General features: G+C 37.7%; 5 protein-coding genes across 9 annotated transcripts; 2 read left to right on the top strand and 3 right to left on the bottom strand.

Moving 5' to 3' along the window:
* The first annotated feature begins 2,692 nt into the window (after positions 1–2,692).
* Positions 2,693–8,084, top strand: crygmx (crystallin, gamma MX). 3 transcript variants are annotated; one of them, XM_060857801.1, is made up of 3 exons: positions 2,693–2,877; positions 7,192–7,434; positions 7,531–8,084. In XM_060857801.1, the coding sequence occupies exons 2-3, from the start codon at positions 7,312–7,314 to the stop codon at positions 7,804–7,806; spliced, it is 399 nt and encodes a 132-aa protein (XP_060713784.1). In that variant the 5' UTR covers positions 2,693–2,877; positions 7,192–7,311; the 3' UTR covers positions 7,807–8,084. The 3 variants fall into 3 exon arrangements, with proteins under 3 accessions (XP_060713784.1, XP_060713776.1, XP_060713767.1); XM_060857793.1 differs by having other exon boundaries at positions 5,157–7,434; XM_060857784.1 differs by lacking the exon at positions 2,693–2,877 and having other exon boundaries at positions 3,822–7,434.
* Positions 8,085–9,326: 1,242 nt separating this feature from the next.
* On the bottom strand, positions 9,327–20,592 carry aldh18a1 (aldehyde dehydrogenase 18 family, member A1). Of its 2 annotated transcripts, none has more exons than XM_060857760.1 (18): positions 20,463–20,592; positions 18,205–18,305; positions 16,712–16,932; positions 16,391–16,540; positions 16,166–16,270; positions 15,377–15,535; positions 14,902–14,992; positions 14,459–14,583; positions 14,217–14,361; positions 14,050–14,123; positions 13,834–13,933; positions 13,135–13,355; positions 12,859–12,996; positions 12,376–12,571; positions 12,145–12,266; positions 11,506–11,692; positions 11,036–11,131; positions 9,327–10,854 (listed from the first exon to the last, which is right to left on the bottom strand). In XM_060857760.1, exons 2-18 carry the CDS (start codon positions 18,284–18,286, stop codon positions 10,658–10,660), a joined length of 2,409 nt encoding a protein of 802 aa, XP_060713743.1. In that variant the 5' UTR covers positions 18,287–18,305; positions 20,463–20,592; the 3' UTR covers positions 9,327–10,657. The 2 variants fall into 2 exon arrangements, with proteins under 2 accessions (XP_060713743.1, XP_060713753.1); XM_060857770.1 differs by having other exon boundaries at positions 16,712–16,863.
* An 8,808-nt stretch (positions 20,593–29,400) lies between these two features.
* Positions 29,401–41,881, top strand: entpd1 (ectonucleoside triphosphate diphosphohydrolase 1). The gene is made up of 10 exons (XM_060857726.1): positions 29,401–29,691; positions 36,588–36,715; positions 36,941–37,058; positions 37,275–37,425; positions 38,617–38,776; positions 39,031–39,243; positions 39,330–39,587; positions 39,699–39,809; positions 39,900–40,037; positions 40,156–41,881. Exons 1-10 carry the CDS (start codon positions 29,676–29,678, stop codon positions 40,363–40,365), a joined length of 1,503 nt encoding a protein of 500 aa, XP_060713709.1. The 5' UTR covers positions 29,401–29,675; the 3' UTR covers positions 40,366–41,881.
* Positions 41,882–42,025: 144 nt separating this feature from the next.
* Positions 42,026–53,107, bottom strand: slc35f3a (solute carrier family 35 member F3a). Of its 2 annotated transcripts, none has more exons than XM_060857748.1 (8): positions 53,025–53,107; positions 52,111–52,325; positions 46,031–46,376; positions 45,532–45,751; positions 44,426–44,551; positions 44,121–44,313; positions 43,826–43,915; positions 42,026–42,816 (listed from the first exon to the last, which is right to left on the bottom strand). In XM_060857748.1, the coding sequence occupies exons 1-8, from the start codon at positions 53,027–53,029 to the stop codon at positions 42,575–42,577; spliced, it is 1,437 nt and encodes a 478-aa protein (XP_060713731.1). In that variant the 5' UTR covers positions 53,030–53,107; the 3' UTR covers positions 42,026–42,574. The 2 variants fall into 2 exon arrangements, with proteins under 2 accessions (XP_060713731.1, XP_060713723.1); XM_060857740.1 differs by lacking the exon at positions 53,025–53,107 and adding an exon at positions 52,671–52,749.
* A 4,036-nt stretch (positions 53,108–57,143) lies between these two features.
* On the bottom strand, positions 57,144–63,115 carry kcnk1a (potassium channel, subfamily K, member 1a). The gene is made up of 3 exons (XM_060857713.1): positions 62,354–63,115; positions 59,287–59,682; positions 57,144–59,168 (listed from the first exon to the last, which is right to left on the bottom strand). The coding sequence occupies exons 1-3, from the start codon at positions 62,706–62,708 to the stop codon at positions 58,915–58,917; spliced, it is 1,005 nt and encodes a 334-aa protein (XP_060713696.1). The 5' UTR covers positions 62,709–63,115; the 3' UTR covers positions 57,144–58,914.
* Between the last annotated feature and the right edge of the window lie 6,723 nt (positions 63,116–69,838).

Genomic DNA, 69,838 nt, shown 5'->3' with positions numbered 1-69,838 from the left:
TTAAAACTTGAAAAACAAGTAGAAAAGTTTTCTTAAAGTCAGAGAAGAAACTTTCAACTAAATAACAGCTGCCTCCATTATCCGTAGGCACCAGCTCTCAAACAAACATCCAATCCTCATTCTTCAGTCTATATTCCATCACCATTTCCTCTTTTAATTACCCTGCAACAGAAAAGATGGAGCACATCTGACACAATTTCATAAATCCATCCCTGGCATGCTCTCAGAGCGCTGCTGCTCCGTCTGCTGTGGCCGATAGAGTGGCATGCGCTCTGTCAGGGACCGAGAGAGGCTGCCTGCATCTCCACACAAAAGCGGAAGGATGAGCTCTCAGCAGACGGCTCCTCGTCATTCTTTTTCCTGCTCATGAAGCTTTAGCACACATCAGCAAAGCACATCACACAACAGCAGTTTTCAACAGCAGATTAGGGGCCACACACAGCCACAGCTAATTGGAGCTGCTGTTCTGTAGCTTCTGGCTTATTTGCCAGCACCATAATGTACATTGAATGAACTCTTTCATTAAACAGGACGTCACAAGGAAGAAATTTTAAATGCTTATCTGTCTTTGCAGACCTCCAAGTGTATTGTACTGACATCTGATAAAGCTCAATAAATTGTGGAATGGGATTTATAAAATATATGATTTAAAATGATACTAATTTTAATATTGCCGGAGTGTACCACAATACTAAGACTAAACTAAAACAACTTTCATACAGTGAGTCCTCATTTCAACTACAGCTAGGATCTGTGCAGGATTTCATAACCTGATTGCAGTGAACAATACAGAATTGCCATTTGTGGTCTGTCCTAACATATTGCACATAAATACACAGCAGTTGCATGATGCCTGCATTCCAGCCCAACTCTCAGCTTCATGCAGTCTCTCATTTGGAGATGAAGCAAAAGATCCTAAGCTCTGGCTTTTTGTACTCTTGGGAAAACCGAGGCAGCATGCTGGGGCTTATTTGATGTGTTCTCTCCGTGTGGCAAGATGTCTAGTAATGCTCTTAAGATTATTATTTTGAGAGCCTGTGAAGAAGAAGAAGAGTGCCAGTAGTGCAGTAATTTCCATGCCAAAAAGTAACACTAAAATAAAACCGAGAAGTCCCTGCTTGAGATGTGACAAGCATTTCATATTGATGAGGATAGAAGACAAAGTTTTCCTTAGAGTACAAGTAAACAACAGCCCCTTTGGGCCTCAATCTCAGTTTGTAAATCCAGTGAATCAGGTTCCAACCTTGATTTAACACCATCTGGCTGGGCTAATATGCCACAATTACTGGGATGAAATGAATACAGACGAGCTTTGAGGATCAGTCTTTGTCTTTTTTTAAAGACACTTTAAATGACACATTAAAGCCTTTGTGATTATTACTGCCTAGGGAAGCCAATTTAACTTTCACTCACTCTAAAAGAGATTGATTTGGCTTTACTTGAATGGCAAGTGATTTCAGGTGTATAGTCTATCCTCCGGATTAAAATCTGCAATGAATTTTAATCTGCAAAACAAATACAGACTCTAACTAGAGTAGGAGCTGCTTATCAAGTTACTGAGAAAACCCAGAAAGTCCTCTGCCACTGGGGACTTTTTCCAAAAAGAAATATATACAGTATGTAATTGTTAAATAACAAGATTTTATATTGTTGTCATTTGTTGTTATTATTGTTGGTACTATATACTTTTATAACAATCACTATTATATGGCGCATCTGCCATACAAGTCTCATGCAAGTTAATAAATTGTTACCATAGAAATAACATTAGGATCAAATGAGGATCAAATTAGGAACAAAATGAGGTTCCCTCACCAGAAATGTGCTTTTCAGCTTTTCAGCCTTCAAAAATAAAGATGTGCCCATATTTTATTTTCTTTACTTTACGATTAATAAACAATTCATTTTATCAATTGTAATTGTAATGTTCACTCTCACTCACTCACTCATCTTCTACCGCTTATCCGAACTACCTCGGGTCACGGGGAGCCTGTGCCTATCTCAGGCGTCATCGGGCATCAAGGCAGGATACACCCTGGATGGAGTGCCAATCACAGGGCACACACACGCTCATTCACTCATGCTGGCATGTTCATATATACATAAATATATATATATACACACACACACACACACACATATATACATAAATGTGCAGAAAATTGTTTTATTTGAACAAATTATATATAACCAGTTACGGCCATGAATGAGAACATTAAATAAATTCTGTCAAAGCTGTAAATGTATTTTACAAAATGTTTTATGTCAACATATACTTCCTTTCAGATGGACATCTTCATCTTCATGCAAGTATTACATTGCACCCTACTGGCACACAAAGAAAGTAACATAAAGCGCCTATAACTTTTGTGGGATGCTGTGAAAAGGCCACCTCACCGGGGCTATCTTTAGAGGCATGAATAATGGGAAGGGCCTATGATGGTTCAAAAGATAAACTCTAGCACTCTGACCCATTTCTATATACATATAGATGTAGATATATATAGGCTCCTAGAGCCTCAACAGCATGATGGTGCAAGCATCCGGTCCTGCAAACATAAGAAAGATAGGCCTTAAGTTTCGAAGCTAAACCATTGCATCATTTGGATGAGGAAATTAGCAGAAGTTGTTTCACAATTGTCATTTTTTCACAGGACCTGGCACATGCTATGTCTAAATAATGTCCCAGCTACAGAGAAATTGTTTGCTGTCACTGACTGTATTCTACTCTGTTTAGATAAAACAATACTAACTAGATTTGTAAAGTTTGTCGCAACAAACTTTGATGTTGGCTTTTTTGGAGGCGAGTGGACATAAGGGTCAGTGTTACTTTTGGAAGCAAGTAGACAGAAAGCTAGGGTGACAAAACATTTGGAGGTAAGTGGAGACGAGCATGTGATGTCATCCGAATACTCCTGAGCAAGTTCCCCTCATTGTTCTGAGTGTTTTGATATGTCACATGTCCATGTTGTAAAAAGTTTTTTGATTTTGCATATATTGGGGGCGTGGCTGCGGCACAACCGAAAGGCCAGTCGGTACACTGATTTAAACGTTTGTTCAGAGTATCACCCTAAAGGAGCTGGCCGAGTTTGGTGTAGATAGTTCGAAAGCTTGCCAAGTTATAAACCTCCAAAGTTTATAATGGGAGTCTATGGGGAAAAAGGCCACTTTGAGACCCGGTACCGGAAGTACCGGTACTCGGATCGATTAGAAAAGTAATAGCAACAAACTTCAGATCAGCGTCTATAACATATCCAAATTTGGTGCATGTGGCTCGAAAGCCCTAGGAGGAGTTACTCTTGATCAATTTTTGTCTAAGCTTAAATAGGAAAACAGAATGTTGGCTTCTACAAAGCCAACATAAATATGGGTGGGCACGGTGGCTTAGTGGTTAGCACGATCGCCTCACACCTCCAGGGTTGGGGGTTCGATTCCCGCCTCCACCTTGTGTGTGTGGAGTTTGCATGTTCTCCCTGTGCCTCGGGGGTTTCCTCCGGGTACTCCGGTTTCTTCCCCCGGTCCAAAGACATGCATGGTAGGTTGATTGGCATCTCTGGAAAATTGTCCGTAGTGTGTGAGTGCGTGAGTGAATGAGTGTGTGTGTGTGTGTGCCCTGCGATGGGTTGGCACTCCGTCCAGGGTGTATCCTGCCTTGATGCCCAATGACGCCTGAGATAGGCACAGGCTCCCCGTGACCCGAGGTAGTTCGGATAAGCGGTAGAAAATGAGTGAGTGAATACTAAATATGTATCCATTGATAACAAATCGGTACTTTTATACTGTTAGTCTGGAGTTACTAGAATTGAGTGATAACTAAAAAGGTCAAAAAGGCTTCAGTTTTCCCACTGAATCTTTTAAAGATGGTCGTCTCTGATCAAACAAAAAAATATTGTCAGATTTTCATAAATAAATATAACATGGTTTATGATATACAGAGTAATTGACTGGAAATCCAGGTCAATTCACAGGAAGAATGAACTATACTCTAAAAAGACATTTTCATAGTATTTCATTATTATTTCTGCATACATGTAGTATGCAGAATAGTATGTGACCCATGTAATTGTGATTCTGAGAATGTAAATATCTGCTGCTATTCTTATTGCCTCCTGAACAGAGGTGGGTAGAGTATCCAAAATCTGTACTCAAGTAAAAGTACAAGTACTAATGGAAATATTTACTCAAGTAAGAGTAAAAGTAACAATCTTAATAGTTACTTGAGTAAGAGTAAAAAAAGTATCCGATGAAAAAACTACTCAAGTAGTTAGTTACTAGTTACTTCTCATCTGATTGATATGAAGCAAAAACCCTGATTTTCAAACTACTTGGAGAGCTTTCACACACCTCTCCATATATAATATATGATTAATGGTTTAATGATGTAAATGAATGATGTGCTGGGCTAACCTGCTCTTCCTTTTAAGATTAATATACTTTATTCTTACATTTGGTACATTTTATAAGTACATGAATTCTTTAGGTAGGGATAAAACTAAATATAATCCCGTTTTTATTTTGTATATGTTCTACACTTTAGTGGTAAAAAAAAAAAAAAAAAAAAAAAACTTTGAAAAAAATCAGTGCTAACATCCTTGTGAGATTTCACCAAGTAATAAGTTTTTGTTAATACTAAATTCATTGATTGTGCTCACTCTACATAATTCAGTCAAGTAATTAGAAACTAATTAATTTTTTTTTCAAGTTTTAATTAAGCAATGGCATCATATTTTGTTGACAAACTATACAAAATATTGTTTCTTAAATCTGACTGACCACAAATTCCCTTTTTTTCAGTGTAGACAAAGGTACAAACTGCAAAATGTCTACAATTCTGGTGTACTATAGTATATAATCTAGTATTATTGGTGTTCTTCAGTCCAACTTTTAAGGAACTACAATTTTTGTCACCTAGTGAATCCAGACCTTGTGTGTGTGATGACACATGATGTATGTCTGAAATGTATCCCAAATCAGACAAAACAGATTTGGATAGCCAGGATGACTCAAATATTACACGCAGAAGCTTGACATTAAGGTTTCATAATGAAACATGATGAAAATCAAATGTTCAAAATATAACTACCATATCAGTCCCATGACAGGCCAAAATATTCAGGAAGTTTTTAAAGAGTGCTCTCACTCACACTTAAATTTAGGTCAGATGGGGTTATTGGATGTCCCAAAAAAGCCCACTTTCATGGGTCATCAGTACATCCTGGGCTATGGGGAGTCTCCTGATTTTCACCATTGAATGGACTTCAACAATTGCATCAGATCTTGTCAGATGTTCCTCCCAGTAAGTCAATCAAAATGATGGTTTTTGTGCCCTACTTTAGAACATCTTAGCAAATCAATGTCAATCAATTAATGCTTTGAAGCAATTTATAGATGCAGCATGAAAAGTGAATGAGGGTCCACCAGGAGATTCAGTCATATAAAACAGAATGGAAGACATGCCCCAAGGACTACCCACCTGATTATAATTCTATTAATCTCCCCAGTCTGGGGGAATAGCATAAAAATCACTGGAATGTCAGTGAAGATGCTTAAACATAACTAAATGGAAATGTCAAAAATCACAGTTCCATACAGTTCTTAAATGGCTTCTCAAGGCTTAAATAGCAAGCATTTAGAGCATTCCTTGTTGTTTCAGCATCTATACAACAGTACAGAGGAAATACAGTATAAGAATATACAGCAGACCTAATTTGGCCAAGACTTATGATCAAGTTAACAGACACCTGCATCAACATCTCAATGATATCCACTTTGTGTACATCGCGGGGGCTTACAGAGGAACTCGGTACGTCCTGTGGACTGCAGAGCACAGATTGAGTATGCAACATTCGTGGCTGGCTCAAGCCCATTATCAGAAAAGGCTTCGTGTAGCGGCTACACGAAGCCTTTTCTGATAATGGGCTTGAGCTAATACACTATAGCCCAACCTTGTGGGATTAACACATCATTAAAGGCTGGCTTTAACAACATCATCAGGATGATTTTTCCCTAAAACAGGTAACTAAAACTCAACACTATACACTGTATATAAAAGCAAACTCAGGAAAATGAAAACTCCTATTTAGGATATTTCAATATATGTACAAGCTGAAATATGTCCAAATTATGACCAAACCCAGCTCATGTCTGAAACTCACTATTAACTAAAATCAGACTCTGCAACCCTATTGTCACCTCAAAAGGGCAGTGGTTCTGTTTTTGCATGAGATAAAAGAGCTTTGACAAAGTCATTGAATGCAGACAAACCACTGGACCCGTCATGGTATGCAGGCTACAGAATGCAATCTGCTGACATGGCACAACAGAAAGAGATTCACACAAATCCATGTCCCATGGCCAGTCTATAAAGAGGCGCTGACCTGTAAATGGGCCTCATCTGATCTGAACAGACTCACTATGGGCAAGGTAAGCATGCATCTGTATGACACGGTGCAGAGTAAGGAATAGAATGATGTTTGGGATAAGAATAGAGAGATATTAAAAAAAAGGGAAATAAATTCAGACTGAAAAGGCACAAGCTGTGCAAATTAGGTCGCAGCTGAGATCACGTTAATACCTGCTTTAGTAAATGCATACTGTACCATAGATAGATTGTTGAATACTATTTTATCATGTATGTGCATTAAGTTTTAGTTATCTTACTATATCACATATTAATTAAACATATATTCTGAGCAAAGAAACTCACTACTACTTTTTAACATAGCTTTAACATTTTTATCAAAAGTAACATGTCCTATGGATGTCATCCAGGTTGTATTCCCTCCTCAAATGAAAATATACTTTTGTTTTGTTTTTTTCCTCATGTTTCTATTTTCTGCACTACTAAACAGAAGACTAATGCTACACGTCACATTAATTAATATCAATCAATAGAAAAGATGAATTTCATAATCAGGAGCAGAATAATGCACGTACAGTTTTTATATATGGTACCTGAATACAATAACGATATTCAGATATAGAGTGTAGTTCTCTAGATATCTGCTATCTCTTTAATCAACAGCATTAAATTATGCATGTCTGTGAAGAGAAAGTACAACAGGTTATCCCTAACAGCAGAATGTAACGCTAGGAAATGTGAATCGACAGTCAGTTATGTTTTGTTTCTTTGCTTCAGCATGAAATCCTAACTATGTGAAGTTCAAACAGAAAAATCAAATATATTTTCAGATTATCTTCTTCGAGGAAAAGAATTTCCAAGGCCGTCACTATGAGTGTAGTGGTGACAGTGCTGAGTTGCAGTCCTTCCTCACCCGCTGTAACTCCATCCGTGTCGAGAGCGGCTGCTGGATGGCTTATGAGAAATCAAACTTCTCTGGCTATCAGTACATGCTGCACAAGGGAGAATATCCTGATTACCATCACTGGGCAGGCTTTAATGATCGCATCCATTCCTGCCGCATGGTGCCTTCTGTAAGCATTTTTATTATACCTAAGCACACCCTTCTTTTTCCCCACTTGTTTGTAAACTCATGTTTATGATGATATGATGAAATGACCCCCCTACAGCACCAAGGAGACTACAAGGTCAAGATCTTTGAGCGCTCTGATTTTGGAGGCCAGGCCAAGGAACTGATGGATGATTGCCCAGATTTGCGCACATGTTTCCATAGTGGTGAAATCCTCTCTGCCAACGTCATGGAAGGTTACTGGATCTTTCACGAGCACCCCAACTACAGTGGGCGCCAGTACTTCCTGCACCCTGGGGAGTACAGGAGGTTTAGCGAGTGGGGCAGTGTCAGTCCCGTTACAGGCTCCTTGAAACGGATCACTGAGATCAACTAAAAAGATTTTCTGTCTAAAATAGCAAACTAATCATGCCTGGTTGTCAAGTGCTTCCAGTGTGATCTGATCGTCTCGGTTGACTATAGCTTGAATGTGGAATCAATATGTAACACAAATTCATGTTTTTTTTTTTGGCCTCTGTTTGAGCTTTACATTAGCTAAAACAAACGTTTGCATCTTTTGTGTGTTGACAACTTGTACGCTTACCTAGCACCTGAACCTATATTGCTAAAAGTGACAGTAAATTGAAATTAAATTACTTTTATACCTTCAATTTACATCTATGTATAATGGTGTTTAATAAGGAGACCAAAGTTTGCTGGATTCAAAATGGTATAGAGGAACATACCGTACGCTATACAATAGTCACTGGTTTAATTGACAGTGAAGATTGATATTAGCATGGCTGAATGATAAAGTAGTAGTGTTTTGGAGCTGTTATTTGAGAACAAAAAGGAGTCATCAGAGGATAGGAACAAAGACTCCTTTATAAAATTACACGTTATGTTGCAGGGGCTCGTGGGCCCATAAAAAGGCCCATATTAGCAGCATATCACAGGGCAGTGAAGACTCAAAGAGGAAAAGTCAAAGTGTTCTGATACCGCAAGCACGCACTTGCTTCAGAACACAAAACAAAACCAAGTCTATATCCCAGTTCATGCATTTTTCATTGGCCAAGCATATCAAGCCCTTTAGAGAGAAATATCAATTATTGAAATTGTTAATTAGACACCTATAATCGCCAATGATACAAATGAATAAATAACTGCTGATTATTTATTGATTTGAAAGAAATCTAAACTCTACAGGGAACACATTTCAGAGTCTCTGAAGATCAAGCAAAACAAGAAATATGAGTTTTGGCCTTGAGTAATGTTCAATTAGAGCTAGGCCAGATTTGCTATGAAAGGTTTGACAGCTTGCTACGAGACTAACCTCCTTAATTTTTCATCCCCAGTCCTTCAGCCCTCCTCGAGTTAGATCTGAAACACAGTCTGTTATTGTTCACAGATTGAGAAATCAATAAAAACATAGCAAAAGACCAATTTTCTTCAACATTTACTCATTTTAGATTTTCTTACAATCTTAATGATGATCGTCAACTAAGAAATTGTTTAAACAAATAATAAAAATGAATAGATTTTAGAAATCCAGTTCAATTTAGTCCAAAATTTAAAATATTAGCATTTGTCCTGGTTGCTTGTCATTACACCTGGAGGAAACTAGAATAGCTAACCCAGACATTATTTTTGTGTTTTGTATGACAAGTAACAGCTACATAATTAAGCCTCTGTAGAATTCTTATCACTTGTCTAAGGCCACTCACTGTGGAGCTACTTTCCCTTAAGAAAACTCACTGAAGTCTGTTTTTTAATGTACTAAAATTAATTATAGACGGGTTGCATGTCCTGGATATTGCTATACTTTAAAAGCAGAAACCTAACTGTTAAACTGTCTAGACACACTGAAGTTTAAAATGTACGTGAAAGAAGGGACACAAGATATCTATGACCAAAAAATGGGGAGAAAATTCTGCAAAAATTTAATGTACAATTCAGATATACAAATTACTGAATATGTTCATTGTTCACTGACCAACATCAAACACCACAAATGTTACAGCCCTTTCACAAAAAGACAATAAACCAATCAGCAGTAGCCACCCTTGCTAACAGTGCAACACAGTAAGCAAGAAATGGCAGGTGCTGCAAAGTCTTTCTATTTGAGGCAGAGTCTGTAGTGTAGTATGGCAAAACAACAAAATAAAGCAAAAGCATATTGTAATTTCATCGTCATGGAAAAAATATGCAGTTGGTTTTAAATAAACACCTTTCAGAATCTGTTTATTCATTCTACTGCTAGACAGTAACTCATGGTATTGATAAACCTGTTCAGTTATTAGATTTATAGTATAAAACAATTTTGGATTTCAGGCTAAAGCAAAAGAATTACAAGACAATATCCCATAACTGGGCATAATGGTCCAGAGTTACATATTGTGCGCAATAACCACAGTCACCGCCTGACACTCTTAGATTAACAAGTTTGTGAACATATAACCCTATGCAAGATTTAAGTTTTATAAAACTAATATCGTACAAACCACATATGTCTCAAAATCAAAATGAGGCAAAAATCACACAAGATACAAAAGTGACAAACCAAAGAAAAAGATCAACGAGCCAAGAGAATAGTTTCAATGTACCTTGGTAAAGATGCTACAGGTCTCTTCACTGTACCAGAGGGATGAACACCATTCTTCCAAAATATATATAATGTTGTTTTTATGACAGTGGTGATAGACAATACTTGTCCAAAATCTCTCTTATTTATTTGGGCTGAAATTTTAGGTCCACAACATATCATTGTCATTCTCATCAAGCTGTTCAGTGCAGTAAGCCCTCAGGCGCTGTGAATGGGGATACTGTCTTCCTGGGAGAGACCACACCAATCAAGATAGAAATGTTTGTCATAGAATAAAGGTGATCAGTCACAAGAACCTGCCAGAAAACCAAGGCATTGTGTTTTCCTATAAGTTGTTACTCAAATCTAACTAGATGGAATGTTGCTTCCTAGTCTTTAAATGGGCCAGTGTTTCTAATGCCTATAGTATATAACCCACTGCATCCAATGGTGAGTTAATGCAATTGGTAAATTTAGAGGAAAAAAGAAATTCAACAGACTTAGGACATTGCACCAGCTCTTCACATATTAAAATATAGAATTTTCGTCTTCTTATTCTTTGCTATTCCTTGTTATACTTTCAGATTATAAATTCCAGGATCCAGACAAGGTTGTTTTCAATAGTCAATGCTGTGCATCTTGAAAGGGGTTTATTTTTTGAACAGCTCTAGTTGGAGGTTCTATGTCCAGTTCGGGGCTGTGCAACAGGCAGATTCTCATGCAGAAACTTCATACTGCCTTGCTCGGAAAAGTCTGCTGCTGTGTGGCCGTCTCCTCTCAGAACCCATTTGGTGGTGAGAAGCCCTTCCAGACCTACAGGTCCACGAGCGTGGATACGAGAAGTGCTGATACCGACCTCTGCACCTATGAGAGACAAAAGGGTATTGCTGTTAAACTCTGGCCTGTTAAATCAGATAAGTATGTGTTCCAAGAGTCCTGCATGTTCGGTCATTAGTATAGACTCTAAGAGCCATTTAACCCATTCAAAATATATTGACTTGTTTTATCAGGACCGGTAAAGCATACATATAACAACAGGTCTTACCAAGACCGAAGCGATATCCATCAGCAAACCTTGAACTGGCATTCCAGAACACACAGGCACTGTCCACCAACTGCAGGAACTGCTCTGCTGTCTCCTCTACAAAAAAAAGTGCAACAAACTGTAAGCACATTACAGTGTATGTTTCATATAAAATTTAGAATGGGTACTTTAACACAGAGCTGTCAGTTAAAACAATTTTTAATAATTACTGAACTCACATATTAATATAAAACTATATACATCAGCATTAATGATGATGTAAAGTTTGATTCTTTTACCAAAATATTACAATAGTAACATGTTTTAAAGTGTAAATACCACCATCACCACAAGATGGTACTATTGTCCTAAAAATCATGTTTTAACAAACATCCTGTTTTTTAATCGATATATATTTATCATTATGTACCCTACAAGAAAGCAGACTAGAAAGAAATAAGCCAACAGGCTGCAGCGAACAGAAAGTTTACCATTCTCAGTAATGATCACGTCTGTGTGGGAGCTGCCATATTTATGAATGTGATCCACTGCCTCGTACATGCTGTCTACCACCTCTATGCAGCATTCCAGGTCTCCATATTCTGTACGCAGCGACTTTACCTCAGATGGGCTGAAGGTCAGGTATGATGCAAACCTGGGGCCAGCGTGTATCTTCACCTGCATACAGCAAGTTATTAAAGAGGAAATAAGCACCACATTCTTCTGACTTGTAAGATCAATTTTATAAAATCTGATTAAATCTGGTAAAAATAATCTGCAGCAACGCTCAGTCCATAAGAATCAAGGATATAAGAAAGCTGCAGCCCTTTCAGTTGTCAATGACACCAGCATTAAAACACATGAATGCAAGAGCCATCTATAACCCTATTTAACTATACCATTATTCGGTGTATGAATGTTCTCAAAATGTTCTCCTTAAAAGTTTCCCCTAGATGTAGAGGGTATATTTATAATGATGACATTCATTCATGAGGCTTCAGTAACCACATTATCCCCGTCAGGGTTTTGGTGAATCCGAAGCCTATCTTGGGAAAACTAAACACAGTGCAAGAATACACTGAACAGCGAGTGAAAGTACATTACACTATTCATGGTCTGCATAGATTTACCTGCTCTGTTCTCAGCATGTCAATGATCTGATCAAACAGTGGGGTCCGAAGCACATCTCTGTGAACTAACAGGGTTTCCATAGCATTGCAGGCTGCAGGGTAATCACATTTCGAGTCTCTCACTGCAGGAAGAAAAGACATTTCACATAAAACTAATCATTAGTAAAACTTTTAACAACACATGTTTATTATTATAGTATATAAGAAGAACATTCTCATAGTGATATTAACCAATTTTGACAACTTTGTCTATGCTGGCCTCATGGTCGATATAGACATGGCAGATGCCCTCACTGTGACCCAGCACAGGAATGCCTTTAGCAGCCCGCTGGATATCTCTGACCAGCTGTGACGAACCACGGGGAATGATTAGATCAATCATTTTCTCCAGCCGACACAAGTCTTCCACCTCCTCACGTGTGCTTACCTACATCATACAGATATACACAGAGATTACGGGTCACAGTATCATTTACTATCCAGCAAAATTAAGCCGCTTGGCTGTCATACCGCTACCCCCGTTTAAATATTTCCAGTATAACACAAAGCCACATATTCAGTTAAGCAGACAACAAGATGCCACAGTGCAAAAAAGTAGGCACTGTGGACAGTCTGACTTAAATGCCATGCTTAAATCTATTACGTTGGGCTTTAATTGTGTATATTATATTGTGCATGTTATTGTGTACATTCACATAAACCCTGACATCTTACCAATTGGATAGCGTCTCTGACACCATGTATAGATAGAGCCTCCTGTGCTATCTCATGTAAGACACGGTTGGTGTTAGCTGCCTCCTTTCCACCCTTCACCAGCAAAGCATTCCCACTAGCAATAGCTAATGCAGATACCTTTGCCGGAAAACATATTCACCATGAAAAATAGAAGAAACACAAAATGAATAACTTAGAATAACAAGCAATGCAAGTAACTGAACATGATCAAAATTGCACTATTGCCACTGTATGTGTATATGAGAAAGGACAGACCTGAGGCAGGCAGTCTGGACGTGATTCGAAGATGACGAGCAGTACCCCGATGGGCACAGTGATCTGTTCCAGCTCAAGGTTGTTGGCCACACGAGTTCTGCGCAGTACTTGTCCCACGCTGTCTTGAGAGGACACTGCAATCTGACGCAAGCCGATGGCCAGACTGTTCAGCTTAGCAGTTGACAAACTCAGCCGATTAAGCATGGCAGGAGGCATACGCCCTGTAATGTGTAAAATAAGGCATAGTGTTAGAATACCAAGGTCAACATTCAGGTGATTTATTAGCTAGTAACACAATCATTCAAAGAGCAAAGTGGCAGTCTCACAATCCGCATCTGCAAAGTCTGCAAGGCCATTTTTAAAATTTGCTATTCAAAGTGGCTAATGCAAACCAAATTCACAAATTTTTTTTGTTTTAATATCCTGTATTTTTTCTTGCTTCAGAATTACTATTTAAAACTTTAGTTTCAATTTCATCCACTTTGATACAATCTAAAACTCATGTATTTCTATTAAGACAGCTAAAACTTTGTGAAGCGGTGAACAAAATATGGTGAAGAACTTTTACACCATAAGGCGTATCGCTGGCTTGCACCTTGATAATATGAGCAAAGTGTCAACTTGCAGGAAGGCCTCAAGACTTAAGAGTATCCATATGAGATCGCATGTTAAGGTTAAAACAGTACACAATCAATATACCTGAATCCGCAGCAAGTTCCATGTCCTTTTTATTAGCTGACAGAATTTCCTCTCTCTTTTCAGTCAGAAGGTCAGCCATGGAATAAATGATCTCGCTCCTCTGCAAAAGGGAACATTACATGTGAAGGGGACATATTATTAATCTTCTTACCCTTCATTCCCTGTGCTTTACATTTAACACCACAGAGCTACAAGTCAGCATTACGAGAGACATACCTCTTCTGGTAGAAGGGATGCCAGTGTTCTCCCTGCAGTGCGAGCCATCTCTGTCTGCTGCTCCACTGTGGGCCCTGTAGCATTGGTAACAGGAAAAGAAACATCACCATAGCATTCTTTAACAGATTAGGTCAAAGATGAGCACTGAAAATTTTTTTTTTACATACCAGCAGGCTTGACCTCAGAAAAGAAAGTGCCCACTTTCTTTCCCTCTACAATGTCTGCGATGACATGGCCTGTGACTTTAGGGTGAGTGCCGTTAGCGATGACTACAGATGTGCCCCCCTGAAGAGCCCACAGTGCAGCTTTCACCTGTGAACAGTGTGGTCAGTACATCTTTAATGATTTTAATTACGGAAAACTGGCCTGTGTTCCTTAGTCAAATAATGAATGAACTCAGAGGTCATACCTTTGCTTCCATTCCCCCAATGCCAACTCTGGATTTGCTGCCATAGGTTATAGACTGCTGGTCCCCAGGGTAGAACGTGTCAATAAATTTAGCATCATCAGAACTGGGAGGGCTGTCATATAGACCTGTTGGAGGCAGTGGCAAGATTAGACAAAAGAGTAGATAAGAGTCTTCATGCTTGCCTATTTTTTTTTAAACAGAATAGTTTTGGAGGTTGTGTTATTAAAAATAAATACATTTTAATAATAAAATAAATAAATAAAAAAAACACACAAAAACTTTTTCTACATTGTAAGTGCTTTTACATGGCCAAAAACATAAACTAGTGAATTGTACATGTACTAGTTGTCTGATTGGGGGACAAAGTGTCCGGAGAGAGGAGAGGTTCATTAATAAAACCACCAACTGAAATTCAATCCTAACGCAACATATTCATTTCTTACCTTCTACATCAGAAAGAGCAATAAGGAGATCTGCTCTCATCTCCACTGCAAGCCGTGCTGCCAAACTGTCATTGTCCTTGATGCTGATTACCTGTGATGTGATGAAACAAAGTACATGACCATTAAACTTAAAACATGGGATAAACTAAATGCATTTAAGCCATTAATGACATCAGTTATAAGCACAATAAACCATTATATTCTCTGAGAGGACCATAGGTGCCTTAAGGAGGCATGCAGACAAAAAACCAAAGCAAAATGAGCAGTTCAATATAGGAAAGTGTAATGTTAGTTTGTCTTTCCACAGAGGTGCAAGAAATGAGAGAAAAGTCAAGCTGTGTCCATGTAGTCCACTGAGCTCCAGTCTCTCTTAGATGCACAGCATGCATGTGTTAATAGCCCCCTCCCTGCATGCAGCTTTCACAGACCAGTGGGAGGCCCCTCTTCCCCCAGGCCCTCTCGGCACTATACTCACATTTACCCCCTGCAGATCACTGTTTGGCTCGGGGGGAGGCACCACTGCATCATTAGTGTTGATGATAGGCACGATGTTCATACGCAGAAGCTCATGCAGCGTGCTGTTCAAATTTCGTCTCTTCTGGTCATCGTGGAAGTCCAAGTTTGTAACCAAGATCTGGAAATGGAAAAAGGGCATTTCATATATCACGCTAAAATAATAAACAGAAATAAATGTAATGAATTCAGTTACAAGACACTCAGATTTACGGTTAATTGCAGGAGGGTTCAGTTAACCATAATCTCTGCTAACCAAATCGGCATGTAAGTGTAAACAATTATGTTTTTCTGTACTGAGAAAAGAACAGAAACTACAAACCCAAGGGCAGTTGTTGGGTCAGACAAGAACCATTAATGCCAAGCAAACCTTTGTAGGCTGATAGCATAACTACTAAATAAAACTGTTTTTAGTTGTATTTATTTACTGTATAATTCCACTGTATGAAACACAGAACAGTTTTCCTGAGACTTTCTTGCCTGTCTCATCCCAAGACCTATTAATTGTTATAGTTCTGCACTTGTGAGTCACAGCATATAAATGTTTATTGATGGAATTCACAACCTGCCTTTGGACTTCCATAAGTACATTTTCAGTAAAGAGGTTACTTTTTTATTTTTAATGAAAATATCATCTGTGAAGGGCTAGAAAGGTGTATTTCTTTAATCAATGTGTGTTAACATACATTATGGAATATACATTTGCCTATAAGCTACATCATTGATCTTATGTGTGTGCATGTGTGTGTACCTGTGCTGTGCAGGTGCTGTACTGAGTGAACATTGCCTCATACAGTGCCATCAGTCCACTCTGTCCTGCGGCGGCACACGCCCTCGCCTCCAGAACAGGCAGAGACTGCAGACACAAAAATAGTTCTCTTCAGGTCATCCAACATTTCACTTTATCACAAATGTTATATAATACATCTTAAGTTGCATCTAATGGTTATAACTGGTTTAATATGGTTGTTCTCACCATGTCTTTAAGCTGATTCTGTCCTGAATGAAGGGCTTGTCTGACACTCTGGGAGAGAAGAATCTCATGCCTCAGTCTCTGTCTCCCAAATGCTACAGCTCCGCTTGTGACGATCATCATTTCTCTGCCTTGGTTCTGCAGCACTGCTACCTAAAGCACAAAAATATGTTCCAATACATATAATTAGCCAGGGCTACAATGTCAGTGTTAAAAATCCATGTACTATAATTGTATGGGGTTCGTCTTTAATGCTTACACAATGTCATGCTACCAAACTAATTATCAACTGATAAAGCAACCATCTCCTCTTATCTCTCTTACCTGTTCTACAATAGAGGCAAGCCTTCCAAGTGCAAGGCCACATTCATCACCTCGAGTTACTACAGCACTGCCCAGCTTCACAACGATCCGCTTGGCCTGTCGAAGTTCACCCCGGTGTGCGAATGACTTACCATGGGCACGCGCCAACGGCACTGTAAGAAAAGGCACGTTACTCCAATGACGCACAGCATGGCATCTGACAGACGGAGAGGTAGAGGTATCTGGTAAGAGAGAGACCCAAGGACAGGAGCCAATGAGGAGAAATGGCATGCAGGGAAACAATGCAGACAAGGTAAGGGAAAATCAAGGGATATTTTAGCAAAGAGATGTGCAGAATTCTGATTGGAGCAGATGTGTACAGTGTCAGAATTCAAGACAAATATGTGAAGGCAGATGTTGGCGTTCTGTGGAATGAGACAGACAGAAATTGCTAAATAAATAAATAAAAGTTATGATTGTGGCACTATTAAGTGGTCCAGCAGCAACTGATAATGCTCCAGTTATAATGTCTAGTGTACCTTTATACACCATCATCCCACTCAGACCTGGTACTGATTGCCATCTTGGGTGATCCCATATGGACTACATGGGAAACACAGGTCTGTCAGCCTGAAACCTTGTCTGTTTGCTATAATTCTCATTGTACCCTGACTTGTTCAAGTTTGATAGAGCTGTCTGACTAAATGCAACTTCATTCATTCATTCATCTTCTACCGCTTATCCGAACTACCTCGGGTCATGGGGAGCCTGTGCCTATCTCAGGCGTCATCGGGCATCAAGGCAGTATACACCCTGGACGGAGTGCCAACCCATCGCAGGGCACACACACTCATTCACTCACGCAATCACACACTAGGGACAATTTTCCAGAGATGCCAATCAACCTACCATGCAGGTCTTTGGACCGGGGGAGGAAACCGGAGTATCAGGAGGAAACCCCCGAGGCACGGGGAGAACATGCAAACATGCATTGAACCCCGACCCTGGAGGTGTGAGTCGAACGTGCTAACCACTAAGCCACCGTGCCCCAAATGCAACTTTAATTTCATGTATTAATTTCTCCTTTATTAGATGGTGTGAATCTGTGGCATTTTTAAAAGCACAAGATGCAAAATGCAACACATCAAATCTGCTACAGACAAAACATGATCATAACTGGTCAGTGAAGACATGCTATCACTACAACTTCACTCACAGCACACACCAAAGTCAATGAAACCTAATGACAGTGTTAAAGCTGCCACATCAGCAAAGCCAAACAGGCCCTGGTGCTGCACAACACCACAACGCTGAGCACAGCATGAAACCCAGTAAATAAAAAAGAATATTCAGAGAGAAAAAGGGGGGAAAAAAACCTGACAGGCAAAGGAGGAAAAAAGTACTGTTTATTGTCAACAAAACATTTGCAATGATATTCTAGGATCATTATAGCAACAGTTGCAACATAACTTAAAACTTGTAGTTGATATGTACTGTATGTGATGGAAACTTACTTTTCCCGATAGAAACAGATCTTGTGAAGGTTGTGTGTCCCACAGAAAGCCGGGAGCACAGAGACAGCCTCTGCAGCAACATGCTGATCACGTGCTTTACACTGCAAAACACAGAGGAAGTCCTTAGATATTTAAATACATACTTAAAGAATAATTCAACAAATTGTAATGTTTGTGTCATTCACACGGACAAGAATGAACAAGCTTTTTCTGTACTGAGAGAAGGATGAAAACCACTTTGCTGAAGGTCAGTTATTGTGATGTTCTTGAGTCATTCAATAATATTTTTCCCTTCAGAAATTTCAAATAAAAACATATGTACATTAAGCTCCCAGTTTAAGAGCCTTTTCAGAGATTGAACAACTTTTAGAGAAAGAGGTTTCATCCCACTTTCCAACAATAAAACAATAAATAAAAAGTAAATCCACTTAATAATGTATCGCTGAGGTTTTTGTATCCATGTGTGATTAAGCCAAAACTATGACCCTTCCATGCTTATTTTAAGCCATGTTGACTAAGTAATCATGTATACATCTATTTTTGCCTTGCTGTTTCATAGATCACTAACGGGCTGAACTGGCCATAACTCAGCACTCATGTATAGCTGATTTGCCTTCTGACACTTGGAGTCCAGCTTTGGCCAAACTTCAGATTAACAGGACAAATGTCATCACTGGAATATGTTGAATGAGAACAAAGCTCTTGCTGTTTTGGAGACAGGAATCAAACCCCCACCCACAGAAATTTGAGGGAAATGTGCAAATTACGAAGACACTGTTCCCCCATTATTGAATCAGATATTATTTATTTACTATTAAGCATCATTGTAACTGGACTCACAACGTCTCCCTGTGTCTTCAGCATCATTACCGTCTCAGAGAAATAGCAAAGTACCAACCCACAAACTAACACCTGAATTGTTAAAAATGTCACAAACATTTCAAAGTTTCTGTGGGTAAATTACATTTCATTTCATTTCCAAATAAGGTGAATAAATGAACTTTTCCCATTCTTTTCTGAGAACAGGGAAATATGTCTAAGTTCACCTTTGTGGTAATCTCATGCACTTCAGATGTGTTGGGGACAACAACAAAACAGGTGTTCAAGTGATGCCTCTCCTCTGCTCCTTTATGAACATCTTTATGAACACCTCTGCTCCTTTATGAACATCTTTATGAACACCTCTGCTCCTTTATGAACATCTTTATGAACACCTCTGCTCCTTTATGAACATCTTTATGAACATCTCTGCTCCTTTATGAACATCTTTATGAACACCTCTGCTCCTTTATGAACATCTTTATGAACATCTCTGCTCCTTTATGAACATCTTTATGAACATCTCTGCTCCTTTATGAACATCTTTATGAACACCTCTGCTCCTTTATGAACATCTTTATGAACACCTCTGCTCCTTTATGAACATCTTTATGAACACCTCTGCTCCTTTATGAACATCTTTATGAACACCTCTGCTCCTTTATGAACATCTTTATGAACACCTCTGCTCCTTTATGAACATCTTTATGAACACCTCTGCTCCTTTATGAACATCTTTATGAACACCTCTGCTCCTTTATGAACATCTTTATGAACACCTCTGCTCCTTTATGAACATCTTTATGAACACCTCTGCTCCTTTATGAACATCTTTATGAACACCTCTGCTCCTTTATGAACATCTTTATGAACACCTCTGCTCCTTTATGAACATCTTTATGACAGTTTCAACCTGTCTGTTAGCCTGAGCCTCAGATGTCAGTTATCATCGCTTATACACTGCACTACATCTAACGTATAGTTTACTGTTAATCAGCTTCTTGTAACCAGCCTAGTTTATTACCTACCAGTTAACTAGCATCTTAAACTGAACACAGCAAAGTCTTTTAATGGAGCTAAAGCATCCTAGTCAAGTCCAACAGCACATTAAGTACAGGGTAACATTAGGTTAGCTAGTTGGATCACGTTTAGCCAGGTAAAACAACCCTTTTAACTAACTAAAAGTTTACACAACAAGTAAAATCTGTTTAAAACCAATCCGCAGAAACACCTACCGCTTATCTGCGTGTTATTGAATGAAACAGGGTGATGGTGCAGGAGTTGTGTTGGAGTTTTAGCAGTCAAGTGTTAGCAAAAAAGCTACACGGCCACGTTTCATGTACACACTCCACCATAATAAAGAGCACTCCGGATGCTAACAGCAAAAGATTACACCAATATTTACATCTTAAATATGTACAGCGTTTATTATTACATACCCAGATTACAATCCAGGAGTCGTTTCCTCGGTTCAAGTACAACGTCTATGACTAGCTGCGAGTGCCACATCAACTCACCACGACTGCTGCAACTTTCAGCCGCTTGACGTCCGCATGTTCTCACACCCGTTTTCCGGATAACTCCGCCTCCTTGTTGTACGGTTAGTTTCGACATAAAACCTCTTCGATCGGATGGATAAGAAATCAGAAAACCGTTAATATAAACGGTTAAACAACGCGAAATTGAAATCGACGGCACGGCGTTTTAAAATATTAACATAAAAAACGGATTTCATATAGTTTTAGTTTACAGTAGTAATTTATTTATATTTTTTTTTCTTCAAGCACCAGAGGTTTATATTGTCACTAGGAACACTTAACTGCTAAATATGTGCAGACGTGAGAAGAGAAAGAAAATGGTCCATTTGTATCTATACGTATAAAAGCAAATAGATGTGAAGTAAATAACGGTTGAGTCATGTCACTGTCCAATCAGTGAGCCGCTTGTATAAATCTTTAGCCAACCCTTGTACAGGATGTATTATTTGTCGGAATACAGGTGTGGTAAATATATCGGCCACCAGCGATCTACGTGGAAAGCAAGGTTGCCAGTTTTGCGGTTGCATCAGCTTGGTGCTAGAAATAACACGTTGCTTATAATATAGAGCGATACTATTGTAGTTTTAACAGCTAAATGCATGGTATTTGCGTCAATAAATGTTTTTTTCTCGTTCTTTACTAACGAAAATGCATTCTGTTATACGAGATATCACTGGAATATTTTAAAAATAACTATTTATTTAACAAATATTTTCACATCACATTATGTTGCGTGAAATATAGTGCTACTTTAAACATAAGCATTTGGTTTGACTCAAAAATATGATTTCTATCAGTGAACATGGTTAGAGAGAGTTCTGTGAGCTCTGGTTGGTCATTTGATTGCTTAAGTGAAGAGGATCTGGCAACCATGGAGTGAACTCAGAATGTGAACTCTTGATTTAAAAATATTGTCATAAATAAAGGAAATGGGATAAATAGGTGTAGAGAAACTGGAGTTACTTTGCTGATAGAAAAAAATTGATTATGTCATACATTATCATGAGGTTCATGATGAGTTGGTGGCACTGATACACAGTCAGAAAACGATTAAAATGTCATGCATATTCACTGCACCAAGCTAGGTGACCTTTTTAGAGCCACACACATGCCTGCAGTAAATAAAACTTACCTACTGGGACTTAATTCACAAACATACATCACATGGCCTAAAGTTTGTGGACACCTGAACATCCCATTACAGAGCCATGAGGATTAAGGTTTAAAGTGTGATTGTGGGGATTTTCCCATTGTTGTTGAAGTTCCGAGGTTAGAGAGATTTAAAGAATAAAGTATAACACTGGTAGACACGAGCAAGAGTAAAAAGGTTACACAATTTATTGTGCTCAGCTGTGCAGCAGGACCCAACACTCCACATGTAGCATGAGGGATGAAGGGCCAAGATCATTGATTACATCAAGGTTTTATAGACAGAACTCAAGAAAACCAAAGATATGTAAAAGCAAAACATCATCAATCATTGGCTCAAAATTACCTCATGCATCTCCTGACCAAGCTAATCTGACCAAGCCAAGGTCTTCTAGAGGACGTATTGGACATTGTTTATGGACAACTCGTCCCCAGTCCCTTGTCATAATCTTAACAAAACCTACTGATGATGATGTCAGTCTCTGGTCATGATGCACACAGGGTACAAGCATAGAAGGACAAAGCCTTATGAACATCTTAAGATTAGAAATTTCCACCACAATTCCCCCCTTTTGTCCCTGGGACAATACACAAAATTTCAATAATCATTCATCTGTAACCAAATCTAGACTCTAAATAATATATGCTATTACTAATAATCAACTACTTGATCCACAGTATTATTAATCATTTGCTTAATCAGTATCACTTAATCAGTTATGAATATATTCTCATATGGCTTAGGCTAAGTTTAATCATGTACTGTATAATCACACATCAGCATATCATTTCCCTTGTAAGGTTTTCATGAACGCGTCATAAAATACATGACCTTCAGTGGACAATACGCTGTTTTTGTGGGGACAGAACCCGAACAGAAATGCAGTTAAAGGCAAAGCATTAAACATCTATTTCATTGTAACTTTTGTACAAGTCAAAAGTCTCTACTGTCCATATTCATCTTTGTCTGTTTTCTGGATCAGTCTGGTCAAATTCAGTGAAATAGTCATCATCGAATGGAGGAATCCATTCTGTATCATTGTCAACATTTCTAGTGTCTAGTTTCTACATTTCATGTCTAGTTTCACAAGTTGTTTGGTCGTTAGGTTGGACATTATGATGTGATGGACACATTTATATGCGCAAGGGCCAAACAAACATAATAAGATCACTACCACACTCACTGGGATTATCATTGATAGTCCCCAACTATGATCTCTGTGTTCATATCGTTTCATTTGGTTTGCTACTTTATGCATATCATGCAGTGCATCGGAGATAGACCCATGATCGTCATCATTAGAGGGAACGAAGGTGCAACATTGATCTCCTATCATGGCACATACCCCTCCCTCTTTAGCTAATAAAACATCTAAGGCTATTCTATTTTGTGTTGTAGTCAATCTAAGGGCGGCGAGTTCTTGTTTGATACCCTCTGCTGCCCGATTAGTGGAGTTAATATAAGTGGCAAGCCGATAATGTGTGACTTCTAGTTGATTCCATACCTGAGTCATCCCATATTGTGGGAAGATGGAATCAAAGAATTTACTTAGTTTACTTTTTAGTCTATGTTCTGGCGGGGGAAAATCATCGTCGGAAACGTCTCTTTTGGGCCGCTTTATGGGTGAGTGTGAGTGAAGTATGACCACACCAGGGTACTTAAACCTTGCTAAAGTACATACTCCCCCCCCACCCCCCACCCCCCCACCCCAGTTACAGGGTAAGGCCAAATACACATTTTTACCACAGACCCAATACCAATCGTCAGCCCTGAGCAGTGTTCCGGTGTCAGATGGATGAATAAGGGAACACTCTGCCTGTGGGCAGGTCCCGTCATCCGAATATGGGTAATATAAGTGAGCATTCACAAGAGCCACAAGAGCATTATTGAGGTCAGCCATAAACATCAGGATTCAGTTGTCATGCCAATTCATCTCAAAGGTGTTCAGTGTGGTTGAGGTCAGTGACTGTGCAGGACTGGTTTGGAGCAGAATATGATGTGCATATTATTTTTACCAACATGAAATGCTTCAATGCATCAGTCTATGTAATAGCTTTGTCTATATGTTTCTGTGCTTACAGCAAGACTGTACATACAGCAACCACAATGCAAAATAGTAGACACTTTCAGTCTCCAGGGGGCAGTGCAAGCAAAAAGAAAAATCAGAGAAAAACACAATTGCCAAAATGCTCTTGATTGTTAGTGATACAGTTTTCCAGACTACACCAGTCCTACAGGAAAAGCCTTTGACAAGAATGCCTCCTTGAAGAGATCCCACCCAGATGTTCCCATAGAGTTCATGCACGTTCCAGTCTGCAGTTACTTAGCTACAAGTTCTTTGGAAGCCTGTTATAGTCATTATGTTAATTTAATGCAGCCCTAAATGTACCAGATTGCATGGAATCTTGTCGTATGTGGTTATCTATTTGGGTGTCAGCATGCAGGCATGTCTTTATCTTTGTGGGGACCAAATTATCCCACAAGAATAGACATATCTGATAGAAATATCTGACTTTGTCACATGGAAGTAGTTTCTGACCACATCAACTCATAGTTGTGGTATGCATGACATTTATGTTAGATACAAGCTATTGCATTATAAAACAGAATTTTAGAATATGATTATTATCGTAACTGAAAAAAATGTGGTTTAAGATTAAAATCAAGTATCTCTTCAGTGGAATGAAGAGCAGTGTGTAAAGCAGCTATGAAACTTCTGCCTTGTACTAAGTTCATTTAAAAAATCTGTAACATTTTGTAAAGGGGCACGGTGGCTTAGTGGTTAGCATGTTTGCCTCACACCTCCAGGGTTGAGGGTTTGATTCCCGCCTCTGCCTTGTGTGTGTGGAGTTTGCATGTTCTCCCTGTGCCTCGGGGGCTTCCTCTGGGTACTCCGGTTTCCTCCCCCGGTCCAAAGACATGCATGGTAGGTTGATTGGCATCTCTGGAAAATTGTCCGTAGTGTGTGATTGCGTGAGTGAATGAGAGTGTGTGTGTGTTCCATGCGATGGGTTGGCACTCCGTCCAGGGTGTATCCTGCCTTGATGCCCGATGACGCCTGAGATAGGCACAGGCTCCCCATGACCCGAGGTAGTTCGGATAAGCGGTAGAAAATGAATGAATGAATGAATGTAACATTTTGTAAAAGTAAATCTGTATAAATGTTTCAAGATATTTTCCAGGAAAAGGTTTACACAATTCTTAAGTAAGTCTTTTAAAGATGTTTCAGGTTGTGCTCTGATGTGAAGTGCATGGAAGTTCTAATAATTAATTCCAGAGAAAATTCCTCACTTACTCACCAGTCCTGTGTGTGTGTGTGTGTGTGTGTGTGTGTCTGTGTCTGTGTGTGTGTCGGATATAAAGAGTAAGTAAAATCACCATGTTTCACAAGTGTTATTCCTGGACTTTATTTAATGACTTATTTAACAAGGTAAAATGTGGCGTTATAGATATTATGTGTGTGTTCAATTCATTCATTCATTCATTCATCTTCTACCGCTTATCCGAACTACCTCGGGTCACGGGGAGCCTGTGCCTATCTCAGGCGTCATCGGGCATCAAGGCAGGATACACCCTGGACGGAGTGCCAACCCATCGCAGGGCACAGTGTTCAATTCAATTAAATTCAATTAAAGTTTATTTGTATAGCGCTTTATTGTATCAAAGCAGCTTTACAGAACATAAACATAAAACAAAAGGTTATTATAAAGAATAGTATAAAGATTAATAGAATACAAAATTCAAGATTAATATTAGATCTATTTAAATGTGTTTGTATTTATCCCCAATGAGCAAGTCTGAGTTGACTCAGGCAGCAGTGGGGAGGAAAAATTCCCTAGAATGGAAGAAAGAAACCTTGAGAGGAACCAGACTCAAAGGGGAACCTCATCCTCATATGGGTGCCATTTTAAAAGATAACCTGAAGTGGGATATCAAGAGGTGTGGATACATTTGGCCAGCTTTTTTAGTTAAACCTTATTTAAAACATTTTACCTAGCCTCCATTACACCCATTCACAAAATACTGTGCCAGGGAAGAAATGCAGAATGTACAGTACTAAAGGAATTCATCTGATGCAAATCCCTCAATTCACAATGCTCACATGTGATATATAATTTTTTTTTCTGATTAATTTTTTATTCCTGAAATAGGAACGTAAATGAAAATTGTACACGGTATAAATAAATTATCCATATACATTTTTTATTTTGACTGCTCCCTGTTCGCCACGGCTTATCACATGGTCCTCATATTAGATTTGCCACAGGTTATACATCGGATGCCCTTCCTGATGAAACCCTCCCATTTTTATAAGGGCTGGGCACCAGCGCTGAGCATTAACACTTCAGTGGCTGGCTTAGCTCCATGCCCAGGAATTGAACCCAGGCCATGGCAATGTGATTATGGGATCCTGCCAGTGGACCACTGGGGGAAAAAACTATGCATATACATATTTAATACAAATGCCTAAAAAAACAAAAGAATGCAGTCCACTTTTCTGTAATAAATAATTAATCACAAGATGTAACTTACTCTAGGTACATAATTGTGATTTTACTCTCCTTTACTTTACCACCCATAAAGAAATATCATTAACTGCTTGGCATGCAGTGTTGTTTATAATAATAATTAGAATACTTTAGCATTTGATTATTCCAGTCAAGATCTCAAGGTACAGTAGCTACATTCTAGATAAGACAGCAATGTAAAGTACCTTCCAGATGTCTTTGTGAGACTCTGGATTAAGAGCAAAACAAGTATAGTAAGACTGAAGAGTTTTTGGAAACCCTAGCAGTGAACCCTTGCTGTGCAAATTGTATGGTTTGTGTGGGCGATTCAGTGCAGTGACTGCCGGGAATTGACAAGGTGACATTATAAACAGGAAATGTTTTTAGAGCAAATGCACATCACACCTCAGAAGGTCTAGAAGCCCCCTGACTGCTCAGACCAGGGCACTAACTATTGCATATAAAAAGGCATTGCATTCAATCTACCACTAGTGGACATACATTGTTCACAGAAGACAGGAAATCCGGCTCTCAAGCTGAGGTCTGGAGCCATGCCACCACCATTAACCAGTAGACAATTGAAGAAAACCACAAAGAGTTTGGTTATTTATACTATTTAAAACTGTTTGTAACACATTATCTAATAGTAAGTATATGAATGATGCTTTTTTTATATTTGGTAACAGTCCTACTTGCAAACCACAAGCCAATGAAATTAAAATGTGTGCTATATCCATCTCCTGATCTATATCTACACCATTATGTCTTCAGTCCATTTTTCACCTGCTGACTCACTCAGTTAAAAAAACACTGGCTGCCACCATACAATCAGATTTCAGCAGGTATCAGCATTAGATGTTATGAAATGTGAATGGTATATCATCTAGGGGGATACATTTATATGCAAACAGTGCTGGGACTCTGAAAATTACCACTTGCAGCTATATTCATTTAAAGTGTAGCTTATAGTACATAGAAAAGTGGGAAGACTCACTCAAGAATCATGTATCAGGAACTTGAGTGGCGTGTTGTGAGATGCTGATTCATGTATCATTTCTCTGAGATTCACAACAAAAAAATGATTCATACCTGATTTCAATCTGATTTGATATTATAAAATGTTGACTATTTCACCCCACAATACAAATACTTTTATTTTTGAACATGAACACCAGGCACCTAAACTACAGTAATTGGCCATACAGTATGTGGATGTCATACCTGCAATTTATGCTAATAGAGAACAATATGGTTTACATTATTTATGTTTCCATGATCCGAACACTTTATCCTAGGGATGAAGCTTTCTGACATTAATTAAAAAGGTTAATTCTGTTCCCCTTTTGTAGTCCATATGTTTTCTCCAGAAGGAAGCTGGCTGGACATGTTTATTTTCATGAATTATGCATATTGTGCAACAGAGACACCAAGTGTGTTCTAAATATGTGAGGTCAGTTATGTGCCATTCTGTATGTCCATGTCTTTTAACATCATTTCCATGATTCCATGAGTTCTCATCATTCTAAAAATGCCATAATGACAGATCTATGCAGGCTTCTATTCCAGTGGTCTCAAATAAACACACAGATATTAGACGGCCTCTTATTCACACTATAGAAGTAATAAAGAAATAATAATATAGTATAGGATACTATACCTATTTTCTATAATGATAACTAATGATAATAATAATCATAGTTATATGATCATTTGATACTGATAATGATAAATATATTTTCCAGCTCTAGGTTCACATCTTCTACTGACTCATTGTTTTTGATCTCAGAAACACTGGAGAGATGTAAAAGATGGGAAACCAGTCCACTTCAGGTCAGTATGCACACACATTCCCATCTACTGCCTGTTTTTTGGAATTGGTATGAAAACCAGATAAAACACACATAAAGACAGGTAGAAAAAATATTTAAGAAATAATTTAAAATAAATTATTTGATTACAATTCAGTTTGATAAATAATTTGAAAACTTGTATTACCAAGAAACTGCAAAGCACAATTTCTTCTGTCCTAAAGGCTTTCCTGTGTTTCAAAACTGAACAAAAGTTTACTGGCTATAATTAAACAATATCATCACCATCTCAAACATTTTTTTTGGTAAATACCCAAAATTATTAAAGAAAATTTTAAATGAGAATTTTTTAATGTTATTTTTTATGTTATTTTTTATGTTTTTCATGTTTTTTTTTGTTTCTTTGTCTACTTCCTTTTTTGTTCCAAAGGGTATACATACGTTACCATGCCACTGGCAGTGCATTTTAAAGTAAATATTTAAATTGAGACAAAGTTCATGAAAATGACAGTGAGAAGTGGAGAGATGAGTATCTTCTTCCTTAGATTTCCTGTTTCTGTAGCATTGCAAAGAGTGAAACTATTCATTCCCTTTTTATGTTTCCTTCTTTTAAGCTGAACATTTAATATGGGAACCGAAAATGCTGATGAAAGAAATTGTGCCTTCTCTCTCTGTATCTTTGACACCATGCTCAATGTCAATCTGTTTGTAAGATACTGATAATGTACCTTTAATATGAACAAGAGAGTAAATGATTGTGTCTATAATACATAGGCATAGAAAGATACAGTAAACAAACCTTTCTACCATTGTTTATATGAAACTGCATGCTGAATCCACCTTTCAGTTCCTGTGTGCTTTTAACACTATCTAGTGTCAGCACTCTTTGTATCTTCTGTCCTCCCTCAGGACATTACATAATGATAACAGAGAAAATGTACATGGACAATGGCTGTAATATAATCTTGGAGACAGATTTTTACAACAGTGTTAGATATTTTATCATAGTTATGACAATATAAATACAGTATAGTTGAAAAAAAAAAAAAAAGAGTTTGGAAAAAAAACTAAACAAACATGCATTTGTGATTGATGAACCCTTGGCTCAGGAGTCAGGCCTGGTACAACGCGAATCATGGTGAGACAATACCAGCTAGTGTGAGAGAGAGAGAGGGAGAATGTGTGTATTATTAATTGAGGATGGGGGAACCAAGTTGACTTTCTTTCATAGTTCTGATAGTCTGTCTTTCTTTCCTTTTTAGATTCTATGTGCTTCTCTTTTACAATGCACACACTCACCCACACACACATTATTTAGACACACATACAAATGCTCCATTCTAAGCTAGACATTAGCGAGTAGACAGTGAGATAGTGAGCTAGTGAGTAGAGGTTTGTGAGAGTGCGAGTGAAGGAAGGGAGGGAGAAAGCTGGAGGCAATCCCGCCCACTCTTGCCCTCGACTTATAAAGGACCTCAAGAATGGAAAAGACCTGCTGAGAAATACAAGCCAACAACTGAGATAAAAGAGGGAGACCCAGAACGAGAGAGAGAGAGAGAGAGAGAGAGAGAGAGAGAGAGAGAGAGAGAGAAAGAGAAAGAGAGAACGAATAGAGGAAACAAGAAAGGACTTTACAAAAGCTGCACAAATGGATGAACAGCAAGGTAGGGCATGCACAACCTTTTTCACACACACATTCTCGTGTATGTGTAATCTGGCTGGTAAAACGTAATTATGATTGGTAGAGGAAAGGCCACAAAAAGCAGGGGGTTAAACTGAGGTTTTCAGGTTTTGCTTGGATCCAGATGGTTTACAGATGATTTCATCTGGTCTGGAAAAAGACTTGCGGCCTTTTTCAGAACACTAAGTGTATATCTTATCCAGATGCTTTATTGTCTAAATACCACATTTTACTTTTTGGACAGGATGTACTTCATTTTGCATTAACCAATATTTGAGAAATAAATAAATATAGGAATTCAATCAGTTTGTGGCAAAAGATCAATTAAAAATAAGGAATCAGAATGTTAAACTACATTTTAACAGAAAACATTACGTAGAAAAGGACCTAGAAACACCTTCTAAAGTTTGCATCTGCTTAAGAAAACTTCAGCACATAGTGCTCAGGCTGTATCAGTCAACCTGTGAGTCTATGAGAAAATAGGCTGTTCTACTGGAAGCTATTGGAATGGTTTGCACCCAGCATTAATGCATTAGGGATTCTCAAAGACATTGAAGTACATCAGTGGATACTTGATTTAATATCGTCTTTCCATTAAGGTCAGATGAGCAGGTAATGGAGGTTATGGAGCTCCTGTAAAGGAATACATGATATAGTGAATGGGCCTCTAATGTGTCCATACTTGGCTGCTGGGCTCAGTCCAAACAATTGTGGCTGACAAGGAGTCTGGGAGGGGGTAGGGAGGTTTCTTTATTGCTGGAAATGCTGAAGTCTGAAACTATAACAGAGGGGAGAATGAGAGAAAAGACTGTTATGCAACACAAAGGTTCCCTCTGCTAGTGCACACAGGCCATCTGGAAACCTAGAAAGCCCACAGAAGACAGAATGCTGGCAACATTTTCAACTATTGTACATATTAAAGTGCAGACAGTTAATTGTGATGTTCCAAAAATTGAATTAACCTAAAAGAGGACATATTAAAAGTTTGGGATTTAATTTCCCATTCTCATATTGTAGGATAGATCCATCAATAAGCCCCTTATTTAACTATTCTGAGAAATCCGGAATTCCAGACTTTGGGCTGTGAACTTCCCTTATTATTCCAGTCATGTGTCATTTGAGGAAGTTCCCCAAGAGGGGCCCGGGTGATTCCGTTTTAAAGAGCTTTGGTTGTTATTTATGACAAGCAAAGCTTCCCTGCCCAAGAGGAAAAGCCTACAGGCAAGCAAAGCCCATACTTTACACACTGATTAATGACCAAAATGAATATAGCTGTCAGTGATAAATTATGGACAAATTATTAAAAAATGGATGGTTGGGTTTGTCTAAGCAGCGCAGTGCAGCGCAGTGCAGTGCATACAATCATGCAGATACAGGCCAGCTGTGTAATGTTAGGTAAAGCCAGACTGGTTTGAGTATTTCTATAACTGCTGATATGCTGGGATTTTGCGCATAATATTCCCTAGATTTTTCAATAGACTGAAACAACAGAAAGGTGCCATAAATAACAAAAAAGCAGACAGTGAGCAGCAGCTCTGCAGACGGAAGAGCTACGCCTTGTTGATGAGAGAGGTCAACAGAGAATGACTAGTCTGGTTCAAACTGACATGCTACAGTATCTCAGATAACCACTCTGTACAATTGTGGTGAGCAGAGTATCTTCTCAGAATTCACAACACATTGAACCTTGAGCCTGATGGGCTGCAACTGTAGAGGAACATGTGAGGATACACTTCTTTCAGCCAATAGAGAGATGATGCTGCAGTGGGCACAGTCTCACCAAAAACTGCACAGTACAATAGTAGGAAAATGTAGCCTGGTCTGATGAATCTCAGTTTTTGTTGAGATACACAAATGGTAGGATCAGACTTTTGAACCAACAACATGAATCCATGGACCCTTAATGGTGTAAGGAATCTTTTCCTGGAGCACTTTGGGCCAATTAAAAACCAATCAATACCCATTTGAATGACACAGCCTATTTGAGTATTAATGCTGATCTTGTGCATCCCGTCATGGCCACAGTTTACCATCTTCTAATGGTTACTTCAAACCTGTGGGTGTGGAAATGTCATACTTGTGTGGGTGACATGTAAAATCACAAATCTTTCACATTTAGCATGACATTTTAAGCCATCAGGTTAGATAAACCTGTGAAAGCAGACAATGTGCTGTTAGACGGCTGCTGGATTGCTGAAAACTGTTGTTAAAACGTTAAAGGTTTCAATGTAGATAAAAATACACAATATTCATTAGCATGTTTATGTCTATGTAGACGAAAGCTTAACATCAATTTTATTTAACAAATTCGCAAATAATTGCATGCATCCTTATAACATAAGCTCAGACATAATAATAAAAAAAAAAAATTAACAAAAACATTAACAATGACTAATAAAATGTTGTTTCATTTGTAATCACTGTTACACTGTTAGGAGCTACACTCTGGTACTTATTTGCTCACAATAGCAGAATATGGTGGTACCACAATTTAAGTTAGAAGGAGCATGCCCTTTGTAACTATGCCTTTGTAAAGATGGAGGTCGAAATTCCAAATGCATTTGAAGGAAGGTTTGAAATCACAGGCCTGCTGTTTTTAGGAATTAAAGTGATTCCTGAAAAAAAAACATTTACTGTAAGCCATTCCATATTTAAATGTGTTGACTGAAGAGTGAAGAAAATGTAATTTATCATGTACCCCAGAGCTTCCTGCAGAGGAAGTGTTATTGAATCATTATCCTGACATTGACTGTTAAAACAAATTAAGGAGTGTGCCTGCTAAAAAGTGAGCCTCTATAAGTCGTAGTTTGAAAGTAGTTAAACATGCTGTATCGATGCTGTTGGTTTTGTACACTGAAGAATGTTTGCATGAACATGAATGACTATCATTGGTGACTTTATCACCAGAAAGTTATTTCAAATTCTCAGGACTCATATATATATATTGTTGGATCATTTTATTAAACTGGATCCTTTTAGATAACTGATAGCCAGAAAGAGTTTACATGTAAGAAAGTATCTTATTTTGCTGTGGAGACATGGCCATTGTGCTTTGATGACATCATGGAAAAGTGGCAGGGGGGTTGTGTTGCATGTGTAGCTCGGTCTTGCAGCCATTAGTCATTTCAAAGCGAGACCACACAGCACTGATTTCCTTTAACTGCACAAAACTCATCTGCCATTATCTGCGTAGGTATTTGTCAAGTTTTAAAAAAATATACCTTGCACTTCCATCTTGATCCTAAGGGAAAGTTTTCCAAGTATTCTTACCTTTAACTAAAGAGCCAGAAAAAAAAACACATAAATACAACTGCCTCAATAAATTCTTTAAAACAAAATAAAGCACTTGTTTGAAAGCAAAACTAAATAGAACACAGAGTGTTAGCATCATAAGTGTGACCATATGTAGTCCCACATGGTCAAAGCTTTCTGATCTGATAGAAATCATGTAACATGGTTTTCCCCAAGCAGACCACCCAAACATGCACCTTGCACAGCAGTTGTTTTTTTCTAGACATTACTTTTTATCTGTCAGCAAAACTTGTGCTTGTGTCGTTTAGTAAACACAAGATTAATAACGATGTTCAAAACTAGAACCTTGTTTTGTTTCCTCCACAGACTATTCCACAGACATTATCTTAAACATAATATAAACAATGCATTCCGTAATGCAGTGAGTGTGTCACTCTGACTAACTATGACACCAAGAGCTTGACCTACCCAACATAATTGACATATATCCTCTTCACTGGTGACATCACTCATGCACTGAACATGATTATTCAAACTTTATTACATCTTCAACCAGACGATTACAACAGGACATTTTGGGTGATTCATCACAGGTCCATAACATTTATTTAAAAATGTCTAAGATTCTTTTAAACTCAGTTGATGACGCTGCAATAAAGCAGCATGCTGAGATCATAGCCTTAACTTTTAGTCAAACAGCTTAACTCAGTGCAGTGGGAAAGCCGCATGGGGAAGTTTAGTGATCAGGATAATGTTTGTGGTTAAAACAGATGACACATGTCTAACATAAAGTGCAGACAAAAGATAATAATGCAAGGTTTTGTCAGCCTGAAGAATAGATTACTGTGTTGGCTCAAGGCCTCAATTTTGGTTAAAGGTATACTTTGAAACACCTCCATTAGACCTTCATTCACCCTAACGTAATTTCAAATATCCGGACCTTGTATGCTGCCGCCGCCTCCTCTTCTCTCCTCTCGAGGTCATTACAGATTTTATGATCATGTAAAAATTGAGTTACAGAGCTCACAATCTGAATCCTCATTGAATCAATCATATTCTCCTAAAAGGTCCACTCTGATTTTGAAATCCATTACCACTGTCCACAATTTTCAAATTTACCTAGCAACCAGTGGGTAGAAAAAAAAAAGACCACTAGAGACCTAGAGACAGACTAATGATGAGACCGACTGTTGAGTTTTTAAGTTCCTATCATTTATATAAAAAATAGCAATTATTTATTTTACCACAAATTGCCAGTGATAAGATTTTTTTTCTAATTTAGTTAAAAATGCCACATTATGTTTTTTCCTGCATATTTATAGTAAGTGTTGAAAGAAGCTAGTTCTATAAGAGGTTATAAATGTCAGCTTCTCTGTTTTCTTACATTTGGCATGAATAAGATAAAAGAGCAGCTTGTCATGTTACACTGAAAACCTTCTGCCCTGAAGTATTAATAAATATTATCTGTCCTCTGAATCTTTCAAACATCTGACAGTGGCATTTCTTTCAGAATTGCTAAATAACTTTCAAATCTGCTCTCAAACAAACAAAGCACAAACCCCACAAACAAATGTTGCTATGGAGAATCTGACTAAATTGTTAAAGCAGCAATAATACATTGAGAATAAGCTCACTGATATAAATCTATGCAGTCATCAGTACTTCCAGTGAAGCTGAGAGTTTATTTTAAAATAAATCAATGTCTCTGGACAAATCAGAATTCAACAGACATTGTGACGTAATATATATATATGTTTATTTATTTAGCCATGAAGTGAAATAGCCATGTATTTCAAATAAATGTATTGAAATACTTAATAAATAAATGTAAAATATTCTTTATTCTAGATGAGCAAAATAATTCAGTTCCTTCAAACTGCTGTGCTAAAGTAAACTTTTTTTTATTTTTTCTACAAAATACGTCAGGGACCATTTATCATAACAGTGTTATGAACATGACCAGAGTTTGACCTGAATGTCATAACAGAGAGAAAGAATAATGTCCATATCCATTTTAGTAAGAGTGTTATTGTTATATAAAACAAACTGTGAGTGCAATGCTAAATCTGTCCAATTTTAGTAATTAGTGCTTTAAGGAACTACTGTAGATGTATTTATAATAGATCCCCTTAACTGTAATCCTACTCAACTATGGAAGGTATAATGTAGGATCTACTGTTATTTACTTTGGACTTTTGAGACATATTATACCACAATCTATGGATTGCACTACCTCAGCCAAATGAGGATAAGTACAGACAAGTCTTACCTATGATGCACATATCCGGCTATGCCTTCTTCAGTCCCAGACACTCTGGCTTTCGACTCTCTTTGTCCATTTTAAGACACAGTGGGGTGAGAAGAGCAAAATTTATAGGAACTACAAATTCCTGTTAATGAACTTATATAGAACTACCATAGGAAAAAGAATTAAGGACAGATTACATACTCAAAAAGGGTGAGCGATTCCTGACTTCCTTTTTACAATGTAGCTGAAAGACATTTCTTTTTTGCCATGACATCAACAGATGTTTGTTTTCACTTTCTCCATAGTAATGGCTTGGATCAATTTCAAACAAGAGTTTGTTACTGATCTGCACGGGAATCTTCAGGAATTCACAGAGATTCAGTAGGAAATTACCATTCCCAGAAACATGCTTGCTCTGGAATCACACTGTCTTTGGGAAATATTGCATAGTATATTATAAGTGGTCAATGATAATATCGTAAATGTTGAGTAACTACTCATTTTTCTGAGGAGCAAGTTAGCATTCACATACATTAGAGTACCACAGTTCAGTGCTCTAGAGATTGCTGTGGTTTATACTGAGATCAACTCTATTGTTTTGCCTTGTAAAGTAAGCACAAATAATGATAGAGGTCTGGGTTATGGGAACAGATAGAGATCCATGTTTTGTTAAACTATAACTGCAGTATGACTTGTAAAGGTCTTTAAATGCATTTTTGAGAGCATGTATTACAATAACACATACTGTAGCACATGGTCTTAATACAGCATTTTAATACTTCAAACTCTGCAGTAATTGGAACTACATTAAAGACATCATTCCTAGCTGATGCTATGAATAATTGCTTATTGAAATATTGCTTACTTTGGTATTTGGAAAAATAATAACCTGCACTTTGCTTACACAGCTGTAGGACCATTAAAAACTAAAAAAAAATAACACACACACATAGCTATTTCTGTAATTAGTACAATGTTTTTAATGATATGGTTGTGAAAAATCAAAGGCCAGACCAGATCAAACACAGAGCAGAATTCCCCATCTTCTTTATCTAAACACAGGATAGCAGCAGTAACTGATATGGAGTAGATATGTAAACAGTATGATAGCTCATTCTTTATATGATTTTCCACAAAGCTCACAGACCACATAGATTTATTCAGGTGTCCGTTTCCCAAAATGAAGTAATTTAGTATTATTCAGATGGACATTAGCCAATTATTATCCATTCAAAATAGTTAAATAAAAGAAAAAACGCTGAGAAATGTCCTAAAACCAAATCCTAAAGTTGGCATAATAAGTAAACCATAACATGGGTTTGCAGTTATTGGTTATGTACAGCTGATATCAAGCCCTCTCTTCTCACTGTCTTTTTTAGAAATGAAAGTCAAGAATCCGTGGCACAGGCCACACATCTTTCTTGTCGCTTTTGGTATTTCAGTGGGAATCATCATAATGGTGGCTATTGCAGTTGTACAGAACAAACCTCTACATCAGAAATACAAGGTATGAAAGCTTGCTTGGATTCTTATGTAGGATATCAAATATTTATATATCATTCAGAACTCATGCATGGATACTTTCACGAAATACACACACAAGTTAATATTTACAGTACATATTCGTAAACATTTTCTAATGATGAGTGTGGCACGTTCTGGCAGTTTATAGTCTTGCTAACAATATCCAGATTTAGATTTTTCCTATTTCATTTATGCCTGTGCTTTGAAGTATGGGATAGTCCTTGATGCCGGGTCTTCACACACATCTGTATATATCTACGAGTGGCCAGCTGAGAAAGAGAACAACACTGGCATGGTCAGGCAGAAACATGCGTGCAGTGTAAAAGGTAAAAGAGAACACTATATTTATTATCTGTTCCCTTTTTCAAGGGAAAGGCCTTCCATCTTGATTAAAAGGTTGCATTCTTTCCCATAAGCAAATTATATCCAAGCAATAATAAATCCACAATGCTCCAAATGTCTCTTTTCTAAGAAAGTGCTCTGTGTCAGAGTTTCCTTGAAAGTAAATCATTCTTCTTTGCAACTGACACCATTTTTAAAAGGCAAAGGGATATCCAGTTACTCAGGGACCCCAGAGAAGGCTGGTGAGTCACTAAAGGAGTGTATGGATGAGGCCAAGAAGACCATACCTAAACAAAGACACCAAGAAACTCCTGTATACCTGGGAGCCACAGCAGGCATGAGACTACTCAAGTAAGTATATCTTAATATCATCAAAATATTTCAATACAATCATTATGTGTAGTATACTTCAGATCACTGGGTCTGATGATCCTTGGCAGAAAATCTATTACTCATTGATTATAGGTGATCTACTATAGTAGGGGAAAATGTGATTTGTTGTTACAGTTTGTTGTAATATTAAATACAATGACTTGACAATAGTCAACTTTTTTTTAATAAAAATTAAGTGTCTCACACAAAATAAATAAATAACATTTTTTTTTTTTTTTTTTAAAAAAGTAATCAAAATTACTTTATTAGTATAATTTTTGACAACCAAATTTATCATGGCCTTTATTGTCACTTTTGATATTTATAATAATTTAATTAACTAAATTCAAGGGAATTTATTGAATTTTGATTTTTCAGAAGATTAATTCTTGAATAATGTAGACATGGATTTCAAAAGCTGGTGTGAAAGAACCTGAGTGTTCTGCACAGATCCCTGACCTTAACCCCACCTTAACACCTTAGGGATGAACTGAACAGTTCAGGGGCAGGGGCAGCTTGCAATCCTGGGATTTGAACTCACAACCTTCTAATTAGTAATCCAACACCTTAGCCACTGAGTTACCACCTCAATATAGATTCTAATACTAATGCAATTTTTAGTAGTCAGGCAATTTTTATGTGTACATAAATACCCCGTGTATTGTGCATTCTTCTAAATGTGCACAATGACACATGTCTGGATCAGTAATTTGCACACACGTTGCATCGTACAGCTTTAATCTGTACTATCAGGTAACAAGTGCACTTGCACTTAAAAAGAACAGTAGCACAACAAGTAGAATTATCTCATTTACAGACTCACAGGTTTGCCTCAAATCAACTGTCCTGTTGCTAGAGAGACGGCATTTTTAAACAGAACTCCATGGTGTTCTGGATATACAGATATACAACAAACCCAAGTGACAACCAAACCCCTGATCTGCTTTATTGCTAATACACTAATGACACAATGCTTTAGCTTTGTACACCAGCACACTAGATTTGAAAGTAATAATGCCTGTGAGTTTCTAAATAATAAATAAATAACTTGCACCTTGTAAGCTAAAGCTGTTGTGCTGGAGTATAGTGCAGAACAGCATAATGTACCAATTTATACACTTACTTGTACTGTAGCAAATAACTATAGGTAACACTGTGTGTGTTGTTAAGGATGGACAATGATATTGCCTCCGAAAAGGTGTTGGCGTCTGTGGAGACGTCTCTTCAGACTTATCCATTTTCCTATCAGGGAGCTCGTATCATTACTGGTCAAGAGGAGGGAGCTTTTGGCTGGATCACTGTCAACTACCTGAGTGAAAACTTCATAACGGTAGAGCAGCTATTCCAGTGTTTTATCTTTTGTTTTTGGTGCCTGGTATACATTAATTAATATTACAGACTTCAACAAAATGTAGTTGATTGCATCATTGAGGAGAATATGCCATTAGTCAATGTTGCAACAATTTTTAATTAGTTGGTGCACTTAGAAAAGCACACACACACACACACACACACACACACACACACACACACACACATATTTGTATTACACTATTAAAGTGTGTGTATGTTTTTGATTTGCAGGCTTCAGGGACTGTGGGAGCTCTTGACCTAGGTGGAGCATCTACTCAAATCACCTTTGTGTCTGGACAGGAAGTGGAGTCTCTAGACAACTCTATTGATTTCCGCCTCTATGGAAATGATTATCGTCTTTACACACACAGTTTCCTTTGTTATGGAAAGGACCAAGTGCTAAAGCTTTCTTTGGAACAGCAAATAAAACCAAAACTTGATGTGGTGAGATATTTTAGATAAATGAGTAAATGATTAAGACATATTAAGCCAATCTTATATTCTTGTACTTTCATCTGTTCTTTCCTAAGACAGATAACATAATTCTGGAGGACCCTTGTTTCCATCCAGGCTACGAAATGAATAAGAGCTTTCAGAGTGTTTTTGACAGTCCCTGTGTCAAAATGGTTACCCACTCCAAGACAGGACAGACTTTCAAACATAAAGGCATTGGCGATTGGAAAAAATGCCAAGAAGCAATCACGAAGGTTTTTAATACTTCTTACTGTCGTTATTCAAGATGTTCCTTTAATGACGTCTTCCAGCCTCCTGTGAAAGGAAGATTTGGGGTAAGGATCTTCAGAAAACAAGCTGGGTACTTGCACTTATGCATAAAATCAATGGCACTGAGAAATACAGTCCATATTGTAAAATGTAGCTGATATGTATTTGTCTTTTAGGCATTTTCTGCTTACTACTTTGTCATGAACTTTTTAAATGTGACCACTGATAACAGCTTAGATGATGCAAAAAAAAAACTGGGATCTTACTGCACCACTCACTGGAACACTGTAAGTCCTTTCCCTTCAAACCCAAAAAAAGCATTAGTCTGTTTATTTCACCATTAGAACAATTCTTATATTGAACTTTGTCCACTACAGTTAAAGCAGAAACATCCTGGAGTGAAGGAGAAGTATCTTTCAGAATATTGCTTCTCGGGTACCTATATCATAACCTTGCTTGAAGATGGATATAAATTCACACCTGAAGACTGGAAAAACACTAACTTCATCAGGACGGTATGCAAAAATCACAAAGCTGTATTGATTGGGTTTAAATTTGGTATCCCAAAATGGCTGATTTTGGCTGTCAGTGTATGACAATGTCAGTGTGTGATAATGTTTTGTGCTTGTGCAGATTAAGGACAGTGAAGCTGGCTGGACGCTGGGTTACATGCTGAACCTGACAAACATGATTCCTGCTGAAGCGCCAGACACTCCACTTCTGCCATTTGGGGGCTATGTCTCACTCATGCTTGTCCTGTCTCTCCTGATTTTTGTCTGTTTAATACTTGGTTATATATTCTTCCGCCGACCATCTGGCCCAGCACATAAAGAAATCATTTAGCCTTTAACAGGGACTGACATTCTACTCTCTGCCCTTATGGAACAAATATTTCTGAAAAATTAAACCTGTGGGACTGATAACCATCTTTTTATGCTCTTGTCAAGAGTTTTAAGCTGTGTGATTTAATAACAGGTCAGTGTAAGATAATAGAGACTCTATACCTCAAGGTGACTAAGGCTGAAATCACGTATTTGAAATCTTCTTGAATCGGAGGACATGATGTTAATATACATTTCTGATTTCTAGACTTTAAAGGCTGATTTTAAAAAACTCTCAGGAGTAAAGATTATAACTGAAATTACAGAAGGCTGTAGGCTTCATCTAAAAGAAAATGCACTGATATGTATATTGTGTGCCTTCAATCCTTATGAAGAACCCATATTAATCCTTGCACATACAAAAATATTTTATGCAAAATGCAATATAACTGCCTGACAGGAAAAGGCAGGTGTTAGCAATGTAGCCCTATAGCTATGTTACAGCCATATTTACATTTAATGTACGTGAGTAGTTACAGTATTAATTCATTATAATGTTTCTGCACGCACACTGTTTCTTTTGCTGAAAAACAAGTTACACTGTTAGACCTGTTTCATTTTTCTGTCTTTTAATCCAAATATATAGTGTTTATACTGTATGATAAATATAACAATGATAGAAATTCAAAATGGCAGACTGTTTGGTCAAATGGAGGCACATTCTTTTATAAGCACTGTGTACTGTCTAATGCTATTTTATTCATGTGGCATGTACTCTATAGACCAAAGGTATGGAAGCAAGCAAGTGCTTTCTGAAGCTTCATGTGTGTTTTTGCAATTAGGTAACTACCAGTAGACAACAATCTATTGAGATCTAGTATAACCAAAGATTTTTCCAAATAATCCCAACTCTCAACAATTCCAAATTATTTAAAAATGTAATATGATTTAAGTCATATTTAGTTGTACATGACTTCCACAGACATTAAGTCAAATTCTGCTTTTTAAAAATGTTAGTGTTTCTTCCAAACATTTGGCATATAGTGTCCATGAAGCATACTATATATATATATATATATATGGCATATAGTGTGTAATAGATACAGATGGGTGACAATATATAAAGCATTTTAATAAGATGCTGGCTCACCATGAGGAGCATGAATGTGCCTGGGCATAGATGCTGCTGTTAGTGTGTTCGAAGGATGAACAGTATTGAATAATATTACCTCAGCCAGTGTAGTGATGGAGAACACAGTCTAACACATCAGTCTCTGAAGGCCATAGAATATTATTTACATAATTGTTATACTCATCAAGCCATTCAGTGAGCCCTCATACTCTGCATACACAGTATACACAATAGAAACAAAGTTCCTTAGTTTCTTTTGTTCTTTATTTTTAGCTGTTCAGCATGTCAAAGTAATAAACAGCTGTCATGCCTTACAAAGGTTTACAGTGAGCCACAATTCCACAGGAATATAATAAATACACATTGCCACTGTTATTGAAATATATAATATGAATTATTGATTTGATATTGGTGTCCGTGGTTATAATGTTTCAGATAAAAGCTGTAAAATGCCTACATTTATATATATATATATATATATATATATATATATATGTGTATATATATATATATATATGTAGATAGATAGATAGATAGATAGATAGATAGATAGATAGATAGATAGATAGATAGATAGATAGATAGAAAAAACAATCTGCGTATATATATATTTTTTTAATAAGAGCATTACTGTGAAGGCTTTGGCAATGCATTGAAATTGAAGATTAGTACTGTATATCCATATATGCTTTCAGTCCATAAATTGCCATTATACTGTGTTATATTGTATTAGAAGGTTCTATCTGGGTTAGGAATGGATGGGATATTCATTAAGGTCACAATATATTCAGCTGTATTAAACATAACTGTTCAATACAAAAAAAAATGCAGCATAGATCAGTTTCTATCTAGAACTCTGAATTATGCAAGATGCCACATTATGCAGTCTTGTGCTTTGATGCAATAAATAAATAAAAGATGGAGTCATTGTTCATATTATACCTCATGATTTGACAGTCTCTGTAAATATCAACTGAAGAGGTACTGCGTATTCTGCTCCTCCGAATCTTTACATAGCTTTACCTTCTTGTGTAAGTGCTGTTATTTCTGTAGCACTGTCATGAATGCAATGCTCCTCTTGCATGAAACAAACATCAGCTTAACAAGAACTTGCTGTTTTAGCATTGCACTTTCCAGTCTTGCTAGAGCTAAGTGTTTCAGTGTGTGTGTCTCTGCTTCCCTCTTTTGGCTTCTTCCTGTTATACACCATAGAGTAAAGCTGTAGCAGATATTCATCCCAGTCCTCTGGGAGCAGCAGCAACAGAAAGCCCAGGCAGATAGTGGACACGGCAATGATGCGCACACTGTTGAACTGGATATCACACATGTAGCGGTCTATTACTGGAAAAAGGAGGAAAAAGAGCAGGATGTAAATGTCAGGTGAATTTAGATCCAGTTTATACTAAGTGCCTCTAATATCTATGCAGTTACACATACACTATAGAAGCAACTATAAACAAACTACTGAAGATTGTGTAAGTAGACAAGGGTATCTTGACAGTTCTATTAATGCCTTTAGAAGTTTGTTTTAGACAACTTAATACCAATCTGTCATTTTTAACCACAGATTAAATACAGTAGAACTACCAAAGAAGAGTAGCAACCACAAACCATCCTTTCACCAATTACTTTTATAATTAAATCAATATGATTTTACTAAAGCCGAAACAAAAAAGTGCACACGGTCAAATTTCTTTACCAATGAGGGGAATTAAACAATGAGGTGACAGTGTATGTCAGAGTTGTGATCAATTAAAATAATTATAATTTTAGACTTTTAAACAGATTTAATATTTCTGTTCTCAAATTCAAATTTGTTCAAGTCTTGTCGACCTTTTTCCTGACTATTATGGGGTAACAATTTTAATAGATGTTAGCCTATGATATACGTCAACTGTAATAGCCTTTTGTCTACATTTTTTTGATGTCTTTATTATTTTTTTCCAGCCCCAACAAAGTCTGTAATAATTCAAAGAACTGACAAAGCCAGAATTCACAGACTGTGGTGAAAGTGCTGACATTTCTGCCTCTGGGGTTTTATGTTTGAAGAAAGAATGAAAGAACAATAGAAAGAACACAAATAAAGACACAGATACAGACACTGGTACATATAGTAGCATATCACAGCACCCCTTGTGTAAAATTCTCAGTAGTTACCAGTATGTAGTACATGTATAGTTACAATGTTATTACAATAGAGTTGCATGTAACAACACAGGCATAGCAGACTATGAACTGCAAAAGTTACTGCCATGTTTGACATCAGGCCTTTTAAATTTGATTGAGATTTATTGAATATTTATTAATGTTTATTAGAAACATCCATGTCACAGGTATGAGGGCAACTCACCAGCATTAACAGGCACACTGAGGACAATGCTCAAAGAAATCAATGTAGGAAGCGTTATCAAAACACCAAAATTTATCAGGAAATTGAACGCTAGGGCACAAAAAAGATCAATCAGACTGCATACTCAATTCAAAGAATTACACATGTATAAAACTAGTATAAGCACAATAATGATTAATAATGGGTGACATCACAGGTTGTGTGTGTGTGTGTGTGTGTGTGTGTGTGTGTGTGTGTGTGTGGGTGTATACACATTCACATTCCAAAATGAAAATGTAGCACAAATTAATCTTACCCAGCAGTAGTGCAGCTGTACAACACAGACTGTGCCAAGGTATCTCTCTGGGTGAGCCAAAATCCTCAGCTCCAGTGAGGATGAGTATCAGAGGGACAATGCTGACAAAGACCATGTTGGCTCCTCCAAGGACAGTCAAGTACAATGTAGCCTCCCCTATCTTGGCACTACCCAAAACCAGCTTGAACAGTACCTGCAGAGAGAAAAGTGCATGCTCATAAATCACTCTGTAGTCAGCCACAGCATGAAACAATGCAGCATTTTAGTGCTCAATATGAAGTATAAAGCAATCTATCTAGTGCTACCTTGTACATGGCTGCTGTTGATGCAGCTCCAACCACCAGGGAAATGCCAATCACAGAGTGACTGTGAAACCCATCAGCGTATGTTATCATTACTATGCCTGCAATGGCTAAAATAGCTGCGACAATCTACAAGCACAGAAGAAACAAATATTGTTGTTTTTTTTGTATTTAAAGCAGGCTGACAGGAAGAGATTGATGGTTTTGACAGCATCATGATAGTGACCATATAAGCAGGTGGCAAAGACTTTATGAAAGGATCCTGTGAACTCTTTTATTATTTATGATTTACAAATGAATAAAAGTATGAATACTTCATGCACCACTGTGTGTCTCTCTGGCACAAACAAGCTTATAAATACTTACAGCCCCATATCAGATTTGACCCATTTTAGGGAGGCATAAAAGTTTCACTGCAGTTACCATACAGGAGGGCAAGCAGACCAAAATCAGATCTCTAACTACAGTTAAAGTAGCATAAGTGCCCTGCATGTAAATCATTCTTTAAATCCAATACAGCTTCTGAGGGCAGGTTTTGCTTAATTTTGACATGCATGAACTGGCCTGGACTATGTGAACAAAATGTAATGTAAAATATACAACATTAAAAAGGAAAGCTGGTATACAGATATTTATGAATATGATAGTACGGCCCAATAGCTGTCTGGTTTTGAGGTAGGCTTTTACTTAAAATCAACCAATCCAGATTGACATCATTGAAAACAGGGGAGGGCAGAGTGGCACAAAGGTGTGAAACAAAAATGACCTCAAATGAGATGTGAATGACCCCTGACAAATTCCCAAGGGATTATTTGTCATGGCAACAGATGGCTGTTGCATGGAAGAATACCTCAGCAACATTCATCCGTTTTTGGATGTATACGGACAAACATGTGCGGTCAGTAATATGCACAGATACTTCCATTGTATTCTAATCCTGTTCAAAAGTACATACAAAAAAGTAATATCTAAAAGACAATAAACATAAATGCATAAAAAATACACAGTAAAATGAACAGTGTAACAAGCCCAACAGCTATTTTGTATCGTTATTTGCTGTTTTCTGCACTTGAAAGAAAATCTAAATGTCCTCACAGTGTCAATCTCACCCTGACACCCATGAAGCGATCACGCAGCACGATCCAGGAAATGAGAAAGACAAACGCACGGCTACAGCAGAAGAGAGCTGAGGCATCTGTTGCAGGTATCCTGCGTAGACCCTGCAGGTATAAGTAGCTGGTGAGCGTCCACAGCACTCCAAATGGTGCCACTACTGACAGCAGCGTTTTCACTGACAGTCTATCATCACCCAGGAACTGACAGCACTCCCTGTGTTTATGCACACACACACACACACACACACACACACAAAACACTGAATGTCATTCAGCATGAACTTACGTGCCATACAAAGTCAGGCCTTGTTAGTAAGAAAGAAATACTTTTTGCTTGAGCACAGACAAAACATCCCTTTTCATCCTTATGAGCTGTCAAAAGGAAACAGATAAAAAACAGGACAAGAGCCAGATATTTTTTCTTCCTTTTCTTCTAAACATAAATGTAGACCCAACACTCAAAGCCCTCTGAAGATTATCAGCCAGCTCTCACCTGAAGCACTGTCGAATGCTCTGCCTCTCTTTGCTCCAACACATGTGGCCCAGGTAGTATAGTGGGAAAAGAAGGCAGTTCCAGGAGGTAGAGAACCAGGTGAGCGTGAAGGGCACATTGAGCTGTCTGAGAGTCAGTTTGGCCAGCTGAGTGGATCCCGTCCACGATGAACAGACACAGAGAACCACAGTAACACCCCACAGTGCCTGCCTCAGGTGGGCTACAGTCCAGCAGAGACAGCAACGTACTGTCTGCTGCCTACTTGTACTCTCCACACTTATCACATTTGTCCCAATATGGCTGTCAACCTTCACTTCCACCCTCTCTTTGTTTGGCTTCTCATCAACTGCAGACACAAAAACAACACAGTGTGAAGTTTAACTATAGTCAGAAAACCTATATGTGGCCTGTTCATTTCATAGTGAGTTAAAAGAAAGGTGAAATCAAGTGGGTTTTAATCATCATTTCTCTATAATAACTTGTGTAATTTGGCAAAAAATGTCGTTTCACAGGACTATGGAATAACACAACTTGTTTCAACACAGACACCTCAGCTTATATTTATATCTTTTAATTACATCTTTATATTATATATATTATGTATATATATATTATATTTATATAATCATTATTCTCATTATTCTCTGCTAAATCATATACAACTGTAAACTTTACTGCTAGTTCACATATCCGCAGTTCCATACTTATTACGCCATAATAACATCATTACTCAAAGAATTATAGAATGATTGTGTTTGACCAATCAGTTCAAGCTCCATCTACATGTACCTGGTCATCATTCATGACACACTGACAAAAAAGTTAATGAAATTCAACATGGGTACTTATTATAGCAGAGCTTTATAGAGCTGTTATTGCAGCAGTCAATAATCTGCAGGTGTGAGGTGCAGACAGATGGCCCCAAGCAGTAGTCGGCCAGAAGACTATGACTCCTAAGATTTAATAATAACCAGTTAATTATGTCTTATCTGCCTGAATATTGGGTAATATTCTGTTTTTGGAATCGAATGCAAAGAATATTTTCTCACTTTTTAAATTATTTTACTTCAAAAACTAAAAATTCAATAACAAATTAGCCTATTAATGATGTCGACCCAGTGTACTCTACTGATAGAAAGCTCAAAGTGTCCTAGCCAAAAAATAGCCAAATTTTATTTCATACATCTGAGAAATGAGCTAAATTTTAATTTGATTAATTTAATTTGACTAAATAGGTTTGATTTGATTTGATATGTTCATTAAAACATCTGAAAGTAGAGTCAATATTATTTATTTTACAAATAAAGGCTTCAAAATGTTTGAGAAACAAAATTTAAAGTATCTTCAAGCAACACCATTGCTTTGTATAATTAAAAGAAAGAAAATGTTTTTACATATTGCACAGGATTTCCATTCTCTGTCATTCACTTACCTATCTGCTATTCATGCAATTTATGATACATGCAGAATAAAAAAAATTACTTAAATTGCACAGTACAAATAGACCCAATGATCACACTTATTATAGGCAGTGACTCAGTGTTTTCTTTGATAGTTTGATCTGTTACTTTGTTTGACCACTAGGTTTCACCTCACCATCGATCCTAGTTTAATTTAGACAGGAGCAGCCACCCTCCATATTTCACCTTGCAAATCAAAAAGCACAGAGACACTGCCATGGTCACAGGATCAATCACCCTCCATCAGACCACTGCAGCTCCAGTAATCTGGCAAAGTTCTTAAATAGGGAAATATGGAAACACCTACATTTCTGTAAAGTCCTACAGAATCTGTCCCTTATGTCTGATTGCTGATTAGACACTTGTTATGCACTCAGATTTATGGAGGTAAATTCTTGCATGCATCAGCAGATCCAGACTTATCATTCCTAAATGTCATAAATAGACATGTTTCTTATTTCACAGTAGTTACTGACAGTTAATCGTAAATGCAGAATAATATGCCTCAGTGTGAATAGTGTTAAAACGTATAGTTTAGGATTAGAGTAAAGAGCAGATTTAAAGCTGCATCAACAAGATGTATTGGTGTACAGAATCATCACTACACTGCACACACAGAGAGTCTGCTGCCTGAGAGTGCATACAAATCAGGCAATGCATATTACATATATCAAGGCGAATATAGCAAGTGAAGCTGGGAGTCTTCCTCTATCACTGATGACTCAACAAATATAGTCTTAGTTAATTTCTCTTTTACAGTAAACTCACAGGAAAGGTTAAATCATATTACTCATCGACCAAAAGACACAACAGCAAAAACAGAATTGTTTATGGCTTGTAATTAGAGGCCATTAGAAATGGTGTGAATTACTGATTACGTAATGTTATTTAGCAAACAATAGACTTCATCAGTGACAGCTAGTCGGAATATTAATGGGGAGAGCTAACATCTATAAATAGCTTAATAACAAAGCTATTAGGGTTGAGCAATGCAATATTTCAAATGTGCCATAGATGTTGCGATATGAATAATGTGGTGTAAACTACACAGTTAAAGGCAAATACGCAATTTTTATTAATTAATAAAGGTCTCTACTAAACAGTATGCTTAGTCTACTTTTACAGCTATCCATTTTTTTTTTCATTTAAATGTGGGGGCAGGCAGGGGGGTTGGGGGATGAGTATATAATCCACCTCATTTTTGTTCATTACATCAGTTTTTCAAATGTTTCTCTCAATCAGATTGTAATAAGATCCATTACTATAGAGTGTGGATTAGGAAAAAATAAGGCCCAGCCACAGTTCTTCATACCATACCGTGATACACATGGTTCCACAAAAATTTGAAACAATCCATCAAAACAGATGTGTTTACAGCAAATTATTGGATGTGGAAACCAAAAATTTAAACAGAGCTGGTTAAAATACCCAGCAGTTCATTATGCCATGTACATGTCTGACCAATTACACTCACAAAGTGTCCATAAAGTGCTTATCAAATAAAAACATCCATCATCTACCCCAATTTTGGTGTACCTAAATGAGAAAAGGTCATATTCCAAGGAGTGACAGCCAGTTATCCAGTTGAAGCAATGGTGAAAAACAATGATAAAAAGTCTGGAGAAACTCACTCAAGTAAAAATAAAAATGACATGTCCCAGATGAAAAGCAAGACACAGCCTATTGTTCCTCATATTTCAAGAAGTCATTCTCCTGAAGTAAGAGAAAAGGATTAATCCGTTGTTTCTAAGAGAAGATATATTTCTGTGTGTGTGTGTGTGATGCGAGTGTGCGAGTGTGTATGTGAGAGCGTGTGCGTGTGTCTAACACGTTAAATGTGTGCTAGAATTTATTAAAGTAAATCAGCAAATATTTTCAATAACTTAGATACAGTTGAGGCCAAAATTATTAGCCCCCCAGGAATTTTGGAACATTTTCCTAAAGATCTTTCCAATGTTTGCAGCATTGATAAAACTTGATATAATCAAACATTCGCCAGTGCTATTTAGTAGCTTTTGGTACATTTTGGAATATAAAATACATTTTTAGGCTTGCTTTATAATCAAATATAGTGAAAATGGGGTGGTCAAAAATATTAGCCCCTTGTGAATATTTGCTTTCAAAACACACCCAATTAATCAATCAGCTTTCAAAACACACCTAATTAATCAATCAGCTTTCAAACCACACCTGTGCAGTCAATTGGCTTCCTAACAACACCTGGGCATTCAATCAGCATTAAAGGACTCCAAGGAACAGGGCACTTGAACACATTATTGGGAGAGACTACTTTTACTCACCATGCCAAAGACAAAGGAAATCAGTCTTGAGCTCAGAAAGAAGATAGTGGAGGCTCATGATAAGGGGGAAGGCTATACTGCCATTTCCAAGCTTTTCACAGTGTCTAGAACCGCCGTACGTTGCATCATTGCCAAGTACAAGGAGACAAATTCTGTAAGAAACAAACCTGGGCGTGGTCGTAAGCGCAAGATTTCAAGAACCCTGGAGAGGAAAATAGTCAGAGATATCAGCAAGATGCCCCAGACATCTGCCAAGATGATTGTTGCTGACCTGGCCTCTTCTGGAGTTGATGTTTCAAGGAACACAGTTGTGAGGGCTCTTCATCGTGGTGGGCTTCAGGGCCATCGTCCCAGAAGAACCCCTTTACTCAAACAGCGGCACATCACAGCTAGACTGAGGTGTGCCCGTGAACATTTGAAAGGTAAAGATGAGTTTTGGGAGTCTGTGCTTTGGTCTGATGAGACTAAACTGGAACTGTTTGGGCACATGGATGTTGCTTATGTTTGGCGAAGAAAGGTTGAGGCCTTCAACTCTAAGAACACAGTTCCCACTGTTAAACATGGTGGTGGGAGCATCATGCTGTGGGGCTGTTTTGCAGCTTCAGGCACAGGGAGCCTTGTTCGGGTGCATGGCATCATGAAAAAAGAAAATTATGTTGACATTTTGAGGGATAATATGCAGAAATCTGCTCGTAGTCTAGCCTTAGGTCAACGCTGGGTCTTCCAACAAGACAATGACCCAAAGCATACATCGAAATTGGTCCAACAGTTCCTGAAGGATACCAAAACAAAGGTCCTGGAGTGGCCCGCACAGAGCCCAGACCTCAATCCTATTGAGAATCTGTGGCGAGTGCTCAAAGTGAATGTCCATGCTCGGAAACCACGTAATTTGGACCAGCTGGAGCAATTTGCAATGGAAGAATGGGCTAAAATCCCTCAGGAAACCTGTGCCAACCTAGTAAAGAACTACTCTAAGAGGTTGTTGTCAGTTGTGGCTCAGAAAGGGTTCACTATTGACTATTAATGACCGGGGGCTAATAATTTTGGACGTTTCATTTTTGCCCTTTCTTGTTTCAACTCACTATTTCAATTAAATATCCTAATCAAACTTAGTGGAGATTTTGTCTTTGTTATTTTGGAAACAAACACACTATAAAACACTTGTTGTTAATGGTCATTTCCATGGAGAAATCAAGAGTTTTGTCTAATTTCATAAGGGGGCTAATAATTTTGGCCTCAACTGTAAGTGCAATATATTAACTATTAATGTAAAAAGTGCTGCAGGGTGACATACTTTGTGTCAGTAAAGTGAAATTAAGGGAACATTGTTCATTATCAGTATAAAACATTTGTTACAGATGCACCAACATAACACTGTCTGTAGGTATCTGGGTCAATGCTGGTCTAAAACACTAAATCAGATTCCAAGAGACAAAAACCTTGGGATCTGACATAGTTTCCAGTCTAACCTTGAAAATTGGAGCTGACTGAAAGGTGATAAATACGTCTTCGTGTTTATACTTTGTGGTAGCTTAAATCTGACACTAAAAATCTGAGGCCAAACTATTTTTTAGTAGACAAATTAAACAAATTCTAAAACTCTTCAGAAGCTACATCATGTTTCACAATAATTGACAACACTAACAACTCTTTTGAACACAAGCAGAATGGGTATAGAGTCATATTATGGGTCACCTCATTACCAAATCTACAATTTGATGCCACCTAGATCTATGCCAGCCAATTATTTGGAGGAAAAACCAGAAGAAAGCCTCTATATTGCTCTGATCAGAAATGTCAAAGCCAGGAGTTCACTAGATGTTAGTAGACTTTAGAGTTTGAACATGTTCTAAGATCAGTTGAGACAAAATAGATCAGTAATTTTACAGGTACATGATATATTGGCCGTGACCCGAGGTAGTTCGGATAAGCGGTGGAAAATGAACGAATGAATGAATGACATATTGGGTTTTTAAATCAAGGGTTTATTTTTTTGGTTTGTTTCTCTAGATATATGTGTTAAAGTGTTCCTTTAAGTGTTCAAATGACAAAATGATGATAAAATAACAGAAAAGGGGAATAAATGAAACTTGAGGTGCTATGTGGTGCAACAGTTTTATATGGCATGGGAATGAAAAGAAATATTAGAGCATGCAGCGCAGTGCGGTGTAAATATTTTGGAAAGCATTTTATTTTGTCTGCAGTTCTGGATGCTCCTGTGAGCTTTCTAGACCAGATAGGTGAGTTCCCTGGGACCGCGTATTGTTAATCTTTATGGTTGTTATCAGTGTGATTAAAATGATGTAATGCTCTGTGTCACCTGGGCCATTGGAGCTCCATGGCTGGTAGCCGTAATAGCCCGTGATTCTGAGAATGCGCTCCTCGATTGACGCGTTTTTTATGTCCTCCACCGAGCGGGAAGACTTGAAGTCCTCCTTTATTTCTTCTTCGACGGCCAGGGATTTTAACTGTCGAAGTTGTGGGCTGATGTCTGACAGACGACGTGGGCTCGCAGCCGGTGATTTCCACATTCCACTAGGCAAAACAAAGAAGACTGCAGTTTAGTAATTCATGCGCAAATGCAGAAAGCTTTGAGCTCTGCACCGGTTACATGGGGACAATAGGGACAATAAACGGTTCTCTTGCAGCATGAAGCCTAAAAAGATCCTCATCAACACAAGTGTTGGTTTTAAAGATCGAGAACGATTCTGCACACATAAAGAAAAAAGAAATCTCTGTAACCTCAACCGTTTCTAACTTATAGCCATTCATTTGCATTCATTTGCAAGTCGAGAGACCACGCTGAAATATAACTGAGATCTGCATTCGGTTCAGATAAAGAACAAGAAGAAATAATACCAGCACGACGTAACAACTCACTCCGGTAACTTTTCCATCTGATACAGCGATGAGCATATTTGAGGGGACGATGTTAAGGACCCTGAGAGCTCGAGTCGAAATCAATGCAGCGCACTCTGTAGAAGTACCGCGTTCATGCGGCGAAAACGCAGCCACACACACACACACACACACACACACACACACACACACACACAGTCTCACCCACCCACCCACCCACCCACACAGTCACATACACAGTCTCATACACACACAGTCACGCACACACACACAGCCTCTATCTCTCTCTCTCACACACACACACACACACACACACACACGAGTGACATTTTGTCCAGATGTGTCAATATGATATACCATAAAGAAAGTATTTACCCCATAGTATCGCGTATCCTGGAAAATGAAGAAAGCTGAAATTAGAGCACAGCTAAACGATACCTAAAACCCCTACAATTTTGTAAACACCCTGCAGAAAGACCCCCTACAGGAAATGAAGAGAAATCACTGATCAAACTAAAGCAGTCATGAACTGATTACTGGAATTCTCACAAAAGCAAAGATGCCATTTTTAAACAAGTTTGAAATCAGATGAAGTTCTTCTAATAATTTATTGTTACCATGGCAGAATTTGTAAGATGTTTGACATTTATAAAAAATATGAATGATCATATACAATAGCATTTTGTTTAATCATAGTGTTTGTTTAATAATATCTATTAATCACAGAAATTTCCATATATCCTAATCAACATTTCCATTTTCTGAACTCTTTACCTGAGTAAACCTTTACCTTTATCTTTATCTTATTTTCTGAGCCTATCTAGGGGGTTCAGAGCACAAGGTGGGGAACACCTTGGATGTGGTGCCAACACACACACACAAACACATGCACTCTACAGACAATATATTGCAGACAGGTATAGACTTAATGCAGAAGATTTCCCTCATAAACAAAAAACACACTAACTATTCATACACATACACTAAATATATCTGAAGGAAATTCACAGGCCAATACAATGGTAAGGGTCATTTGTGTATTACTGTAATTTCTGGAAAATTAAATACATGTCCATAATCAGGGATCCAAAGATCCAAAATGTGTTTTGATAGCAATTAAATACACTTGTCATCCTCCTTCACTTTTCTAAAAACATGTATTTGAAATCTCTGTTATCAATTAATACCAGATCTTCTTCCTCTGCGTAGCTCACTATTTTACAAGTGCTGTGGAACATAATGCGGGTACAGTTCCTGGATGAAGAAACACATTAAAACTATAAAAAATGTTCCCAACTTTAAAATTTGCATTGGACAAATATACAAGTCTGTTTTTGTGCTGCCCTTATGAGAATGAGAGGAAAACTGTTTAGCTAGCTATAAATTATTATGAGCTATTTCACAGATATGATGAAGTAAAAACATGAACCCTCTGTCTGTGTGTGTGTGTGTGTGTAGGGGTGTGAACAGTTCCTTAATACAAACACAGCTGCAGGTCTAATAGCTTTCCAAACATTATACCATATTTAAAAAATGTCACCAAATGACTGGGTTTTGTTTGGTGCCAAATAAATAAATAAATTTGTGAGGCTTGAAATTGTTAAAAAAAAAAGGACATTCACACTTATGAAACATTTATTCAGTACAGACATTTTTATTTTCTTTAAGTTTGTTTGCATGCACTAGTATTATTAAAAGTCTTGTTGGACAGGTTAACTGCAGTAAATGAAGCAGCCAGACACAGCAGAGATGAGGCCTATAGGAACAGAGTGCAGTTCACAATCAACACAGGGAGAAGTGGGCGAAGGAAAAAGATCAATAAGGCATGCTGGGGTCTCTTTGTCTTACCTCCTCTAACAGGCTCAATCTGTCCTGTTTAAACTTCAAGAATCTTAAAATAGGCTGCTTAGGATAGCATGGGAGCCATGTACAGAGTTGCAGGGTCGTTACGTCTGACCTGCTGTACTGCTGTTTTTATGGCTTGTATTTTTTTATATTAAAAAAATCTATTTCAATTATATGATCACCCACAATAAGAGGATTTCAGGCTGGAAAGCTAAATTCTAGGAAGGTATGGTGTGTAGGTTTGTACTGAAACATACAAAACAAATCAGAACCAAGTGTCTTGTAAATATAATATAATTGTATCCTCCACCCCTTACCATCAGACTGTGACTGGATCCATGTTTAAGGAGCAAATCAATTAAATCGTTCATTAGTGAAACGTGTCTGAACTCCAAAAATATCTTAAAATTAATTTCTTCAATAGTGTAATGGAGATATAAAATGGAAAACAATTGTGTTATTATTAAATGCATAAAAAGGTTTACTGCTTAAGACTGTGGAAGACTTTAGCAGACTACTGATTCAGATGATAGAATTTAGAAGTCTTTACCTGTGTTTCAGTGGCTGCAGCTTTGATGGAAATGCCGGAGTTTGATAGCCTCTCTGCATTGCGCCGGCACATCATGTGTGGGATCTTCACCCAGCAGTGTGGCAGCATTACTGCCCAGAGCCAGGTTTTGAAAGATGGCTTGCGGTGCAGGTGGGTGTGTGTTTGGGATAAAGGAGGGGGGAGCTGTTCATAGGGGACTGATCAAGATGAACTTCCTCACCTCCTGGAAGCTTCAGTGAGGAGACCTGTGCTTAGTCAGGCAAAATAGCTCTGACAATGCTCACTAATAAGCAGCTGGACACCTTCAGATGATCAATACCACAAGAAGAAATATTCACGTTTATTCTGCACATACTCAACCCCGTTAATACTGAGACTATACGAGTAAGTTTAGTTCTGATTATAAAACCTTGTACATTGGCGATTAATCTTTAAAGAAACAATTATGTTACACCAACCTACATTTACTTACTTCCTAGAGTTTAGACAGACTTTTATATAGAATTAGACATACTGTAAATTAGAATTTCTATTAAATTTATCACAGAATGCTACAACCTGTGAGCTGAACTACACCCTCCCTTTTTTTCCATGCCAGAATACATTCCTATTGCTGACAGTAAGCACTATTTATTTCAAAATAAAATAAATTGTCCCTGGATTCTCCACAAGTATTCTTGCAAACTTGCAAGTCTATATATTTCACAATGTCGCTGAACCCCATAGAAGTGTTAATAATGTGATTTGATATACCTCTATCATAAGATTTTCAAACAACTTACCTTTTTTCTAAAAGCATCCTGCATAGTAGACTATTTGAAATCTAATTTAAAAAAACATATTTTTTCCTTCCAAACATTTGAGTCATTTAAGATCTGTTGTATCATGAGTTCTTCTGTTGAGTCTTGTGATGTTTATTGTTTTATTTCATTACATTTGTATTTTATTTACACTAATTACTAATTGGATTTTCCTTATGATATTGTATAGCACTTTGTGAAACTTGTCTTGTATTGTGCTATAAATTGTACATAAATGTGATGACCTGTGGGGGCACGGTGGCTTAGTGGTTAGCACGTTCGCCTCACACCTCCAGGGTTGGGGGTTCGATTCCTGCCTCCACCTTGTGTGTGTGGAGTTTGCATGTTCTCCCCGTGCCTCGGGGGTTTCCTCCGGGTACTCCGGTTTCCTCCCCCGGTCCAAAGGCATGCATGGTAGGTTGATTGGCATCTCTGGAAAATTGTCTGTAGTGTGTGATTGCGTGAGTGAATGAGAGTGTGTGTGCCCTGCGATGGGTTGGCACTCCGTCCAGGGTGTATCCTGCCTTGATGCCCGATGACGCCTGAGATAGGCACAGGCTCCCCGTGACCCGAGGTAGTTCGGATAAGCAGTAGAAAATGAGTGAGAGAGTGAGTGATGACCTGTTTTGTACATCATTTTCATAAGCCTGATAAAGACAAAGAAACAGCTGAAACAGTTGAGGATGCTGTTATTAAAGCATTAAATCATTTTGTATGGTTTGCCAGAGGCCAGCTGTTATACAGCGGTATCTGGCTAATCAGAGTTTTAAACTGCTCAGGAAACATCAATGAAAGTAATATGAAATGCTTTATAAGGTGTTAAAGTGATATACAGTGATAAGCCATCAGCCTCGTTCTATACAGACAACATTGTTCTACCCTGTAAAATGAAGAAAGCAGAAAAAAAAATTATTTTCTTTTAGGTTCAAACTTGATGACAACAGCAGTTTTTTTTTTGTGGATGTTGATAACCCTGACGCAATTTCAGCATGCCTATTAAAAGTAACACATCATTAACTTCCTGTAGCAGTGCACACATTCCTGCTAACAGATCTGAGCAGACATATTGGTACGCTGTCATCACACAGTACAGCTGCAGCTGGTCTCAAGGCCTCACTGATCCAGCAGTTCATCCAAACCTGGGTGCATGGCCTCAAAATGAACTCACCGTCTACAGGGCGGTGTTTGTATAATTCTGATGTGTGGCTGATGAGTACAATATTTACATGACTAACAATTATCTAGAGATGCTAGTTTAACCACTAAGAGTTCTTATTTCTACAGGTGACTGCACAGGTATTATAGTTTTAAATGACAGCACTTTTTATTCACAATTTTGAAGCTTTACATACACGAATTCCAACATACAAAATGATCATAAGAATTTTGTAACAGTGATTCTTTAATACCCTGTCTTAAAGCATACACCTTCATGTACTGTACCAAACAAGCTATAAGCACCGCAACAACGTTACAGAAACAGATTACAAAAAAGAATGATGTATTATCCCAATCATGGGAATTGTAGCTTCAAGCTAGTTTTCATTACCACAATCTGAAAACATGTCTGTAGAATTGATTTTGTAATTGCCCTTCATCGTACTGCACATAGAATGCAAAACAGTGCCCTCAAGTGAAAAACTACAGTATTTACTACTGCAACATCAGCTAATACAGCATTATAACAGCATTAAGATCCAGTCTGTTTCAGTTAATGCAAATCATATATGAATACAGGATATATGGTGTGTTTTCGCCTTCTTCTGCTTTAAAGATGTTCCTATATTGCGTGACGTCAGTATTTACTCACAACAATTAACTACATTAATGACATTACAGTACAGCAGCAGTCAAAAGTTTGGACACAGCTTGTTAAATGTTTGTTTAGCATTTTTAATATCTTAAACATTTTTAAAATACACTTTTGATCTATAAGTGTCTGCATGAAACACATTTAATCTTAAATGTATTAAAGTTTATATTTACTTATATTTATTTTTCCCCCATCCCCGTTCGTACGTGGGAAACAGTAAAAGGGATTATAATTCATCTTAAATTAATGATTGGGAATGTTTTCCCTTCCTAATCCTTATCCCGTTCCCACCAATTACCGTCCATGCTTGCTAAGTCCTCGTCATGCGTTTCCTGCTGTTCTCCATTTTATGTTTTTTAGTTTTTGGAACTTATTTTGCATTTTAGTTGCTCAGTTTTTCCCCTAATGTTTTCCTGTGACTGCCATTTACCAAAGAAAAAGAAAATAATCATTTATATCCAACCCACCCAACCCACATGCACACACCTACACATACCAATCAAAAACCACAACCCCTACATCCATGTTAAAGTGAAGGGTGGGGGTGGGGGGTATTAATAATACAACGTTTATAAAAAGCAGTTGAGAAGAGAGACGGGGGCATGTAAAGTGTGTGAGATCAAGGCTAAAAAGAATCTAAAATGTTAAATCATTTAATTTGTTTAATTAATGGTCACTGCCTCTATACTCTATGTTTTTCAGAATTTTGGTGACTCTTATTATTTTTAAATGTGAAAAATAATACAAATGAAGAAATCCTCTCTGAGCATGCGTGCCCAAACTTTTGACTAATAATAATAATTTTGATTTATAATTACAGCTCACTTACAGTGGTGGCACTGGTAACACGTATACACACACAGGAAAAGTGCTTAATTAGGTATCTATCAATACACATTCACAGAATGATCAATGATGTTGATTTCTTATTTATGATATATCCCTTTTTAACACATTTCTATCACTTTTAAATACTTAAAATTACTAAGGTACTCTGCATGTCCCTATACTGTAGATATTTAGTACCTAAAAGCTGTTAAGGACAAATTCAATTCTACGAACAATTTAAAAACTTTACATGACATATTCCTGTCTCATAATTTATTATTACACAATGATGAGCTATGCTATGAATGCTACAATCATAGGTCCATTTTGTAAAAGTCGGCATGTATTCCAACCATTATTTCAAGTACTACTAATCTACTTCAGAAGCATTGATTATTCACTATCCAAATCTGACATTTGCTTAGGACCTTACCTAATGACAGGAGAATCACAGGCTGATATTGGGGATATGTCAGGGGAAAGATCTGTCTTATAGTCTCTGACTGGGGCTCCTTGATCAGACATAGAGGTGAAAGAGAGATGATCATGTTCCATGATTGTAAGCTGGTCTTCAGGTTTCTCTTTCTTGAGATAAAATAACTTTCTTAGTTTCTTCAACTGCTGAAGCTCACATAATGTCTCCAGAACCACCAGCATGGCGATTAGGCCCAGTAACAGATAGACTGAAGAGAAAAGACAGACATATACAATAACACTGGCTACATACTAGACATCTGAATACAAAACTCATTTATTTGTTAGGTTCATTTCATTTACATTGAACTCAGTTTTCACACTCACCAGTAATTCCCACTTTATACAGCTGCCTGAACTTCTGGTTGTAGCCCTCTCCTGGCACATAGTCACCCAAGCCAATGGTGCTGAGTGAGATAAAGCAGAAGTAGAAAGACTCCAGGAAGTTCCAGTTCTCCTCCATCACAGAGAAGATTACAGCAGGGATGAGGAAAAAGCAGGAGACAATGACGACAGCTAACACGAATGCATGCACACTTGTCACCAGAGACTTGGACAGACCCCAGTGGCGCTGTATGAAGGCTACAGGCCGTCGAGTGCTGAACACCATAACCCTCTGCACCACAGCGGTCAGGAACAGGAGGGTGAATGGGATTCCAACCACAGAGTAGAAGATGCAAAAGGCTTTTCCCTCATCTGACAGAGGAACTGTGTGGCCATACCCTAACAACACAAATGTGCACAGGTTCAGTGAGATACACACTTTTGCGCATAGGAGTACAACATATTATTAGTACGGAACTTAGAGCTCTGCAATGTCTCCATCCCTGTACCTTCGAAATTAAGGTGACCAAACGTTTTCTGATGTGTGTGTTTGTGTGTGTATGTGTGTGTGTGTGTGCGCGTGTGTGTGTAACCATCAAATTGACAGAGAAAACCAGGCCTTTATACATACAGCAGCTTAAATAAACTGTATGTTAAATCTATAAAGTCAACAACATTATGTATGTCCCATTCTCATGTCTGCTGTCAAAAGATACCACAGTATTTAGGCCTTCTTTACTAGACTCTGCAACAGCTCCTCCCTCAGGCAGTCTTAATATTCTGATGCCCTCTACACCCACCTGAGCTCAAGTAAACAAACCAGACTAGATTGCTCACACACGTTACACCCTCTTTTATTTGCACTTACAAACACAGCATTATCTGCTGTTGATAAGTTGTATGTTCATTAGCGATTCTTTCGTGGAAAGCCGCCAAGATGTGCACTTGTGAAATCTAACAGTGCAATAGCACTGCAACTAACATTACACAATTGCACATCATGTTATAACAGTTATAAAGAGCCCTTCATTGGCTTTCAAACAATATCAAAGAAGACAAAAATCTAGCAATTTAGCCAACTTTCGAGCTCAGTCCTTGCTATAGAGCTCACATTTTTACAATATTAAACAAAAAGTTGAATATTTTATAAAGTTTACAATATTAAACCTCTATTTTTTATGTGCACAGTTGTAAACAAACATGCCCCCTTTTTAATTTACAAATTCTTATTTTTATTTATATTATCATGTTGTTGCACTCTTATGCTGTTATTTTTACATTTTACATTGTCATGTTTGCAATGATATGCTCAGCATTTATACACGTCACTTTGTTTGGCATGCCCTTTGTCTGGCAGATTTATTTACATTTGTAGTGCATTTGCTGTTATGTACACAGTATGGTAATATGTTGTACTACAGTTTTGGTGGAGTAACATTTTCTTTAACTGTATACTTGTATATTGTGTATTAATGTCTTGAAATTAAAATGTTCGGTAACATAAGAATAACACATTTTTGTTATAGTTATGTGTAAACAGCTCATGTCCTTCTACCCATGAGGAGATTATTTAGTATAAGCTTTAGGATAAAGCTTATTTTATATGGTATAAATAAAAGCAAATAAAAAAAGAAACTAGATTACTCCATGGGCAGTGCATTAGTACACACCTTTCTTTGATCCCCATGCCGGATGAAGTTACTTAATTCCAGGAAACACAACACCTAGTTTTCCTTCACTCAACCTTCAACACAACTGCAGTGCTGCTGCACTGTCCTTCTGTGTCCACATGCTCTAGTAGCCTAATGTTCACCTGGCACTGATCACATTCACCTGGCACTGATCACATTCACCTGAGTCACTGATCACATTCACCTGAGTCACTGATCACATTCACCTGGCACTGATCACATTCACCTGGCACTGATCACATTCACCTGAGTCACTGATCACATTCACCTGAGTCACTGATCACATTCACCTGGCACTGATCACATTCACCTGGCACTGATCACATTCACCTGGCACTGATCGCATACACCTGAGTCACTGATCACATTCACCTGGCACTGATCACATTCACCTGAGTCACTGATCACATTCACCTGAGTCACTGATCACATTCACCTGGCACTGATCACATTCACCTGAATCACTGATCACATTCACCTGGCACTGATCACATTCACCTGGCACTGATCACATACACCTGAGGCACTGATCACATTCACCTGGCACTGATCACATTCACCTGGCACTGATCACATTCACCTGAGGCACTGATCACATTCACCTGGCACTGATCACATTCACCTGGCACTGATCACATTCACCTGGCACTGATCACATACACCTGAGGCACTGATCACATTCACCTGGCACTGATCACATTCACCTGGCACTGATCACATTCACCTGGCACTGATCACATTCACCTGAGGCACTGATCACATTCACCTGGCACTGATCACATTCACCTGGCACTGATCACATTCACCTGGCACTGATCACATTCACCTGGCACTGATCACATTCACCTGGCACTGATCACATTCACCTGGCACTGATCACATTCACCTGGCACTGATCACATTCACCTGGCACTGATCACATACACCTGAGGCACTGATCACATTCACCTGGCACTGATCACATTCACCTGGCACTGATCACATTCACCTGGCACTGATCACATTCACCTGAGTCACTGATCATTTGTATCATCATTACATCTGACTGCATTTGTTATATAAATACGTGAGATGCGCCAATGCGTAATTTGAAGGAGCTGTCAAAGTGCATTACACTTAGAACTAGACAGACTGACAACAAAAAAGGTCCTTTTTTAAATGCATACATGAATGAATGAAAGTAAGACTGGGTTTAACCATAAGTGTAATTTCCAGGTAACAAACAGAAGGCCAGACCAGGAGATCAGTGAGGCTGATTGAGGCCTATTGAAGATGAGAGGTTAGTTTGTCTAAGCAAACAGGAAGTGCTTTAAATATTTGATAAGAAATTCTATAGCTTACGGGTGAGACTATTTTTAGTCATTGATGGCCGGACTCACCTGTCGTGGAGAGAACTGTGCTGGCGAAAAATAGCGCTGAGGTGAAATCCCAGTTCCAGTTGGTTGTGTTGTTATTTAATACGGACACGCCGTAATTATTCGCCTGCAGCGCTCTGGACAGAAAAGCCTCCAGTTTCTCTTCAGATAAACATTCATTTTCACGCAGAAACTGCTGCTTCGCGTCAATGAGCTCTTTACGGAGCAAGTCCTCATACGGCAATTCCACCAGAGAGAAAACGACAGCCCCAAAAATGAGATAAAGCACATAGACGAGCAGCAAGAGCAGAAAATACCACGTCGATTTGTTTCCTTCAAACACACGCAAGCACCAGTTCCCACAAAGACACTCGAGCATTTTCTGTTGCCGGAGTGATGACACAAACACAGCTAGCACCTCGAAAGGTATCGAACGTACAAGCTATATAACGCTAAAGCACACGATTGTCTGTGTAGGTTTTTGTCGGCTGATATGTTGGATATGACGCTATGGTGATGTGAGCAGTGTCGAGCGGACTGAGCGCATGGCGTCGCTTCCTTCCACGCGTCACCTCGCTCAGGTTCAGCCTATAGGACAGACAGGGCGCGTCTCAGTCTGCGTCTCAATCACAGCGTTAGTGCTGACGTTTACTGTAAACTTATTGTAGCAGTCGTTCAAGTCGCTTTAGACACGAAACTCGCAGTGCCACCCGCATACCTAAGGACAAGGTCTCCACCTTTGGGCGATGGAGATATCAATCAGTGGACTTGCTGAACCCGTTTAGTGAGATGTATTTGGTGACTATGTGCAAGCATGAAGTGAAAAAGAGAAGCAGTAATGAATATGCGTCACTGGGGCAGGGTTTGGTGCTTCATACCTTCTGCTTTAGAAGAAAACTTCCTTTGAATGCATCCTTTCTCTTGGTCTAAATGAAAAGGTTGTATATGGACCATTGTACCTCATTGTGATTGTATTCATTGCCTACTTTTGTTGATGAATCAACATCGGACAAGAATCACAACCACGCCGTTTACAGTTATTTGCCTAACCTATCTATTGGATGTCTGTATGAATATCAAGGTTATGATATGCTGCTGTTGACCTTTCTCTAAAAGCAAATTGTCTGTTTCTTGCATATGCAAAATGCCACATGGTGAATCTAGACAAAACACCAAAGTCTTGTTCATTGTCCTTGTTGCAGGGCCAGTTTGCTTGCAGCTTGTTCATTGTACAAATCTGTCCATGTAGTAGGTAGCAAGCACTTTTCCTCCAGTTTTACATATGGTATATTATTAGATAGAGTTTGCATCGTAAGTGTTTTGAGCAAATGCAAATATAAATGTAATGCTCACTATTAAAGGAGCAGTAATTACATCAATAAATACAGTAACAATGTGTGCATTAAGTGCTTAAATATGTTTTTGCAGTGACAATTGTCACATATAAGAGCACGTTAGTCCTACCACAAATAACAATACAACCCGAATTCTTGTCAAAAAATTGGGACGTTTTTTAAAATTTGAATAAAATAAAAACTAAAAGACATTTAAATCACTTGAGCCAATATTTTATTTACAATATAAAATAGATAACATAAATGTTTAAACATTGAAATTTAACACTTTTAGCCATTAAATGAGCTTATTTCAAATTTGATGCCTGCTACCGGTCTCAAAAAATTTGGTACGGGGCATGTTTACCATGGTGTAGCATCTTCTCTTCTTTTCTAAACAGTGTGAAGATGTCTGGGCATCAAGGTTATGAGTTTCTGGAGTTTTTTTAATTTATTCAAATTTAAAAAACATCCCAACGTTTTTAAAATTCGGGTTGTATTTAAGCCAGTATAAGTTAACATCATATACAAAAAATTCTAATGGGAGCTGTTTTAAACTCTTTGTTAAAGTCTCTATCATTGAAAACATCAACACTGGTTCACTAGGTGACCGGTTAAGGATACTATCAACCTAAATCTCTATTGGGACCCCACCTTTTTAACACAATACATACAACAAACAGGTAAATAAGCATTAGGTTATGTGTTTTAGAAAGAGGTAGGTCTTCAGTAGCTCTTTGAGGTAAGGAGGGTGCTGGTCCATTTTTGGCTTTGTAGACAAGCATCAGCGTTTTGAATCTGATGTGTGCAGCTACCGGAAGCCAGTGCAGGGCGCGCAGCAGTGGTATGGTGTGTGAGAATTTAGGCAGGTTGAAAACAAGTCGTACAGCTGCATTTTGGATAATTTGTGTTCAGAGTTAAACCTGCCAACAGAAAGTAGCAGTAATCCAGTCTTTAAAATTACAAGAGAGTGAATAAGCATGTCCATCTTTACCCCAAGGTTGTGAGCAGTGGCCAAAGGGGAGATCAGAATGTTCTGTTGGGATATCGCAAGAACCTGACCTGGGGATGAATCATTCGGGATGACAAGCAGTTTTTCTGGGACTGTAAGCTGACATCCATGATGATGTGTCTTGCAAGACATGCAGACCGACTTGTGCTTAGTGATTTTTAGGTTTTTTATTATTTCAGTAATATGCCTACACAACCAAAGAAGAAATATTATTTGTTTTGAAAAAGAACAACACAAAATTCACACAAACCTAATCACACCATAGCATCAGCACCAATCAGAAACATCAGTGCATCTATAAGAGAGACTGTTATACCATTTTTAATGTACGAAACATCATGTGGAGCCTCAAGAATGTAATAACACAGCATGCTGCTGCCCAGCCTGAACTATGGCATGTCTTGAATATAGGCTGTTCACTGTGAGCCCTGATCATTGGCCAGTTGGCAAAAGGTGACCAATAATAGGTCTTTCAGCCATTTTGGACTATATCTAGAAGGGAATATGAAATGTAAGATCTCTGGCCTGGTGGAAATGAGAAGCGTTTGATGGAGGCAATCTTCCCTTACAAATACCTACTTACCAAAACATCCAGTAATCAAATTGTGAAAAAAGAATACATGCTGCTCATGAACAAGACATTTCTAATATGTAATTTTTTAGGAAAATATGACATGTTTACTTTTTTTTCCAAACAATATCTAAACCAGTCCATGTGCTCAGAGTGGTTAATTGCCCTAGATAAACACCCATTTTTTCTCCTCTGCTCTAATTTGTCTCATGGTCTAGTTTTTTCATCATCTAATGTGTTCATTTTAATCTCATGAATAGTTGTGAATGAGCTGATGAGTCAAGTGTACTATAGGTAGGTAAACACAAAATGTGCAATGCAGAAATTAAGTATAGAAGTAAAAGCAAATGTCAAAATGAGGAACCCTCTAAAACTCTCAGTGGGCAGAAACAAAACACTTTGTCTCATGTGAGTCAAGTGCTGAAAACATGAATAGGTCTGCTTATGAGGAAGTCAAACAAAAAATAGGAAATAAGTAGGAATAAGAAGAAGCAGGTACAAACTGTAAGCCACAAAGTTAGCTCAACTTCATTATTGAGAAGCAAGGAGCTAGAATCGGCAACAAAAAGTTAAATGTTATATATCAAAGAGGTTTCTTGTGTTCTGATTTGATTATCAGATTATCAGCATAATGTTTCTGAAATAAAGCTAGTCTATTTGATTGAGATAAACAGGAAATTGATGTATGGTTTCTATCCATCAGCTGGACTATATTAGGCCTACCTTTTTGTCAAAAGTTATTTTTTATATTCCATTGTTTTAGGATGCATTTTCCTAATACTACATGGGGAACTGACCTGAATGTAGGCAGCACAATGAATTGTTAATAAGCATCAGTTAATATGCATCAATCCAAGTAAATACAGCCCCTGAAGCAAACATTTAAAAAAAATTCTGCTAATGTTAATGTGCAGATAGTTTATGCATATTAATCTAAAAAAAAAGTAATCGTGGCATATAATAATGTTTGAATACCTTTTCCATTTGTAAAGTCCCAGAATCCACTTTCTATGTCTTAATTGGCTCATTAGGTCTCAAAAAGTAGATCAAGAATTAGGAATAAGAATTCCATTATGTTTTAGACTCTTCAAATATTGTGCTAACTCTGAACAAAAATGAGCTCCTCTAAGCAGCTCACTGAAGATCTGAAACAGAGATAACTGATGCCTACATTGTAGGGGAAGGCTATTAATGATTGTAAAGTGCACAATTACCACTGTCTGAAATGCCATTTATAAATGGCAGTTAAGAGGAACTGTAGAGGTCAAGGTAAGATTTGAAAAACCCGCGAGCTCTTCACAAAAGTGATTTTGTGATGTATGGAAAACGAACAGGCCAGAGTTTTTTTGCAAACATGTGCTGTGAACTGATAAGGCAAAAAAGGAACTTGTCTTAATCACCTTAGGTATGTATTTGGAGGAACAGTGTGCCCTGCCAAATATTAAGTATGAGGGTGGATCTGTTATGCTATGGGCATGTATGGCAGCCAGTGGCACAGGAAGCACTGCATTTATTGATGGATGAATGGATTCCTATATCTATCAACAAATGGGACTCAAGACTCAAGAAGTTTGTACGCGTTACCTTTTTCCTGGTTGCCTAAATCATTTGTATGTAAATGATGTGTATAAACAATATAGTATACGTTATTTCCTTTTCTAATCCCTAATTCCAGCTTTAGGCTTTTATAACATTTTCACCTAACACCAGAGGGAGCTATATGTCCAAATGAAGTAAAATGAATGCTGGTTAAAAGGATGGATGGACTAAACGTTAATAATTCATGCATATAGATGGAATGAAATACCTTTCAGGACTCAGAACCATGCAAAAATCCACAAACTGAGATAGTCAAACCTCTAGAACATTTATCCAGCTAGTAAATTATTTTTGTTCTTTGTTATTACATTTCTAAATTAATCAGTAAATGTAGGTCCTTCTCTAACAGCTGCAATGTAAAAAAGAAGTTTCCTTATAGTCAAAAATATTTGCTTTCACATATCTTGTCTTTCTGGTCACTGTTTACTGTCCTTAGGATGAATAATAATTTATTATAAAGCATATACTTTTAGAGAAGATATAAAAATATTTTAAAATACAGGTTTAAGAGAAGATAAAGTTATTTATTTTATTGTCTGAGACATTTCTTTTTATATATTAATTGATGGTAATTATATGGATCAAAAACAATTCCCAGGTATTGAAAATTTTCCCAATTTTTTCTTATTTACCAAAATGCACATCAATCAACATATTTCTTTTGTTAATCAAATTTAAAATTACTCCATTCACAGTTAGTGTATAATCTTTATTTATCTGAATCTTAATATCAGTAAGTACAGATGTTTAGGTTAAATCTTAGTGGTCCTAAATTTGAACCTTGCAGTCTACCCATGATGCAGGCTCTTCATGACGATAAAACCTGATTTGGAGTGACTACATATAAGTGATTTTATTTATTGAAAACATTGATGGAAAGCTTGTATAGTGTGATTTTGGAGAAATGCATATGATTTGACATGCCTTCTTGATATAATTCTCTCTAGCCTTGCATGCTCAGTATTTCTGTATGATTTATGGTTATTCTAAAGGCCTAATAGAAGATTAATGTAAAGTTTCAGTATAAAACTGGCTTTTTTAGGATCAAAATGCAGGGCATTACTTCTAAACATAGAGATTGTACATTCAGCAAAGGGTTAGATAACAGAGAAATTATGATTTCATAAGCGGTTAGATTATCGAGATCAATCTCAGGAGCAGGAATACATTAATATGTTTTTATGTATTTCAGTAAAGGTAAAAGCAGCTTACCCACTAAAGAAAATGTCTATGTTTAAATGTTCCTCTGAACAAGTCCATAAAAACATTAAGGCTCTTTTTAAGGTTCCACAGCTCTCAACACTACATTTGTCTCTCTGCTACTGGCATGAAACAGTGACAGATGAAAAGCCAGGGAGCTAACAGGGATTACATGTCCTATTTACAGAGAACAGACATTCACTTTCATTTTCATCTCATTTGACATAATGTCATGGCACATACAGTGTCTTCCAAACTGTCCTGTAAGTCTCTAGACTGGCTAGTTGTGTCCGGTACAATTTGTCTGGAAGTAGCGTAATGAGGGTCAGCTTATGACAAATGCCTAAAGCATAACAGAAACAATATACTGAAATTTCAGTTCTGCTCTCAGATCCTGTGTCATTTGATCATGGTCTGTCTATAGTTGCACATGGAAGTACCTTGATGATGTAACTCCCCAAGGAAGTCTGATTCATTTTCAGGGTTTTAAGCAGCAGTTCTTGATGCCTGCCTATGATTGGGACCACATACAACACATACATACCACTGCATATGTTTCAGGTTAAGAGTAAGTGCATTTTCCTGGCCCAACACAGCTCTCAGAACAAGCAGTTATTCTTGGGGAGGTTCTGGCCCTGGCCAGAGTAGAGACAGAGAGGGAGAGTTCCCAGATGGCACTGGTTTCACTGTATCTGCTGGACAGAGGCATCTGGAAAACTCATTACTGCCAACAAGGCCACTCCACTGGGGTGTTTAAGCTAGCCTTGGCTATGCAAAGACATAAGGAGAATGCATGCTGTAAACTCATCTAAGGAATACGCAATGTATTACTTTTGCTGATTTATCTCCTACGGCTACATGACACTTATGGAAATGTTTAGAATGTTAGGAATATGTGTATATTCACACAGCAAATTCCCTAGTGCTGACTTAAATCATATAGCATCCATTTGTGTTCAGCTGTTAATTCAATTAGCCATTCTTTTTAACACAGAGGATTGGGCTACATGCACTCAGAAGACCTATTAACAGGGTTAAGGTTAGGAAGTGAATCAGAAGAAAACTTTATGAAAATGCAAGCAATATCAGTGTATTGCATATTAAGAAATGTTATGAGGTACACAGATAAAAACTCATTTCTGTTTTTCAGTGAAAATTTTAAAGAGTCTATAAAGAATTATGACTCCTATTCTCAAATGGCTAATACTATTAAGATGGTTCCACACATTTAAAGAGATGAAGCCAAGTCATGGATTATCTCCTTATTCCATCTGCCACTGTCCTTCAGTACATTTCCTCTTGTTTGGAAAATGAAGCCAGAAAGAAAGATGAAGTGAGAAAGTACATTTTTGCTTAGAGATACACAATTCTACAATTTCTGTACAAGAAAAAGTTATTTTTTTAAACACCAGATTTACAAACACCTGGACTCTTATCAGATTGATCAATAAAATTAAAGTGTGCCATAATACTGTCTACTCTTGCTATAACAACAAACACCCCAGTTTTTAATTTAAGAGCAAAGAAGAACTAACATTGATATAACAAACAGTCTATTATTGCTATAATAAACATATACTACTAAACCTGGGGCAGGATATCTTCCACTACAGCCCATCCCCTAGGTGTCAGCAAAGAGGTCTAAGTTTAATGTTATACTATTCAAACCTCACAGAAGACAATTATTTACTGGGCCTTTAAGTTTTTAGTGTTGGCATTTAACATACACAGCATGTCAGGTAAATAAGGGCTTAATTTTTAAATGCCTTGTTTTCCATGTGTCTTAATTAGAT

Source organism: Tachysurus vachellii, chromosome 2, assembly GCF_030014155.1.
Source record: "Tachysurus vachellii isolate PV-2020 chromosome 2, HZAU_Pvac_v1, whole genome shotgun sequence".
In the NCBI taxonomy this organism is placed as follows: domain Eukaryota; kingdom Metazoa; phylum Chordata; class Actinopteri; order Siluriformes; family Bagridae; genus Tachysurus; species Tachysurus vachellii.
The sequence above is the reverse complement of the archived record's forward strand: the minus strand, read 5'-3'. Positions and strand labels throughout refer to the sequence as shown.

Excerpts from the sequence above, each read along its gene's own strand:
- crygmx (XM_060857801.1), top strand. The coding sequence starts at position 7,312 with ATGGCTTATGAGAAATCAAACTTCTCTGGCTATCAGTACATGCTGCAC. Across the intron at positions 7,435-7,530 it reads CCTGCCGCATGGTGCCTTCT|CACCAAGGAGACTACAAGGT; the intron begins GTAAGCATTTTT and ends ACCCCCCTACAG.
- aldh18a1 (XM_060857760.1), bottom strand. The coding sequence starts at position 18,286 with ATGTTGCTGCAGAGGCTGTCTCTGTGCTCCCGGCTTTCTGTGGGACAC. Across the intron at positions 15,536-16,165 it reads ACAGCACCTGCACAGCACAG|ATCTTGGTTACAAACTTGGA; the intron begins GTACACACACAT and ends TTCCATTTCCAG. Across the intron at positions 13,356-13,833 it reads GGAACTTGCTGCGGATTCAG|GGCGTATGCCTCCTGCCATG; the intron begins GTATATTGATTG and ends TACACATTACAG.
- entpd1 (XM_060857726.1), top strand. Across the intron at positions 39,810-39,899 it reads GCACCACTCACTGGAACACT|TTAAAGCAGAAACATCCTGG; the intron begins GTAAGTCCTTTC and ends TGTCCACTACAG. Across the intron at positions 40,038-40,155 it reads ACACTAACTTCATCAGGACG|ATTAAGGACAGTGAAGCTGG; the intron begins GTATGCAAAAAT and ends GTGCTTGTGCAG.
- slc35f3a (XM_060857740.1), bottom strand. Across the intron at positions 45,752-46,030 it reads AGCATTCGACAGTGCTTCAG|GGAGTGCTGTCAGTTCCTGG; the intron begins GTGAGAGCTGGC and ends GCATAAACACAG. Across the intron at positions 44,314-44,425 it reads CAACAGCAGCCATGTACAAG|GTACTGTTCAAGCTGGTTTT; the intron begins GTAGCACTAGAT and ends TTCTCTCTGCAG.
- kcnk1a (XM_060857713.1), bottom strand. The coding sequence starts at position 62,708 with ATGCTCGAGTGTCTTTGTGGGAACTGGTGCTTGCGTGTGTTTGAAGGA. Across the intron at positions 59,683-62,353 it reads CACAGTTCTCTCCACGACAG|GGTATGGCCACACAGTTCCT; the intron begins GTGAGTCCGGCC and ends TTGTGTTGTTAG. Across the intron at positions 59,169-59,286 it reads GTATAAAGTGGGAATTACTG|TCTATCTGTTACTGGGCCTA; the intron begins GTGAGTGTGAAA and ends TTTTCTCTTCAG.